Consider the following 72,089-nt stretch of genomic DNA (forward strand, 5'->3'; position numbering starts at 1 on the left):
TAAAAGGTGCAGGGAGTCGGGGAAGAGCAAGAAAAGCAAGTGAAAGAAGTAGAGGAGGAATACAAATCTAACCACGGGACGGATGAGAAGGAAAATGAAGAAAAAACTTGTAGCAGGAAAAATTAAATATCAAGATCGTTATCGTAGTTACTGGGATAAACGTTGTCGTTGTGAGTGTATTCGGAAGTTACACAATTCAGTACGGCATGATTTCGCAGTTTTAACATTTTCCTATGATTAACTCAGTGTTAAGCTTCAGAAAAGTCCATAAAAACTAATTGATGTGTAAAAGAAAGTATAATTGTATGTTTTTAAGCCATTCAGATGAAGTCACAGTGGCTGGTTCTTGGTAATCATTTGTTCATACCCAGGTTACTGTCTCTGTAGTACTTTACGTAATTTCTTCCCTGACCGTAGGCTAGCTAAATTTACTTCTCTATGTCCACCTCTTCTCGCTGGGGAAGCCAGTGGTGCATCCGTTTTCGTATCTAGCTCGCTGCTGGAAGAATTAAGTTTCAAGTTCGGACCAACCTGATAGCTGAGTGCAGTTGGCTTTCTCCTCGTCCCTGCTCACTTAGCATAATGCTGACTGTTATGGGTCTTGTTCTGAGGCAAGATTGAAGTTTACTGAGTTCTGACTGTCTGCCTGCACGACCAACGTTTAGTTTTTAAAACCTAAGCCTGCTTTTTATAATTCTTCATTACGATGATTTCTGCTGTTTCTTTTGTTCCTGATCTCACCCTTACCATTTATGTTCATTGCTCACTTCATACTGCATGCACTGCTTTTTAAATCTGCCTTTCTGCACATTTCTTTTTATATTTCCATCCTCGTTTTGTCTATATTTTCTTCATATAATTTTCATTTAGGATAGTTTCTCAGGCTGTCTTCAAGACCTATGTTCTCACCCTTCTCTATATATTTGTCTCTCCGTCAAAATCATGATCTTATTGTCGTGTCAAAAAATGTACTCTCCCTTGTGAATGTCCATATTATGTCCTTACTACATAAGCCTCCTACCATTCTCCTCTTATACGGTACTGCGCCTCTGGCTATTTCCAATGTCCCTATTCTCATTATTCCCCTTTAAATGTTCTCAGTGCTTGCTACATCCCTTTTCTGTCCAGCTCTCTGATGCAGGCCTTAACTGGGATGTCATTCTCCATGTATGTAGTTGTTCAACTCGGAACAGTCTTACTCAGTCTGCATTTCCCTTTGCCTATGAGTTTTAGATTTTTAAGCTCAATATTTCCAGGAATTTCGAAATGAATGAATGTTGATTTGGGATCCCTTTTGTTGAAATTTTCATGGGAATAGCAGTTTGCTATAGTCATTTCTTTACTTTTTTTTTCATAGAAATCACTTTCATTCAAACTATATGCCCCTTCCTATTCCTTGTCTATACTGTATGTTCGGTCCTCCAAACATGTACAGCACCTTCGACCATTCGCTCTTTAGACATTGTCTCTGGCTTAATTTTTCTCCTCTCACGCTTCATTTTTTTGTTCACCTCTCTGCAATCCCTACATACACCTTCTAACATTAACCTCTTCACTCTTTTGACAACTTTCGCTTATTTTTGTCTCCCAAAGGCAGTATCGGGATTGGGACAGGCTAACTGAACAGAAAGGGTTAGATGTACCTTTCAAAACTCCTTCTCCTCTAGTCATCTTTCTTAAGTGGGAAAAAATGTCTGGAGAGAGCATGAATAAAATCTTTAAAAAGACGTCTTCGTACTAAAGCGGTTAATCTCGAACCTCCCAATTTTCGCCTATTAACTTGTCCTCTTCCATGAGGATATGTCAGCACCTTATCCTGTGAAAATTGTCATCTAAACTTGGAAATATAGAAACTGTGTTATATTGTAAATATTTCATATCCTATATAGTTACGGAACTATACCTCACAACCAGATACACTAATAATTGCTAGAGGAAACAGTTGTGCTATTTTAGAATTTCAACGTGTCTGTTCTGATAAAAATTTTGTCGAGAGTATAACCCCAACTTTTCACGTAGTCCTACTCTTTCCTATGCATTTTCCGTCCTTTTCCAGTATGCAAGCTTTATTATATCGTGGAAGATTTGCCTATTAGGTGGAAGCGACTACATCCCAGGCTTGAAAGATGAATGGCTGGATGTTGCCCATATCACGACTCACTGCAATGATAGTTTTCCTATTTTAATATTTCTCTGCTCCTAGTTAGAATCTTAATGATCATATTAACTAGTGGTGATGCTGGTAATAATGATGGTGATGATCATGATGATGAAGCTGGGTAATGATAATCAAAATGATGATGACAGTGGTAAAAATAGTGATACTGAACTATTGATGATGATGATGATGACGATAATAAAGTTGATGATGACGATTATAATGGCGACAACGACGGCAATGAGGTTCATGATGATGATGACGATAGTGATCAAATGACGATGACGAAGACGACGACGACGACGACGACGGTGACGATGATGAATTCTCTCTCTAGCCTCTCTCCATATCTCAATAATCCTGCGACAAAAACTTCCTCCATTCAGATCAGCATAAAATGAAGTTCTTTGAAGTGGTTTGACCAAATGGATATGAGGATGCCTAGGAGAGTGTATGAGAGTGGCGTGGTAGGAGGGAGAAGGAGAGGAAGACCGTGAAAAAGGTGGGCAGATAAAGTGGGAGAAAATATAAAGGAACGCTGTCGTGTTGTGGGCAGAATGGTCAGTTTCTGAATGGGGAGAAATGTTCGAAGGTCCTTTTGAAGAGTTCATTTCTCAAAGGCTGCAGTGCCTAGTTACATAGTGTCATATTTACTACATGGGCAGGCACACTGAGAGACAGGGAGTTACTTACATATACATAAGTATATAGACAGGTAGGACGATACACGAACAGAAAGACAAAGAACCAGATAGAAGAATAGATAAAACAATAAACAGTTCCTCCCTCTCTTCCATACCCATATCGTCACCTTCAAACTCGATAGAAAACAGGAAGAGAAAACGATGATAGATACCGTGTATGTGGATCTAGAAAAAGCGCACAACAATTTAGTAGAGAAGGATTGTGGAGGGTTCTGCGTGTGTATGGTGAAGATGGCGAGATGTTTGGTGCCATTAACAGCTTTCACGAAAGTAGTGAAGCGTGCGTAGGGGTAGAGGGGCATCTACGTGATTGGTTCAAGATCAGTGTTGACGCGGGACAAAGTTGTGTGATGACCCATATGGTTGTTATATCATCATCATCATCATCATCAGCCGTTGAGGTTCACTGCAGGACCGGCCTATCCCTACTGAAGCAGGGACGATACAGCCAATGTACCTCTACCCAGTGGCTTAGACTGTCTGGTAGAGACTGTATGTCGGGTCAGAAGTGCTTGTGAGTGTGATTGTAGTGGCTTTGGATGTGTATGTAGTCTGTGAACCAAGTGTAATCGGCCCGCCGTAAGCCGATTGGGTGCAAGCATACTAGTATGCGACACTGGTTCAACCACAGCATCCCTTATGTCCGCCAAAGTAGTAAGTGGCTCGATGAATGCTTCCCAAAGTGTTTACAACTCTGGAGGCGAACCCGCGTCCACCAGGGTGTGAGACGCACACTCTACTACTGTACCATAGAGGCTCCATGGTTGTTATATACAGTATATATACAGTATATCTATATATATATTTCTCTCTCTCTCTCTCTCTCTCTCTCTCTCTCTGTATATATATATATATATATATATATATATATATATATATATATATATATATATATATATATATATATATATATATATATATACTCGTATGTTACAGTGAACTTGTGTAACTAATGATTTCATGAAATCCCCAGTGAATTCGTGAAATGAGTTCAGACTGGGATGGGTTAGTTTAAGTTAATTTAGGCTGCGGTTAGGTTAGGCTGTGGTAATCTAGATTAAGTTTAGGTTATGTTAGGCTAGGTTAGTTAGGTTAGGTTGGGTTTGGTTAATTTAGATGTATGCTAAATAATGTTAAGCGTTCATCTCAATCACAGGTTCCTAAACTGGGGTACGGGTACCCCTGCGGGTACGTGAAGGAATTTTTAGGGGAGATGCTTATGACTGAAAAAAAAGAAAAAAAAAAGAAATCTGTTGTCAGTAGTCAATTTCTGCTAGATTTCATAATGGTTATAATGTGTGCTACATATATATTAACGTACCTCAAAATATACTCTTACACTTAAATTTAATGTACTCGTAATAGAGTGATTGGGACAATTACACGCTTGCGCTGTAACAACGTGCAGCGCAGAGAAGGTGAGTTAGCATGACAGCATCACTGCCACTCACGTGTACATGGAGAGAGGCTGCCTTACACTTGGATCTCAGTCCACTTTCTGTTATTGATTTGCAAGTACGCAGAACGCATCAGTTCTAGTAGTAAAATATTATATTGTGTGAAATACTTTCTATGAATATTATTCTGCTGAAGAATCTACAAAACATTCCGATGTATTCTATGATGTAACACAGTTGCATTGTTTAATTCATCGGTATGCCTTGGCATCCAAGACACTACCTCCCGAGCTTCGAGAAGTTCTTAATAATGTAATCAAAATGGTAAACACCATTAAGTCCAATGCACTTAACAGTCGGATGTTTCGGTTGCTGTGCCAAGATTTTGATGCAGAACATGAGGCTCTACTTTTCCACACCGAGGTGAGGTGGCTGTTGCGAGGATATGTACCTGCTAGAGTTCAGTCTCTGAGTAGAAGAAATATCTGAATATATAGATTACATCTTAGAAAATAACGTGCATTTAAGGTTTTCGTTGTTAAGTAACACCGGTCTCTCTGGCCAAGCAGACCTATCAACTGCAGGCAAGCAATAGCTCTTGCAGGGGGGTCCCATGCAGTGGATCGATATTCCCGTGCGGCAGACAGCGCCTCCCCAAAGCGAGGCGCGGGGAAGAGTGTTTAGGTTTGGATTCCTGGATGGACGCCGCAGTTGCATCTCCACCCAGTTAACAGGGGCACCACAGTAGGCTTCACTTCACCAAGTAACCCGGTCGTATGGTTACCACCTAGCGCTGTAAAGGGTTTCTTGGTTAGTGGAAAACATTAGGCTTGTCACTCTGTGTCGAGTTGCCTGAATTGGAAAAAGTAATAAGGGATGCTAGAAACGGTGGGAGAAAATAGAAAGACAGGAGGGCAGAGACAAAAAAGGAATAATAAAGGTGAGGGAAGAAGTAGGAAGCATTACATCAAGTAAATGTATAGTGGGTGCCCCACCTAGCACTGCCTTGAAGGTACTGTAACTGAACTAAGGGTAAAGTGATGACTGTCGAGAGAATGATTCGTAGTGTGATGTTATGGTGACTGTTGAGAGACTGGAACCGGAGGGAGAGTTTAAGTACCTCAGCGTAGTGACACATAAAAGAGGCAAATGTGCAAAGGAACGGGAAAGCTCTGTTGCTCAGAGAAATAGAGTGGTTATTGCTATGAAGGCCTTGATACGTAACTGAGGCCTGAGTGTGGCGGCTGCGAGAGTTTGAATGCGGGTTGTAAGATTATGGTGTAACATAAAAATGAAAAGTCAAGAGTAAGAGCATTGGAGAATGGTTTGTTGAAGGAGGTGTGTGGAGTGCGGAGAGTAGAGAGGATAAGGAATAATGTGGTTCATGAAAGATGTACAGTAACGAAATCTGTGAACGCCAGATTTGAAGAATGTGTACTTAGATGAAATGGGCATCAGCAAAGAATAGGAGTGAATAGAGTAGTGAAAAGCGTATATCCGAGCCAAGTTTGAAGAAGGAAGGAGACGAGGGAGACCTAGAAGAAGGTGGATAGATATGGCAAGTGGGTGTGTGAGAAAGAGAAGTATTAAAGCTAACACCGCTAGGGAGCTGACAAGTGACTAGAATGAGCAGCCCTTTCTTTAACTTTGCAGTCGGTGGATTGACGGTGTGGTTGATGAGTGTAAAGCTGAGTACATTTTTTTTGTTTTTGGTTGTCAGAGGGAGCCAGAATTCCAGGGGCTTGCGTGGTGGGTGAATGGGAGTGTGTCTCATTCAAGTTGCAAACTTTGGCAGCTGCCACATTTCATCAATTTTCTTTCTGACATTCTGGGTTCTTCCTCATCCTACCTTGCGGTCTGGAGGTAGAAAATCTGGTTCTGGATGATGATGATGATGATGATGATGATGGTGATTATGATGAAAATTATCGATAGATAGATGGATAAACAGACAGGTAGATAGATAGACAGATAACATTGTTAGATGAGGATTTCCTCCCCTCTCGTCCAGCCTACTCAACAGACAGACAGACAGACAGATAGATAGACAGATAGAGAGATAGACAGACTGACAGATAGAGATATGATAGATAGATACTGGTAGATTTAAAAACACTTCCTCATTCCTCGTTCCATACCTAACTTCCTCTCTCTCTCTCTCTCTCTCTCTCTCTCTCTCTCTCTCCCCTCGCAGTGCACAGTTAAGTACTCCCCTCTTAAAAATCTATATGATCATCATGAGAGTTTGCCTTTACTTCTATCCTCTCGAATCCCCTCTCTCTTTCCCCTCTCATGGCAGCTCGACCCTCTATCTTGATGGCAACTCCCTCGCTTTCTCCCCTCGTGATTATTCCCCTCGTCTTCTCATGGCAATTCTCCACGCATTCACCTTTCATGACAAATCCAGCCATCTCTCATCATGGCAACTCTCCATATCTTTCCCCTTATGGCAACTCTCCTTATCTCACCTCATGTTACCTTACCTTCCAATCTCCCTCCCCCCCTAATAATTTACCTCCCTTCCTCCCCATCTAATAACTTACCTCCATCCCTCCCCTCCAAAGAACTGTTCTCCTCTCCCTCCCCACCCACCAACTTAACTCCCTTCTTCCCCTCCAGACAACTTACCTCCCTCCCTTCCCACCTTACAATTGAACTCACTTCTTCTCTCCTCTGCAGACAATATACGAAGTATCTCCCTACCTCCACTCCAAACAGCATAATTCCCTTCTTCTCTTTCTAACAACTCACTTCTCCTCTTCTCGTTTTGACAATCTGCCTTCCTTCCTCCCCGTATGACAACTGACTTCCATCTCTTTCCTCATGGATCTTCCTTCCTTCCCTACGCCTTAGCAACGCTCGTCCCTTCTTCCCCTCACGACAACTTACTTTCGTTCTTCCCTCTTAACAGTTTAAATCCCTTCCTCCTTCTTAACAGCTTAAATCCCTTCCACCCCTCATAACAATGTACCTCCTTTCCTTCCTCATAACAACTTCCTAACTTTCCTCCCTTCCTTCCTTCCTTCATGACAACTCTCCTCCCTTCCTTCTCTCATGACAACAGACCTTCCCTCCTCCCCCCATGACAACTTCCCTACATTCCTCTCCTCATGACAACTTACCTTCTTTCCACCCGTCATAACAACTTGCCTCCCTTCCCCCTCCCCATGACAACTTGCCTTCCCTCCCCCTCTTATGACAACTTTCCTTCTTTCCACCATTCGTGATATCTTACCTCCCTTCCTGCATTAATGACAACTTACTCCTTTCCTCCATTCATGCCAGTTTACCTTCCTTTTTTCCCTCATGTCAGGTCTCCTTCTCACCTTATCTTCACACGACAACTTTCTAATCGTCTCATGTACACATCTTCACATTCTTTCCTCATGGCCGTTACCTTCATTCCTTTTGACAACTTTCTCACCTCTCTCATCGATAACTCCACTCGTCCTTTGATGACAAGTTCCTTCACTTTTTAATAATCATTCTCCTCGTGCAAACTTCTCCCACCTCTTTTCATAATAGCTCCCCTCATTATCTCCTTTCATGTCAACTCCCGCATCTTCTCGTGACATCGCCAAGCATTTCTCCCTCATGAGACTCCTAACGCTCATGACAGCTCCCTCTCCTTTTCCCCTCATGACAGTTTTATTCTCTACCGTCACACCATATCCCTTACCTTTTCATGGCAGCTCCATCACTTTCCCATGGGTCCATCCTCATCTCCTCATGACAGCTCCATCACTTCTTCATGAGAGATCCTTCATCCCACGATAACTCCATTTACCTGCTCTCCTCATGACATATTTACCGTCTAACGGGAGGCGAGTTCAATCTCAGACTGGGGCAGGAAACAGTTTGAGTAACTGAATTTCTCTTAAACAAATATTACTGCTGATCTCTCACAATTCCCACCGACTTGTCACAAATAGCACCTCCAGTAATGCTATCACACCAGTCCTGAATCCGACAGCCCCAGCATGTACTAATTATGAACGACTGGTAGTGACATGAGAAGTAGTGACATGTGAAGGTGTATAGCACGTAGCAGGATTGCCCGACTTTAGGGAACGAGTTGCCAAAACTAAGCCTTTAGTCGGGCGCATTAAAAAAAAAAAATGCCCTCTGTAGCAATTACTTCTGTACCCTCACATTAGTTCACATTTACATTCTTCCCTTCTCCTGTTGTGAAGACTGCTCTGATGGTAATCCTCCTGCTCACCTCTACAACTGATGAGTTGGCAGCTACGAGAAAGAATATCACCTCTCATTACAACATCGTAACAACTTCTTGCACATTCTCTTAACCTCCTCAGTACAATATCTTTACCACTGAGAGCATCCTACAGCCTAACGACTGTAAACAGCTTCAGCCATTTATGTTTTCAATGTTATTTCCAGACGATTCGACTTACCTTAGAATAAAATTTTTCAAACTGAAGGGGTTATAAATATCCTTTTCATAAACTCTTCACAGCTTCAAAGTCTCCCAAACTTGAATAAAATCGTTCGGTGTTAGTTTGAATCAAATGAATAATGTGTCCCCGAACTCAAACAATGAATTGAAGTTTAACAGGTAATGCCCAATAATCACATCCGTTCGATGGCACTTGTATTTTAAAAACTACTCGTGCTACCGGCTGGAGATCTTTATTTATTCTTCGATGAAATATCTTCAAATTCTTGCTACCAACAAACGATATTATTAACCAAAAGAGACTCCGCTCACAAAGGAGTGGTCAGTTATGATTCATTGCATATTCTGCTATGATTATGAAGTTCCTTGTTTCTTTATCATAACCATAAAACAGTTTTCCTCAGCACCTTTTGCAACGAAAGGATTAACTTCTTATTCCTTTCGCTTTAATAATATTTCCCTATTTCATTGTTCGCACTGTCAAATGAGTCTAAGAGTATGGTAAGCCTCTCGGCGGCTTGTAATTATCGTAAACAAAAGAGGTCCTCTGGTAAGTTATACGAGCTATTTGTTTTGTATTTTGCCTATCAACATTCTCAGCTATATATATATAGTGTTGTTTATATTACAAATCTATGAATAATTTTGCATAAATAAGTCTATCATCCAAGCCTTTACTTCCCCATCAGGAGCGTAGGCGCCCGGGATTAGGCATTTTAGCCGACATTATTATACAAATGACGCAGAGCTAGACTCTAAGTGCCAATATGTGAGCAATGAGCCCCAGCCACTTCTCGGATGTCAACCCTTCTGGGCTATAATCGTTTGGAACTTTTAACCCACTTGACCACCAGGCCACCAGACGCTATCTGATCACCGCCCATCGGAGTACATGGTTTCTTGCTACAAGAAACCATTTGGTTTAATAACTAATTGAAGAGTCACCCGAGTAATGCATGAAGTGAGTGGATGGTGGGTGCCTCACCGACCACCTAAATGAGCTGTTAACGTGTCCCGTGATAAAATGTAATGAGAATGAGAAAACCCTCTACGTGTATCAAAATATGGCAATCAGTGGAAGTGTTAAATCAAAGCTGCTCTCACTTTACGCCATTAAAATGAGTACGTCCTCCCGTCGCCCTCTTCTTCAGGTCAGTTTTCCTCCATTTCTGCAATGACGACGGCTCCCCTCGTGACAATTTACCCTCACCCCTCATGACAACTCCCCTTATAAACACTCAGCCTCTCCCCTCTCTCCTCCATGAGTGCTTTCCCCTCGCCTAAGCTCTCTCTCTCCCTGTAATCTCTCTCCACATCAAAGTCTCCCCTCACCTCAGAACGTTTTCCACTCCCTGCCTCTCTCTCTCTCTCTCTCTCTCTCTCTCTCTCTCTCATGGGTAGAGGAGAGGGCTTTTTAGTGTATTATCCTCTTCTTATGTTTCAGCGCTTAATGTACGAATCTTTCCGGTAGCACTGAGGTCTGATTACATCATAAGGGTCACAAAGTTCGTGTAATATCTCTATCCTAGTACACACACACACACACACACACACACACACACACACACACACACACACACACACACACACACACACACACACACATTCTCTCTCTCTCTCTCTCTCTCTCTCCTTATTCTTAAATCCTCTTTGCTTCTGGTTTTTCTTCTTTTATCAGATCCCGCTCCTCTTCATCCCGGACACCTTTTTTTCAGAATGCCTCCTACCATATCCTTTCCTTCCCTTATCTCACCCTCTCATTCTGGACTTCTTCCCATATTTCCCTTTTCCCCTCGCCAGCTCTCACTATACTGTCATCATTTAGCACTTTCCCCTCACCAGCCCTCACTATACTGTCTTCATTTAATACACCCCTCTCCTCTTCGCTTTTTCGCCTCTGTTTTATAATCAGTTACTCATTTTTTTTTTCCAATTTCATCAGTGCTTTTCACCCTGAACATCTCTTCATCTACATATTCCCTCTAAGTTGCTTAGGCTTTAAATGTTCCAGACCTCCCATAATTAAATGTCTTTTTCATAATGTGTTCAGTAAGGTTCTTCTTTCTGAATCATATTTTTATGCTATCCATCTCCTGAAAGCATTTCAACATTACATAAAATAATAAAGTCTGGCTACCAGCATACATATATATATATATATATATATATATATATATATATATATATATATATATATATATATATATATGTAATGGATCGTGATATATATATATATATATATATATATATATATATATATATATATATATAATGGATCGTGCAGCGTGGAGAGCCGCCATTAGGTGACCAAGGCCGACACATGCAAGCATGTTGGAGCCTTTAAAAACGAAACGAAACGATATATATATATATATATATATATATATATATATATATATATATATATATATATATATATATATATATATATATATATATCTGTTTCACTTCGAGAAGTCTCTCCTAGCGTTAAATAAAATCTTCTGGTAAAACCAAGAACATAATAGTAGTGATGTTCTCTGGCTGAAGAGGTTCAACCCTCACATAGCCCATACTTCTCTTGATATGCCACTCTGTTACCATTTCCCGTCCCTTTAGTATCATACATTTTCCCCCCTCGTCACAGTGAGCAGGAAATGGCACGTTTTCAGGTAAAGGAAATTGTCACCGATCGACCGGGAGTACTGTAGAAGTGGACATTATATCGTAATTTTTGAGCAGGACTGTAACAACGTTCTCTGGTATTTTTTTTTTTTTTTTTTTTAAATACTTAGCGACATTCTAGCGAATTTCGAAAATTTAGTAGTATTTGTGAATTCCTGTAGGATTTGACAGTTCATACAGTTTCCAAAATAATTGTTCGTTGTGGTCACAGTCAGGATGCATTCTGGCAATAATGGAATTGCGAAGACAGCTGCTATCCTTCCACCCGGCATTCCCCTGTCCCCTCAACTCCAAGACCTATTTATTATTTTTTTGTATTGCTACCACCAGTCTGGTTTATACACTTTGGAAGAACATTTCGAGTTGGAGTTGTTATGTAGCAACATTTACTCTTCCACTACAGTAGTTCACCTGTTCCGTTCATAAAGTCATCACAACGGAGTTAATGAATCAACCATCTCGCATGACGGACCTCTCCATCTCCTTCCATTTTAGAATGATGAGAAATGTAATGTACTCCTTGGCCCACACTCTCCTCAGTTATATATGGAGCGACTTTCATTTCACCCACTGACGGCTAGATTTCCCTCAGGTGAACATAATCATTTAGTATTAGCTACATGACTGTTCTTCAATGAGAGATGTGACGTGAGGGATCGCCTTTAAGCTGCGAGGGGTCATTCCTAAGTTGAATATATTTGTCACTCTACCAGTACCGGTAGTAAATAACAAATATTTTCACATATGAAAGAGTTTATGGAGACATTTTTACGGTTAGGAAATAGGCGACGATAAACCAAACCAAAGTTGAATAGAATCGTCTGGCGGAAGCAAGAGCGTACCTAATACGAAACTCATGTCCTAAGACGGCTAACTGCGGCACCCATAATCTCTCCAATGTAAGAAACGAAGTGAGTAAATATGATTACTCAGTTCACTATAATCATATATATTATTTAATAACTTCCGTCACTAAAAGCAGCCGGAGATTGTGTTTCTCCTCCTGTACTTGTTACAATGTCTGTTTGCTGTAGGAAAATATATAGTCATGGGGAACATATTACCTTTTGGCTCAGTAGGAACATGAATGTTCCTACTGAGCCAAAAATTATGAGGACATTTTTATATTTGAAACAGGAAATCTTCCGACGGTTTTTTTTTTTTTTTTTTTTTTTTTTATAGTTAAGACCAAAGTTTCCATCCAGAGCGGCTAGATTTAGTCTTCATTGGCCTTCTCTGCTACGAGACATCTTCCCTATGATTAAAAATACAATCATCTGGCAGGAGGAAGATTACTATACTTCCTCGGATTGCAAACCCTAAAATAGATGAATTTATATCATGATGTGGCTTCACAGGCCAGGTAAATTATTGTATTGGAAGTCTGGATCATAATAAATAACAATGGCTTTTTCAGCGACATGAGCTCGCACTTCATGAATATACTGTTCAAGTTTGGATCTGCCAGCATAAATGCAGGTTTATATTTAACTACTTGTCAGTGTCAGAGTTGTACAGTGTAGTTCCGCTCTTTAGCTGAACCATTATGAAACTTCCAATGCATTCTAGAAAGTATGTTAATTTCTGAAGATCGTATGGGTTGGTTTAGAAAGCAATTGTTTACTGTCTTGATTTGTCGTTATGAAGGGCATCATAATTCTGTCCGCAGCTGTAAGTTCTCTACCGAGTATATTCAATTTAGCTACCGATTACAACACATGATACTTGGAACTTATTATATGCATGTATTTACGGCACTGCATTCTGGCTACTGCCTGATAATTTTTTAACTCTCTTCATCGCCACATAAAACTCAGCTGATGTTGCGCCAAATGTGTTGAACCTGATTTAAACTGAAAAGCAATACCAGAGGTAGTTAACACTCAGGCGCCAATGACTCACTGTTAGTTTAATCAGAGCGCCTGGAAATAGTTCGAACAAAATTCAAGAATTACCCCAACCAAAGGAGGGTTAATTACTGATTTATCTCAAAGCCTGAGGTTTGACCTCTAAAGAGTTGTCGTGGAACTGGATATTTCTATAAACAGCTTACGCATCGTCCAAGAAAACTGTGCTGGTTACAATTGATTCTACTCAGATTAGGAACGATATCGAATGGTGGAAGGTTCAATGATGGCTAGGTCTAACCCATACAGTTCGATAAATCTCTTATGATCTGAATAGTCTCGTTTGTAGGCAGCAATAATGTAACAAAAAGTACGTCATCGGATTAACGGGTTTAATCCATTCAAAAAGAGTGGTCCATCCCAAGCCAAGAACGATCATACCAGGGTGGCTGGAAAAGAGGACAAAAACTGGCGGCGTAGTGAAAGATTACAAAGAAAATACATGAGAAACTGGATTTGGGAGGGATTGTACAGGCATGGATTAGGAGTGCTTATCTAAACTAACAGACTAGATTTCATTGCATCTATCTTACTCTACAGAAGGATTAGGTATTCATTAATTCTACTTTGCCCCATGGTGTATTGTTTTAGTTTACTCTTGCATCTGCCAGGCGACTTTACTGATCTTACAACAGCCCTCTAGAGTCTCGAGAGAGAATGAGTTGAATGATAGCTATGTCTGACTCTTTGTGATGAAGAGGTTCATATTTGATGGATTCAATGATTGTAAATGGTGAACTGTTCTGTTTGGTTTGTTGATAAGATTTTTAGAATAACCGTTTGTAAAATGTAACTCATTCAATGGTTATTATATAGTTTTACATTTTCTGTAGCTATTCGCATGAGAAAGCCTAACTACAGTATATCACATTTTGTTTAATAAGTTCTAAACTTTTAAGAATGAGGACGGAATTCTCATATTATTCTTGCCAACACCTGATGATGATAATAAGTATATGGAAGGTACTTGAAACTGGAAGGGTTATTATCTAGCCTTTAACACCATCGCTACAGGGGTGATTTTTAAGCTGTATATTTTAACCCGGTAGTAGCAGGATTTTATTTTTTTAAGTTTAAGTATCCTGACTGTAAGGATTAAAGATACCAACTAATATTTACGATTTTATTGTAATTAAGTACCGTTCACATATCCTGTACATTTTTAACCTTCTCTTGGCCGAGGCAGTTCTAATATTCTCTTGCAATTAAATCTAAACATCTGTAATCCATTGAGTGAGCATATGAGCCTGAGAATGCTAAAATACTGTGACTATTAACCTCTCATGGTCACCACACCTCAAGTAATCTGCGTCATATAACCTCATATGGTTTTATTCTGCTGCGAGTGAATCACTGAAACCTGAATCCCAATACTATCACTGTTAAATCTTTCGCGATGGGGATTTCTGTAGCTTTCTACCCACACATAGCGCCAGCAGGTGTATTCAGCTGCGAGTGAGAATACAAGCCTGGGAAGGTTAATTGCTTCCTTGTAAATGGGAGGGGGCGAAGCCCAAGACATTACTAAGGTTTTTATTCACAAAGATGAAGTGCTGCATTTTCATGAGCATTGAAGGTTTCCTAACAATGTTTCCTTAATCATTTATTTTTTTCTATGTCGCCTTAAAGTCATATATGATTTAATAAAATTTTTGATTAGGGCAGAGAGCCGTTTTCCCGAAAATATAAGAGGCTTTCAGACAAAATTTTCTTGTTTGTTTTGCTAATTTTATATTATTAATCCCTATAGTACCAAGACATCCGTTTTAAATTATGCCATTTTTCAGAGCAAATTATTCAGGTCAGTATACATATTTCGAGGTAGGGGAGTTAGCCTCCATTAACCCCACTGCTACACGTGCACTCTGCTAAGTTGAGTAAAGTCATCTAGTAGGAGCAAGAATAAATACCAGAAATACGTCATCGTTGTGAATGAGTTAGCCTCTTGCATGGTGTGTTTGTGTTAAAGATAAACATATATATGACTGTATTCTGTTATTTGAAAAGGCTTTATACTATCTCTTCTTGTTTCTTCCGTTCATTATTAATTAATTGATTAATCAATTAATTAATTAATTTATTTATTTCGGGGGGACTTATTTCGGTTAAATATTTTCGGGTATTTTAATAATGTATTTTGATAGGTGGGAGAGCTCACCATCCACTCACTCGATGTAGTGCTGCTCTCGGGTGTCTGTCCAGTCATCTCTTCCATCCTTCTTTCCTTCCATTCTCTTCGGTCTTTCTTTCCTTCAGTCTTTCCTCGTCCTTCTGCCCAAGGTCCTTGGACCTTGCTTCTGCCTACGGGTGACTTTACGCTCTCCCTTCTGTCTTTCTTTCCTTCATTCTTTTCTCTTCCTTCTGCCTGTGAGTGGCTCTACACTAAGTGACAAGCCAAATGGTTTCCTGTACACCAGGAAACCATTTACTACGCTGGGTGGTAACCCAATAGCCAAATTTTGGCGCCTGGTGTTTTAGTGGGTAATTATTGCGCTCCAATCGGATTGAGCCGGTGAAGGTTTATATCCAAGGGATGGTTGGGGTTTATTGCTCACGTAATGCCACCCGGGGATGAGTGAGGCTGGTCACTCTCATCTTAAATGTCAGGACCAATTGCCTAGCCCCTGGGTCCTACGCTCTTCATGGGGCAACGTAGGATTGGATGATGGATGGATGGATGGAAATATCCGGTGCAAAGGTAACGTGCCAAAATATATATTAAATGTACAAGTAACAGAAATATGCCGGTAAGGAAGATTTGTAAGGCAGCTTCTCTAGGTGACAATAATAGTAGTTTTGTGCCACAGCATCCGAAAATGGTGGGCGAGTGAATACTTACGCTTTAGATGAAGAAACAAACTGAAAGAAAGCTAACAAAATACTTCCCACGGAGATGTTTAACCTCTTCAGTTGGAGAAATCCTTCCGAAGTTGACTGAAATCGTCTGTGGGTAACACGAATAGTAAAATAAAACACTTGTTATCATTCCCAATCACTTCCCTACAATGACGTATAAGTTTATCTGAGTCTTGCTTCCTCCAGATGAATGCACTCAAATTAAGAAAGATCTCTTGCAACTAAGAACGTGATCAAGGCCAACTGGAAGCCCTTGCAATTCGAAAAACCTTAAACAGAATTCAATTACGTGGAGGACTCAAGAATAAGCTACAAAACACCTCCTAAGGCCACAGGGGTTAACGGACACAGTATCTATCCCCCCAACACTGGAAACCTCAACCAAGCTAGGCAAACTCGTCTGGCGGCAGCAACAGTAAGAGATGAAAATATGCGCAGTGGCTTCTTCTCACTCTGCGCTCGCTGGGATCGAAGAAAGCACGGTGCGGATTCACAAACAAACTTAGCAGCATTGCCCGGTTCTAATCAGGATTGTTTTCGCAGGAAGATGAGGCGATACGGGCATATTCTGCACTCTCTTGTCCTTGTCCTTTAGTGCAAAACTAAATATTGCCCAATAACGTTCTTAACTAAAAGTTGTTTTTGCTGGAAGATCAAGACACGTAAAAATTATGTACTCGCTTTTCGTCACCTTCATAGAAGCCACAAAAAGTTATTAATTTTTCATCGGTATCTTAAGAGTTGACCAGAATATTCTATTGTCATTAGGGTTGTTAAGTAGTTTTGATGCTTGCTTTTGAAGAAAGTTTGATGTCCTTTTGCATGATTTCTAGTAATTTTAAATTGAGAGAGTGATTCAGATATTTTTGATTATAAGTAAGAGTTATATGCTAATGACTTTTGGGCTGTTGCTCTGGCACAGTTGCCATCAAACCATTTTGGAGAGTTCGATCTTTTATTGACCTGTTGACTTATGAATAAATCCATACCAGCTAGTAGTAAGTTGCAAATGTGGGACTTTGTAGAACTGGGATACTAGAGAAGAAATGCATCAAAAACTAACTTCCCAAATATATCGACCACTCAAAATCTTCTGCAGAATCCCAATTTTTAACATTATCCAACTTAGTCCTAGATTATCTTTGAACATACTCAAAGTTTCATACTCTAGGGACTTACATCAAAAAGGCCATAGTAACTCTCCTGTAAAATCTGTGTGCAAGAGATTAGGTGTGCTGGGACAACTTTGTGCCTTCTTTATCTCAATCCACTTGTTGACTTTATACAGGGGCTTTGTTCGCCCCTGTGTAGTGTACAACTCTCATGTGTGGTGAGGCTTCTCATTTGCAGCTCTTCTCAGCAAAGTGGAGTCAAAGACTTATAGTCTCATTAACTCTCCTCCTCTCACTGGCTTCCTTCATGCATTGTCTGTTCGCCGCATTGTTGCACCTTTATCTTTTCCATCGCTACCTCAGTAGTCACTGCTCATCTGAACTGTCTGCTTTCATCTGTCCACCATTTCGGCGGGTGCGTGGCACCCGTCTAGGAACAAACTTTCATCCCTTTTCTCCAATTATCTAACGCAAGAGTTGACCGTTGCTCCCACTCCATCTTGTATGCAGCAAGTCAACTCTGGAACTGTCTCCCTTCGTCTGTATTTTCCACTCCCTATGACCGCCAGTCTTTTAAACGCAGTGCGTCCAGGCATCTCTAATTGAACGGATCTTAAATTTGTCTCTCTGTTATTTTGTTTTTATTTTTTCATGGAGGGAACAATCTTGTGAGCTCTGGTCTTTAGTTCCTTCTTCTTTGCATAAAAAAATAAAGAAGTAGATGATGGTGGAATGGATAGATTGCTATCATCTTTATGATCACACTTGCTCTCATCACTGTTTTCTGTTCTAATAAAGTTGATGATGACGAAGATAAAGATGATGGTCGTGGTGGTGATGGTAATGATGATGATGAAGGTGATGATGATGGCGATGACGATGATGGTGATAACGATGGTGACAATAAAGGTGGTTGTCATAATGATGAATACGGCCATTAATTTATTAATTTGCTTTATTTATTATTTTTTTCCCTTGACATTCACTTCGGGGTCGTGGTGGTGCAGTGGCTATATCCACTATCCAGAGGTCCTGGGTTCGAATCTCAGACCTAGGATTTACCTTGTATGCATTGACAGGCACCTACCGATTAGTCTCGTGGGAGGTGAAGGTGGGTGGGGGGGGGAGGTCTCTCTCCAACAAGACGACGCCATAGCTAGAGGGAGGTTGCCGCTGCCGCCATTTTGGATTACGCAGGGTAATTATTTGTGAATGTGCATAGAAATAAACATCTTTCCCTTCCTTTGATGCCTTGTGGCTCACGGCTTTTAATCTTTAAACCTTCAATAAGGATGTGAGTGTTTGTTAGCAAGCGTGTTAGCTATTTCTGATGGCGGGCAAAAAGTGTTTCGAAAATTATAGCCAGGCAAAAAAAAAAAAAAAAAAAGTGAGAAACTATTCCTTCCTGGAAAGTGGTGCAATTCGCAAGCCTTATTATTATTATTATTATTATTATTATTATGATTATTATTATTTGATACCTATGTTCCTCAGCGAGCAGTAAGGTTTATTGAATGAATATATGATGGTCATCTTCATAATTTTTTTCTTCCTCCTCCTCCTCCTCCTCCTCCTACATTTCTTCTTCTTCTTCTTCTTCTTCTTCTTCTTATTATTATTATTATTATTATTATTATTCTCAGCGCTGAAAAGAGACGACTACCCGTGAAAAGGGTCTGACTTATTTTTGCCTGCATGCGTAGGATGACACCAAAATGAGGGCAACGACAAATGAATACGTCAAGCAAGTATTCCTGCTGAGAATGTAGTGCAGCTGTACGCTAGACATGATCAGACCTATGTTTCACGCGCCGCGTTCCAGCTGCCCTAATTCTGGAAAATAAAGTCTAAGGTTTTAATTAACACGAGGGAGCTGGGGTGAGTTCCTGGAATAACTCACACGTCGCTCCAGGGCTGCCATAATTTAGGTGGAAATTATTCATATAAAAAGGATTAGCGTTGCTGTAACCGTCTTAGCCTGGGAATATGCGAGACGTTTGGCTAATCCCTCCAGTCCCAGATGTGTCTCCTGTGCTGAATAAAATCGTCTGTCCACAGTAAATACTTGATACAGCACACATCTTCGTTTTGACAAAGCTACTCCACCATGACTGCGTTTTATTTACTCTATTATTATCGCTCGCCTTTAGAATGCTGCGATAAGGCTTTTGTCTGCCTGTGTGTGTGTGTGTGTGTGTGTGTGTGTGTGTGTGTGTGTGTGTGTGTGTGTGTGTGTGTGTGTGTGTGTGTGTGTGTGTGTGTGTTCTCATTATATCTCATGAACGGCTTGAGCTATCAACATGAAACCTTCAGGGTATCAAGATATGGCCAAAATCTTGGTCGAGCTTGAAAATGGACACTCGGGGTCAAGGTCAAGGTCACCAAAATGGTTGCCAAAGGTCAACTTTATCGCCTGCCTTTAGCACCACTATATTTCATGAACGGTTTGAGCTATCAACATGAAACCTTCAGGGTATCAAGATATGGCCTAAATCTTGGATTTGGCCAACAGGATATTCTGACCGGCGATTAGCATTCGGCTCCCGAATGCTTTTCTTTCATTATTATTATTATTTTTTTACTTGCTGATGACTTTACGTGCTGAGCCTTCTCGAACCGGTAAATTAGATGATGTCTTCATTATAATCCCTAATACTCGTACATTAGATCTTAAACTGAATTAAATCATTTGGCTACAGAGTCGTAAATAATGGGATAATGGTGGCGGTTTCTCAGTCCTTCTCTCTGAGGTGCATCGCCTGACATGAGTGATACTGCAGCAAAAACAAAATCATCGAGAGAGAAAACAAGAAAATAATTTGACTGGAGGTAGCATGATCATAGAAAACAAATAGCAACTTTTAAGGAGACAGCAGAAAAGTAAAGTGATATATAAATATATAAAATTTTTCTAATGAATTATAGCCAGAGAATGTTTTGAAACTTTTTATTATTATGTTTTTGGTTTATGTAAACATTTTGAGTACATTTATTAAGGTATTCCGCCTCCTTCATATTATATTTCTCCTCTCCTTTTTTCAAACGTAAATGCTTCTTACGTTTGATTTGCTATTTGACTTCGTTCATATTCTCATAAATGATGCAACCCTAGTAGACGTTTCTAACGCATTTTTCATCTTTTTTTTTTTTTTTTTTTTTTTATCTGCTTCCAGTTTCGAGAAAATGTCATTTTTCGATAAAATAACGCCATTTTGTGCACGCAAAAACTAATAAAAGAAAAAAAGTTACTGCAACGAGATTCTAGATTTAGGTCGTCTAAACATCATTAATGACTCGTAAATATTTCAATCTGATCGTAAGTGCCGCACAAAAACGCTCACCTGGACCTGAAATATGGAGAGGTAAAAACATATATTTTTCAAACAGGATTTTTTTATACATATCATTGAACGTGTAAACATTTTTTTTTTTTATAACATATCAAACAATACTTGCTCTATTTTATGGTTCTTTTATTTGATATAAAAAAAAAAGAGCAGGCCCATTGTGTTAAGGACCTAAGGTCCCTAAAACGTTTCGTTGAATAACTCGTTAGCCGTTGAGATTCTGTTGATATATATATATATATATATATATATATATATATATATATATATATATATATATATATATATATAGATAGATAAATAAATAGATAGATAGATAAACAGGTAGATAGATATGTGTGTGTGTGTGTATGTGTGTGTGTGTGTGTGTGTGTGTACTCGTAAAATTTTTAATGCTCTAGCTTGGAATCGAACCCGAGCCTCGTAGATAGGAGCCAGTCACTGGTATCACTACACCAAAGCCGGATTAAAGCTATGAGCTACCAATTTTGTGAAAAAAAAAAGGTAAATCCATTATTCGAGGATATGTTTCACCCCAATCCATATGGTGATAGGTTTCAGAGCCATCTGGATTTGTGGTTAGGCCCACGAACCTCGACAAGTGACATAGCCGTTTCAATCTACCATAACCAGTACATCCCACTTCCAATACTGTGGAAAAACGCACACTACAAATGATGACATGTGTGGATGGATTTTTAACGCCGAAGCCGGGAATTGAAGCCGGCATTCCTAGGTGACAGTTTACAAAAAGCAGGATTAAGAATAATTCCTTCATCAGGGGTAAAGATCAGCCAACGAAAAAAGGGTAGAGGTGAAAGAAATGTTAATTAAAAAAGCGTTATAATATACCTTAAAATGGTTGCCCAAAAATATATATATGTGTGGCCGGGAGAGGTCTTGCGAAAAGACTGAGAGACCATAAAGCAGATGTGCGGCGGCATAACACTGCAAATTCCCTAGTCCTACATATAGACCAGTGCCGGCATCTTCCAAAATGGCAGGAACCTACCTTTTTAAAGAACAGGGTAGACAAAAGACGAGAAACGCTTTAGAGAAAGTACATACGAGTATATGTACAAAAAAGTTACTAATCACTGAGATGGCTTTGCGTGTTGACCAATCACTGCGGCAGGCGTGGCTTTGACCTCACCAAATGGGAGGGGAAGGGGTGCAGTTAAGCATAGGGTGGAACGGGGTCAGATCATCACAACAGAGGAGGGCAGCCAATCAGCAATAGACACGACAGAAGCCCTAGGGACGTCCTCTGTATAAATATCTCTGATTTCCTAACTTTTGATCTTGCCTAGTTTGAATATATATGTACTGTTTATGTAAAGGTGCGATTTAAAAAAAGTTGAAGAAAAACAAAAATTCTGAAACTGCTGAAATAATATTCAAAGAACTCCACATTCCAGATGAAAATACTTTTATCACTGTAAACTTAATATTAAGAGACTTTTGGTATGACTCAAAATTTTTTACGGATTTTGACCTGTGACCTTGATATCACGGTCAAGGTAATTCATACTATGTAGATCATGTTCATTTATGGGCAGCTACATTTCCACCGAGTTTGGTAAAAAACGGCGAAATACATTCCGATTTAGCACTTTCAGGCATGAGGTGGCCATTGTAATTTTCCTCAGTATCTCAAAAAATATTTGCTGGATCTCATTATCAATACCAAGGTGCTCTAGTATATGTTGACGACTACGTACTGGAACATTTGCAAAGCAATCGATTCAATACTTTTTGCTGCGCAGGAGAGAAAAAAAAATGAAAAGAAAAATAACGTACAGGGCGCTAGTGCGGTGCCAGTGCTAGGGGAAAAAATGTGCCAAAAGAAGATTGTAGCCAAGATACATTACTTCTGAAAACTTCAATTCTCCAGCTCGAACGTCTTGGAATACCAGCCTTCTAGATCTTCCTCCCTTCCCCCACCTCCAGAAAAATAAAATCTACAAATATCAGTAAGAACACAACAGAATGTGGAGTTCCTAAGAGCAAATGGATGAAAAGAATGTTTGGACGAAGGCAGATGAATGGGAACGGAGAGAGCAGAGCGGTAGTGCCAGTGACAAAAGTGAGGAATGCTGTGATACCTTTGAAGATTGAAATGTAACATGCGATGACGACGGTTATTCAGAGATGGCTAAGTACAGAAGACAGAGTGGAAGAAAATGCTTATTGCTAGTATGCAAGAAAGATCTGGTGAGTGGGACTATTCGTAAAGCGGAATAAGTCTGAGACTGTATCTCTGTAGAAGAATAATGGTGATCAAAGTGAAGGGAAAAATTGTGATGTATGTCTACTGAATGTTTCAGAATAGTTACACAGAATATTAATCATGCAGAGAGAAATATATTAGAATGCGTAGTGAGTGACGGTTTGAGGGGCTGAAGGAGTGGTAGGGGATATGATGATCAAGTAGCTGCACAGAGACAGCTTGTGAAAAAGTCTAGATTATATCTACAATATGCAGACATGGAAGAAGAGCACGACAATGCCAACACACAGGGATTGTGGAAGGCTTTACATAAGTGTTAAGTGGATGGAAAGCTGCAAAATTTCGTTGAGAGTTTCTAGCGCGTTAGTGATGCTTGTGAGAGTGTACATGAGTGTCTGAACGGGAGGTTTAATGTCAGTGTTGGAGTGAAACAAGGCTATATGAATTGACCGTTGCTTTGTCAGTGTGTGTGTGTGTGTGTGTGTGTGTGTATGCGCACTTGTTTGTGTGCGTTTGCGCATCTGTGCTTGCGCTCGCGAGTGTGTCGGTGAGCGTGCCCGTGTGTGTATGTGCAAAGTGCTGTGAAAGACTGTGAGCGTCTTGCTTTGCGAGAATTGGTAGAAAAGAGTAAACTGATCGTGAGAAAGAAGATGATTGTCAGTTTGAAGTGATGGAGAGAGAGAGAGAGAGAGAGAGAGAGAGAGAGAGAGAGAGAGAGAGAGAGAGAGAGAGGAGTGTTGGGGAAGGAGTTTAAGTACCTAGGTGACAGTTGTGTAAAAGAAGTCAAAGAAGGGCAACACAGGTAAGAGAAGTGGCTGTTATTATACCTTGAAACAACAGAGGCCTGAGTGTTCTGGCTGAGAGAGGATACAAGAAGTTTGTTTGTGCCCACTATAATGTACAGTATGGATGTGAGATTTGGTGTGACATGAAAAAGGAATTCAAGAGTTAGAGTTGTGGAAGTGAGGTTACTGAGGGGCGTGTGTAGACAGGGAAATGAATAATATTGCTTGTGAGTGATGTTGGGTACGGAATTCCTAGCACTACAGATGGAGAATTTATGTAGAGAACTTTAGACTGAATAGTCATAATGAGAGTTTGCAGGTGAACTGAAAGGTAAAAACGGTAAATCTGAGGGAGCTTGAAGATAGGCGGAGGTGTGGAAGGAGAGGTTATATATATATATATATATATATATATATATATATATATATATATATATATATATATATATATATATATATATATATATATAAACCTTCCTAGCCTTCCGCTCTTCCTTCATCCTCACTCAAATTTACCGTTTTTTTACCTTCCAATTTACACTCAATCTCTCCTTTTATATAATATATATATATATCATCAGCCGTTTGAGTGTCCACTGCAGGACCGGTCTATCCCAACCGAAGCGGGGACGATACAGCCAATATATCTCTACCAAGTGGTTTAGGCTGTGTAGTAGAGATTGTATGTAGGGTGAGAAGTGCTTGTAAGCGTAACTGTAGTGTTGGAGTGGCTTTGGGTGTGTGTGTTGTCTGTGAACCAAGTGTAATCGGCCTGCGCAAGCCAACTGGGTCCAAGCATTCTTTATAGTATGCGACACTGGTTCAACCACAGCACCCCTGATGTCCGCCAATGCAGTACATGACCAGAAGAACGCTCCCAAAGTTTATTACCCTGGCGGGGCGCGAACCCTCGTTCTTCAGTGTACGAAAACGCACACTTTACCACTATACCACAGAAGCTGCGTATATATATATATATATATATATATATATATATATATATATATATATACAATATATATATATATATATATATATATATATATATATATATATATATATATATATATATATATATATATATATATAGATATATATATCTATATCTACATATATATATATATATATATATCAGCAGCAGCAGCCATTACAAATCCACTGCTGAACAAAGACCTCCCCCAACCTGATCTATGAATTCCTTGACTGAGCCAATCTTTGCCAGGTTTTGCCTGCAATTTTCTCTATCTCATCTCTCCACCCCCTGTCTGGCCTTTTTCTGCTACGCCTACAATCTCTTGGTGTCCAGTCAATTAGCCTCTTGTTCCATCGGTTATCCCTTCTTCTTGCTACATAGCCTTCCAACCTCCATTTCTGTTCTTTTATAACTTCTATATTATCTTGGACATTAGTCTGCTCTCTCACCTAAGTTGATCTTTTCCCGTCTCTTAAAGATATCCCCAACATTGACTTTTCCATTGCACTCTGACCGGATTAGGCCTAATTTATTTTCCATCGATTTTGTCAGTTTCCAGGTCTCACAACCATACGTCATAGCTGGAATTATACATTCGTTATACATCTTTCGTTTTATATAACTGGCAAGCTACTTTTCATAATGTCTCTATCTTTACCGAAAGCTTTCCACCCAATTGTAATGCGTGTTTTTATTTCGCTGTCATTATCTTTCGTTAATTTTAGTATCTGTCCCAAGTAATTGTACTCCTCGACTTCTTCAAGAATTTCTCCGCTTATTCTGATGATGCTCTTTTGTGTTTGTGAAATAAATATTAGTTTTTTACTCTGGTTCATCTTTAGCCCTGCTTTCAGACTTTCTCTGTTCCGGTCATTTAACATTTCTTGCGGTGTCTTTGCTGTTTCTGAGATTAGGACAATGTCATCTGCAAATCTTAAATGGTTTAGCTTTTCTCCATCAATGTTCACTGCTTTGTTTTCCCAGTTTAGCATTCTGAAAATACTTCCTAGGCATGCTGTAAATAACTTTGGTGAAATTGTATCTCCCTGACGCACGCCCTTCTCAATCTTAATTTTCTCTGAGTCCTTATGTAATTTAACTGTAGCAGTTCCTTCGTTACATATGTTTTCGAGCAGTTTTACAATGTTCTCATTCACTCCATGTTCTCGCAATGAATTTATAATCGCTACGGGCTCCACTGAGTCGAAAGCCTTTTCGTAATCAACAGAACCTAAGCACATTGGTTTATTATATTCTGTAGTTTTCTCAATTAGCTGATTCACTGTGTGTAGATGATCAGTAGTCGAATACCCAATTCGGAATCCTGCTTGTTCAAGAGGTTGGTTTTCCTCCTGATTTGTAGTTATTCTGTTCATAAGGACTTTAGTGAAGAGTTTGTGAATGATTGATAATAAGCTAATGGGTCGATAGTTACTAAGATCTTTTGAGTCACCTTTTTTGTAAAGTAAAATAACTATTGCGTTACACCATGTTTTTGGAATTTTCTTCTATTTCTTACATTGTTCAAATAAGTCGCCAAGCCTATTTAGTACTTCTACTCCTGCATCCAACAGTCAATCTGCTACTATTCCATCTTCTCCCGGAGCTTTCCCTCTTTTCATATTTTTAAGAAAAATATTTACTTCGTTTGGTGTTACGTCATTTATTTCACTTGTGTCGACTGAAAAGTTATATATATATATATATATATATATATATATATATATATATATATATATATATATATATATATAAATGCGGTGTCAGCCAGGGACTTGTTGGTTGGAAAGTGCAGTCTTAATAGGGAAAGAATCACCAGGGCTTGTATATACCGGTGTATCTTCATCTTTACTAGCTAACGTTTCATTCTCTAGCACTTCTCCTGACCAGTTTATTTCTGCCTATGGCAAGTCAGTAATATTTTTAATGCTATTAGTGCAAACTGTGTCAGGATGAAAATGACATACGGTATACTTGAGAAATACGGGGGTATTTACAATGAATTTATACCCATACTATTGTGTTTAAAGTTTTCGAGAAAGGAAGCTTGCAGTGCTATTATTTTAGCTAGCAGAAAAAGACTGCCATTCCACTTACCTAATACTAAAGCATACTTTGAAATTATCTGGTTATACGCATTGTGCTTACAGTTACTTCAGGTACTTTGATCCTCACACCAAAGCACGGTGGGTAACACACTTGGCTCAGTATTATTCTTGTTCAGTTTGGTGCTTTGGGTCTCTTCAGCAGTATACTAACACATTTTAATAAGAACCACTTAAATGACACCTTTTACATTTCCATAAAGTTTCCAAATACGTGTGTACGTAGGCAGTACTTTCAATATCCGATACAGCCCAGTGTTGGTGGTCAGTGTGGCGCTTCTGGACTTTTTTTTCCTAACATGATGGCAAGTTTTCAGTAAAACCACTTAAGTCGCATATATATATATATATATATATATATATATATATATATATATATATATATATATATATAATTTTTCCATTAACTTCTTAATGTGTGTAGGTCCGGTGCACCGCTAACATTTCCCTAGATAAGAGTTTTTCGTGCTACTTGGCAGCTTTCTGGAGTTTTCATATGCTTTTCATGGATGTACGTATAGCCACCGATGCTAGTAGTCTACCAAATGTCAGTTTTGCTTTGTGCTTATTATTCATTTATTTATTTAATTCTTCATTTTCCATCAATATGGTGAATTTTGAGAGAAATCCTGCAAGTAACACCCATTGCTTCTTCATAAGCTTGCCAGTGATTAACACAGATCCACTGTAAATTTAATCGCCTCTGAATGAGCAAAATTTTAGTGCCCTTTAGTGCTCAGTTTTGATTTTGTTAAAGAATATGGTGGAGGGTTTCGAGAAAAGTCACTCAGGTAAAACCTATTACTTTTCATAAGCTTTCCAATGATGTGCGTAGATCCACTGTAGCTCTGACACCAATATATATATATATATATATATATATATATATATATATATATATATATATATATATATATATATATATATTTGAGCTGGGTTTTACTTGATCTCTTCAATCGCTCAAAAAAACATATATATGAACAAAATGCACTGTTAAGGATGAGAAACTAGAACGCCATAGCTAATCAGAAAACAGACTTTTGTTGTAAATGGGCAAAAAGAAATAATACAATACTTTAATATTCAGTCATAATATGGACTTCGGTCAGAGTTATTCATGCTACTACTACACCACTACATTCATCCCCCTACCCCTTAACAAATACACAAAAAAGACGATTAAAACACTTACGCAGCATCGCTCCGGGCACAATAAGTGCAATGGCAAGAATAGAAACCAATAAAGATTCCACCAGAATACGCCACAGAAGCATTGATTTACAAATCCAGGTCACAGATTCATTTTCCAAAGGTAGAATATTCATCCATCCATCCATCCATCATCCAATCCTTTTTTGCCCGGTCAGACGCGTAAGGGCCCAGGACAGGGCTTCTCACGACCTACATGTAGGCAAGGATGAGATAAAATATTCAGTACACCATAATTATATCCCCAAATAATGTCGGACGGTTCTGTGAATCAGCAAGAAAGATTGTTTGAAATTACGGGAAACTTTAAGAAAAACATGTTTGCCAAGGCTTCCAGCCCCTTCCTCTTTATTATTTCCGTAATGCAAAGGCAAGAAAATATTCTCAAACCTTCTTTCACATTATTATCCCCTTCCCTCAGCAATTTCCGGTCTATGTTTACCCATTATGACTAAAATTATGCTAATATTGGGTAATGGAAACGTGAGGTTTATTATATGTGTTCTTTTATTTTAATCAAGGTAATGAAAGAAAACCTGGATGATGTAGTAAAGGTTACCACATATCGACGGGAATATATTCAGTATAAAATGTAGGCAGGTCAAGGGTAGATAAGCAAGGAAGAAAGAGTTAAGTAATAGTTGTAGAAGAGAGAGAGAGAGAGAGAGAGAGAGAGAGAGAGAGAGAGAGAGAGAGAGAAGGGGGGGGATATATAAAAAGAAGACAACCAGCTGCTTCTTGGTCTATTCTCTCCCCGTAATGGCTCTTGCAAAGAGTTCAAGGCGAAATTTTGCAAGCGGATTTTCTTTGTGTGAGAGAAGTTCCTGGTTCCCAACTGTTCTTTCGACATTTCCACAACCACACTGTCCTCGCCACACTACCACACTGTCCTCACCACACTACCACACTGTCCTCATCACACTGCCACACTGTCCTCACCACACTACCACACTGTCCTCACCACACTACCACACTGTCCTCACCACACTACCACAGTCCTCACCACACTACCACCTTGTTCTCATCACACGACCACACTGTCCTCACCTCCCCACTCTATTGCCCTCGCCACACCATATTACCACAATCCCCTCACCACATCACAGTACCATACTCCCCTTACTGCACCACAGTACCATACTCCTCTTACCGCACCACACTTTTTTTTTTTTTATGTGTCCGACTCTGGGCAAAGGCTTCAGGGCCTATACACTACCACACTTTCCCTAGCAAAACACGCCACATTTTCACAATGTCTCCACCACACTACACCACCACACTCCCTTTACCACACTACATTACCACACTCCCTTCACCACACCACACTTCCTTTTCCTCACGACACCACCACATTCCCCTCACCACACCACATTACCTCACTCCCCTTACCACACCACACTACCACACTCCCCTTACCACACCACACTACAACACTCCCCTCACCACACCACACTGTCACACTCCCCTCACCACACTACCACACTCTTTTCAACACACCACACTACCACACTCCCCTCACCACACTACCACACTCCCCTCACCACACCATATTACCATACTCCCCTCACCACACCACACTACCACATCTCCTTTACCACACTACTGTACACTACCTGACACCCCTTACCATACCACATTACCAGTCTCCCCTCACCACACCACACTACCACACCCCATTTACCACACCACAGTACCTCACTCCCCTTACAACACGACACTACTACACTCCCCTCACCACATTCACTCTCACACTCCTCAGTATTCTCCCAACAACTTCATTAATTTCTTCTTTTCATTAACTACTGTTTGTTACATTTTTTCCCCATTCAGCACAGGCTGTTCTTTTCTACTGCTGTCTTTTTTACTGCCAAATTTTTATTTTCTACTGTCCTCGTTAGTGTTCTGTACTTCTCCATCCATTCGTTATCACTCCTAGGCTGTCATGATCCTGTTGTTACTCTCAGTTTATACGAAAAAAATCATATTGACATGCTCTGGTCATTTTCACTTAATTACGTTTCGTTATAAGTGTGTTTACCTTGCTGTACCTATTTGTTCATTATATTCTGTTACATATTCACGTCCAACAAATCTTTGTTATAGATAGCATCTCCTTTTTCACCTTTCCCCATTTAAGGTCCTCGTTCAATTGTGTGTGTGTGTGTGTGTGTGTGTGTGTGTGTGTGTGTGTGTGTGCACGTGCGATTGAGAACTCATTCTTGTCATATTCTACGAACTGACTGCAGGTCTGAATAATGTATTATAAGACGTTATCAGTAGTCAAGGAGTTAGCCTCCGCACTATGATGATTGTTTTTTCCTCTTCTGTTGTTCCGACCTCCAGACAACTTTTTTTTTACTTACTGAAGGCCTTTGCAATAAAAAGGTTAGAAAGGTTTTTAATCAACTGGGACTAATTCATTCCTGATGCCTTTACCGTGTTATTCAGGTTTGGAGAGACCTCTCATAGTGAGACATACTCGTATTAACCCTGTCAGTACACTGTTTTTTTTTTCGTAGTTTAATCCAGCTACTGTCAAAGAAATGTATTCAGTATTGTATGCACTTTTAGTGCTGCAGAGTGTAAAGGAAACTATGTGTAATCCCTTGCACAAAAAAAGTTCTGCCTCAGGCTGAATGTAATCGTCTGGTGGTAGAAAAACTAAAATAGTGAATCAAGAAACCTCTCTAAAACGATGATGCATTCTTTATATCTAATATTTGTTACCCCCAGATAATTTTCGTCAAACTTGGAGTTCTGAATTGAGTAGGGGATATTCTATCTAATCATTTCACAACGAGATCTCTCCTCATTCGGATAAAATCATCTGATGGTTGGAATGATAACGAGAAAAAGCACACTAGGTTAGGCCCCGCTACTTTGACCTGCAATAGATTCCTCTCAGAAATGATTTACGTCATTCTTGACTGACATTTCTACCAATTATGATCCAAATAAGATCAAAACTGTTTAAGCTGGCCTTGTCCTGCGGTTTTGTTATCAATTTTTCCTGTGGCAATGCTCTTTGGCTGATCGCTCTTAATTAAAATTGAATCCCTTTTTCCTAGCCTTACCCTGAACCCTTCCACAATGTTTAGCTTGCATCGGATAAAAACTGCTTAAGTTCTTGCCCTGTGATCTTCACCTTTGTCTTGTTAGGGCGCGTTCACACATGTGCTCGGACAAGTGCTGGCAACATGTAAGCAACACACTAATGAACACGCTGCAAACATGTTGGGAACAGCAGCGTCCGGATCATGTTGTCAACAACATGCCAAAGTCTCAGCTGCCTGGTATAGGCAACTTACCTCCTCGCCTCTGCTGCCAGTGTTCGAATCTCCACTGAAATATGTTCGCATATATCTGTCCATATACTGCTGCATACTTGTACCCAAACATGCTGCCAGGTGTGTTGCTAATATATGTTCGAAGGCACGTGTGGATGCGCCCTAAAACATCAGGCCAACATCTTGGGGTGATGCTCAACACTCCAACAGAGTAGTACAAATCATTTTAAATTTTACTTACTTTGTTCACGCACAGACACACAGGTGGAATTTAGACCCTTACTATAATTTTGACCTCTGAATGATTGTTCTCAAAATCAATGCCCGTCTTTCATGCTTTATAATGAACCCTTCAAAATGTTTGGTCTGTATGAGATAAACACTTTAAGTTGGCCTTGTCATGTGACCTTGATCTACAGTTCAAAAAACAGGTCAACAGCTTGGACAATTCTGTACCATTGCACCAGTTTTGACCCAAATCATTAGTTAATATGTCCTCACAAAGACACACAGATCAACCTTTTACATAGTCTGTGGCCTTGATCTATGACTATTCTCAAAATCAACTCTTTTCGTTCTAATATAACCCAGAAACGTACTATCAGGTTTGGGCTACATTGGATAATCATTGTTTAAGTTGATTTTGATAGGTAGCATTTCGAGCTGGCCTTGTTACCTTGACCTTTGACTTATTATTCTCAAAAACTACAAGTCAGTACCTTGGCTGTCCCTCTACCTCTTCCTAGCCTAATTTAATTTAAATTGGATAAAAACTTTTCAGGTTATTTTGTTCGTTCACACACACACACACACACACACACACACACACACACACACACTCACACTCACACACACACACACATTAATCAAAACATAACACCCGCTCTCACTTAACAAGACCGGGTGTAAGAATATGCCTTTACCGTGCATAGAGGGCGAAAAACACACTGCCTTACACATCACCATTATTACAAACATCTTGAGCTGCTACTGCACCTAACGACGGTGTGAAGAAGGGTCCGGAAAACACGGAAAGAAATACCAAATAAGAGGGAGAACAATAAATAGCCTGCCCAGAGAACGAACCAAACACTTTCATCATTATACAATTCCCTAATATTCTGGCTCCACCTCCCAGGTCTATTTATCAGGACACCATTTTTTTTTTTCAGTAATGGGTTTCACAATCTTACACACGCGCTAAATTCATATACGGTTCAACTCATTACATCTTACCAACCCTCACCCAGCTTCACTCTTTTTATTAAATCTTACACTGTATCACCCTCACCCACGTCCATTCTTCATTAACCCTTACACCGGCGCTGCAGAGGGTTGCCTTCCCACTGTATCGCCGATGCACCCAGACGGAGGACCTGCCTGTATACACAAATCCCACTCAACTCACCTCCCTCGCCCACCTCCCGAAACGAGGGTGATGGAGACAAAGGGTTAGTTTCCGGCCATCCACTGGGTACACGTCTAGATGAGCTTGGGGCTGCAGCTACCACCACTACTACAACCACTGTTACTACTATTATAACTACTCCACTATTACTGCTGCTGCTACTGATGCCACTATTACTGATGTTGTTCTTGTTGTTGCGACTGTTGCCTTTTTATTTTTTGAAGGGGGGAGGGTACGTTGTTCAGTCAAAAGTCAGATGATTTTGTTTAGTAGAGAAAAATCCAATCATCCATACAGTATATGGTACATACTCACCTTCACTCACGTCAGCACATTCTGTTCCCGTTGCCTGACTCTTACCTGATCAATAGCGTCACACCGCATTCACTCAGCAGGGATTAATAGTTAATTATTATTTATTCTGCTACAATGTTAATCAAGGGGAAGCTACATTAATCACGTCCCATTGATGTTCTGGCTATTTTTATCATGAAAGTATATGTCACCTGTCAATACGTCAGAATGAAAGTACTGCAGTATATAGGCTATACTTTATATATACATCTATCTATCTATTTATCTGTCTGTCTATCTATCTGTCTATCTATTTATCTATAATTATGTGTGTGTGTATGTATGTATGTATATGTATGTATGTATGGATGGATGGATGGAAATATCTAGCGCGAGAGAGAGAGAGAGAGAGAGAGAGAGAGAGAGAGAGAGAGAGAGAGAGAGAGAGAGAGAGAGAGAGCATTTATTGAGAAAAAGAGCCATTTAGACCAAATTGTATGTTATTGTGTACGACTGTACGGCCTTATGATGCTCAGTATTTAACGGTCTTCATTTGGTAAAGAAACAATCAGAAACGGAAAAAGTCTGAAACAGATCCACAACAAGATGGCACTAGGAAAGCAACAAATTATATCACCTAAGACAAAATTAGTGAAGTCAGTAAGTGTAGAGAGAGGTTTGTGATGATAGTTCAAGAATTTTAAAAAGAACTATGCACATAAGACAATAGTACCAATAGTAACTTTTCCGTTGACACAAGTGAAATACCAGACGTAACACCACGTGAAGTAAAATTTTCTCTTATGAGAATGAAAAGAGGGAAAGGCTCCAAATGAAGATGAAACAATAGCAGATTTAACATCGAACGTAGAAGCAGAAGTTCAAAATCGACTCTCTCACTTATTTACTCAATGAATAAAGAGGAGGAAAATTCCCAATACATGGTGTAATGCAATATTTATTTGGCTTTACAGGAAACGTGACTCACATGATCTTAGAAAGTTTTGACCTATTAGCTCATCAGCGATTATTTACTAGCATTAAAAGTTGTAAGCAATTTGCATTCGCTTTGGACCGATGACAAAATACATAATGAAATTTCTAGTAAGGGTAACGAATCTTTACAGGCCAGTACTAAAGAAAATTAGGGGAGTTTATATTAAGAGAAGTGTGTGTTTTTTTTTTAATCGCAGAAAACGACTTGCTGAACACTTCCTTTTTTTGTGATCAAAATCCTACGCCATAGAGTTTCCAAAGGTTTGTTTTTAAATTCTATATTAAGAAAATAACCCTGTGACAAAAAGTGAGGGTGATATAAGAGTTTAAACGTAAAAAATATCGATTATATCATTTGTAGCACGAAATTTTTTTAATTCAATGAAATCAGCTCGGAAATATTAGGTTCTACACGAGCACTAAATTCGATCATGATTAGCGTTGCATAAAGGTGAGGGAGGAGGGTTCCCTTAAGTGGCGAATGGAGTAATTAATGCTATAACACGTCTTCGCAGTTCAAAGTCTCTCCCCCCCTCCCCCTGCAAAAATAAGTAAGTCTAGAAATATCATGAAAATAGTTAACACGGATTCATGATAGCGGGGGGACTACCTTTAAAACCTGAGTATCCCTTAGATTTATGGAGAATTTTAAAAAAGACGTCACTGCACTGGACGTAATAACTCCTGCAATTACAGTACGTTATTACACTCGTGCGTTCGATGGCACTTCAGATGCAGTGTATTGCTCGGCGTTTTGTGTGTGTGTGTGTGTGTGTGTGTGTGTGTGTGTGTGTGTGTGTGTGTGTGTGTGTGTGTGTGTGTGTGAACAGCCAAGACAGTTTGATTTGACTTGGACCAGAAATGGTGTAAGAATTAAAGATTGGCTGTTGGAACACATACTCGTATTGTTATTGATGACAACAGGGTAAAAGGTCACAGTCATCCTTACCAGCTTCTATCCGATGTAGACAACATTCGATGGAAGGATTTGAGGAGTGGCAAGGATCAAGGGATTCAATATTGAGAGGCCTATCTGCCAGACGTCAAGGTTACACCGCATGGTCAAAGGTTAATGTCACATGGCAAGGACAGCTTACTCCTTGTCCGATTTAGACCAAAGTTGGTGGAAGGGTTGTGGGTAAGAACACATCAAAGAGACTTGATTTTGAGAGAAAAATAAAAAGTCTAAGGTCATAAGGGAATATCAGAGTCGGATCCGTGTGTGTCTGTGCTTGAGACAAAAAAAAAAAAAAAGTTTTGATCTGGACTGGACCAGGCTTGGTGGAGGGGTTGAGTAGCAGGAGCGGAATTAACCCTTGTCTTTCCCTTTTAGCTAAAAGTCACAGTTAAAGTCACGTGGGAGTGTCAACTGAATAAATCTTTATCAAATGTAGACCAAACATGGTGAAAGGGTTCAGGACAAGCCTGTGCTGAGTGGATTCTGTTTTGAAAATGATCAACCGAATGTCCTGAGCAAAGCGTAAGGTCAAAAATTTACGTCAAGCAGTTTTAGTTCAGTCTGACCCTAATTTGTAGGAGGAACTAACGGTCACGCAAGGATGAAGAGATTCATTAATGAGAGAAATAGGTCAAATGCCAAAGCCACAGGGCAACATCAACTCAGTTTTAATCCAATATGGATCAAACTTGGTGGGTTAATCAAAAATCAGACATGAATGAAGTAATCTGAGATTATGAGAATAATTGGTCGAAGGTGTAGGTCACACGGCAGAGTTAAATGTTCAGCCGTTAGACTAGTTGTCTGGCACGGGTGTTGCAACCTCTGAGTGCTGCTTCTTATTAATCTCTTATTTTTGCTATCTGCAGATGGTTTTATTGGCTTTTGAAAGATCCTAGGACTGGGGAGGTTAGATATTACCATTCACCACGAACGGTCTCTTCAATTCTGGTTATAAAATCCAGCGATGGAAAGAACATTGTACAAAAGTAGGTCACCACAGGGAAAGGATTAAAGGCGATAAATTCACCCCATTCAAAGCAAATTTTTTTTTTTTTTAAGTGGTTATATCCTTAACCCGACGACTTGGTTTTCAATTTTCTCTTGCTCTAGTACTACGATTTATTCAGCTTACGCTAAAGTTTTCGACCTGGCCGTGTTAAATATATCCTTTAGTAATCCCGTCATTACCACAGATCCCTTCTGTTCATCTATCATCCAGTGTTTTTCTCCTCGGGATTATGCTACGTTGTCCCGACATACGAGGCATGGGTGACCAGCCTCACATGCCCCTGAGTGCCATTACGCCAGCAGTGCCCCAACCACTCCTGAGATGTAAACCCTTGCAGGTCCCAACTGGTTGGAACGTCTTAATCTACTAGAGACCACCAGTCGTCATTTGCTCATATGGTTACCACCCAATGTAGTAAGTGTTTTCTGTGTCACGGTAAACTTTTTGGCTTCTCATTCAGTGTACAGTAAGTGATGGAAGCACTACACTAAGTGAATGGGTGGTGGGCACCTCACCAAACACACTGTTTCTTCTAAACAACATAAAACCGTGTGGTATTAGCAATTATTAAAATGAAAACAAACATGAAGTCTACCAAAGTACTATATAAACAGAGAACCATCACGGCCATAGTATAAGGCTTTGCTAAAGTTTAAAGGAGTGAAACACATCGCGTCAAACTAAATAAATTGTTAAATAAAATGAATGACTTGCGTATAGAGCAGCTGTATGAGATGCTCATCAGTATACAGTAATTCATTTGTTTAAGTATCACGAGGATCGTACTGACTTCAGTGTAGGAGGCACCTTAGTATCTCATCCCTAGCGATTTATTTTGCATATTTTGCCATCAAATTCTCTTCTGAATAATTCATTTGTCTTAACACTTACACAGACACATACATGATATAAGAGAGAGTATTGATAAAATAATTTACAAAGGAATATCAACGTCCTATAAATAGAAATAAAATGAATAATACGCAAAGGCAGAAACTCCCCCAGATTCTCGAAAATAGACTCCAGATGATCGTACCTGACAGCTAACCTGGCTGGCCAGTATTACCTGCCTGTCTCTTACTCCAGTTGGGGCCAATCAGCAGGTGAAGGGCTTTATTGAGCACAAGTGGGCGTGGATTCAGGGACGTGGTCGAGTTCCACAGATTTAATTACAATAAATTTCCTCTCGTATTTCTTTTACATAAGGGCTTATGGAAACAAAGATACTAATTCTCTTTTCCATGTATTCTTGCGGCCTTACCTAGGTCAGGGACTTAATGGTGGGCTTGACAACCAACACTTGATAACATTCCTATTGTAATTAATTTTTTGCATGAGCAGGAAGAGGTGAAGATTTATATGAACTCTTTTCCTTATCATTTGGACAAAATGAATCACGCTTATAACATGAAACAAAAATTATGAATTTTCTTCGGGGAAATAAAAAAAAAAAACTTTTGTAGGGAAAGAAAAGATGAGGGTACGATATGCCCTTTAATTTTTCTTTTTCCCATCCGCAGTTAAACTCATTTATGCAAGATATAACATGAAGCCTTATTTTTGTATGTGTACTTCATACAAATAAATTCAAGTTGACAGGAAAAGTATTACAAATCGTAAAATAAATTGGGTTCACTTTCATCTGCTGCTTAATTCTAACTTGCAGGAAGATCAAGAGACACAGGAATGTTATTCACTTGTCTTCGTCCTCCCTACAAAGCAGACCTTACTTTCAGCAGGTGAATAATCGTAAAGCTGAAATAAATCTCTAAATTGTGATCACTATGCAAAAGCAGCAAGAGATACAGGACTAGCCTTCACACTGTTGTCCTTGTTCAGGTTGCAAAAACAAACCTTAGTTACGTCAGGGAATTGATCGTAATTCTGTTTGTGAATCAAGGTCTAGAGGTGCATCCGAGTGGAAGTCCAGCGATAAGAGCCAAGGGCGGGTCGTGTATGCATTCGGTGTGAGGTTGGCTTGTTGTGTGTGTGTGTGTGTGTGTGTGTGTGTGTGTGTGTTAGATTTGCTTTACACAAGCGATTTGCTTGTACCTCAATGAATAGAACCCACTACATAGTATGACTGAAGTTATGGAGCTCACTAAGGACTTTGTTAACGTTTCACATAATATTTTATTGGATCGTTTGTCAGCATCACTGTTCGTCGTGGTTGTGCGAATGGAAATGGATGAGGGGTAAATTTCATTGGATTTCTTCTTTTAAGAAGCAACAACTGTGAACGAGCTTAGTGTTATTGAGAGGATGTATTGCCGATTATATTAATCTTTTTTTATTTTTTTGGACATTTCAGAACATCAACCTAGATAAATTATTTTGGTCATTAGGGAAGAAAGTGTTGAAATACCTAAATGCTAATTTTTCAGCCCAGTTAAAGTTGCCTAGGGGAGGGGGGAAATTTGTCGTTGCAGAGTGTGTGTTAATGTATTACTACTTGTTGTGTACACAGTCAATATCATCATGATCATCATCGTGAGCGGGATCCGTTTTCTTATTGTATACAATTGGCAATAGGACCCAGAGACAGGGGAGAGGAAAAACACAAAGCCAGAGAACCATCAACAGAAGGCTTAGCAATAATGGACCGCACATTTATCCACACACCGTACGTACCTGCCTTCGATGTGGTCTCCTCCATCCTACATGTATATATTTTCTATGTGGAAGAATGATATCCACATGTGTAGCACTGTTTGTGGGTATAATTCTTCCAACTGAGCAATTCGTGGCACATTAATATCGAGACAGTTACTCAATGAAAATTATGTTTGGCTATCACTAAATGTTACCAGTTATATCTTTGAGGAAATTACAGCCAGTATCATTTGCTTCAGAGAGCTAACGAGGAGGCCAGACCATCCTGATTCATGGGGTAAGTCGCCACGAAACTGGAGATAAAGAAATGCCAGCTCGAGAGTCAAATTGCCGGTAAAACAAAGAGACCAATCAGTCCATCGCTCAAGGATAAAAGGCTTTGGGACAATTATCTAAAAGTCTTCCGGCCAATAAGTCCATCCAATTCCAGGTAATCGGCAATCAGTCAATCCACTTGAAGCCCAGCCGCGAATCACGTCAAGAAGCGCGTCTCCTCAGCCCTTGATCCCACAATCATCAAATTGCATGTGGCAGAGAATTCAGTTTTCAATTCCAGACTCCTTTTATAGTTGGAAGAGAGTCGTATTTCAGCCTAATGGACGTCCAAAGTCACGAGGGAGGACGGGTGAGCTGCAGCGAAAGAGGAAGAGTAGGAGGCTCGTGGCCGGGTCTGTGTTTCTGAGACATGGAATAAAGAGGCTTATCTAGGGTACGATGGAGGTTTAGAGAGGGTGAAATAGGTTGCGACAGTTTTGTTGTATAGGAATCAGAAAGTGTTTAGAGGGGTTAAAAGAGTGTGCTGAGTGGAATCAGAAAAGATTTTAGAGGTGATAACATTATTGCCATGGGGTAAGTCCAGGTAAAAAAGCTGGGTGACTATCATCAAAGGGAAGAGGATTAGAAGGTTGATGGGTAGATGGGGATTTCAGAGAGGTGTGAAGGACATATTTATCTCGGGTTCGACGGATATTTAGAAAAGGTGATATATACTGTACATCAGTAGGCTTGGGAGATAGTTAGTGATGGTATATAGGAGTTGCAAATGATTTTAGATAGGATACAAATACTTTGGGTGCAAATAAAATAGACGGGTGACTATTATTGAAGAAGGAAGAGCAATAGTAAGTCCGTGGGTCGTCTGACATTTCATGGAGGTGGAAGGAAAAGGACTGATTTAGGCCAGGAAGTGGGTTTAGAAAAGGTAAAATAGGTTTGGGACGTAGGAGACGGTGTTCTGTAGACATCAAAGACGTACACTGGAGAACATAGGATGTGCAGGTAACAAGCGTCCTAAAGACCCATGAAGAGGTTATCTGTTACACCCAAGGTGTAAGAGAAAAGGATAGAAAAGAGGAAGGTACTCCTCCATCCACCACACCGTCCAGTAAAACCGGCAGGACAAAGGTAGGAAAACACCATGACTGTTACAAAGAACAAGCATGGAAATGTATATAGCAGAGGCAGAAGAGGGACAGCTATGCGTTGTGTAATCTCTAACATACAGCTCTGCAAAGAAACAGCATTTACTGTCGCCAAATTGCCCATTATTAAGCAAAACGTTTCATTGCCGTCGTCAAACACTTCAGCCTGAAAATAAACAATAAAGTTAGTTATAGCCTATAGTCCCGAAATATTTGTCTAGCCGAATTTTAAACATACCAATGGTTTTTGCAGTAAGTACTTTTGTTGACAACACAGACCATATTTCCACTTCATGATTGTAAAAGTATTTTTGTCAGTTATAGTGATGCATCTCTTGGTTTTGAGTTTTATTCCATTTTCTAGTAACAGTATAATTTTGTATTATGAGCAAACTATTATATCTAACATCGTCAAACTGATCAATAATTTAAATACTTGTACTTGATCATTTCTAAGTCATTTCTTATTTAGAGAAAACATTTGTAGTTATTTTTTCTCGCTCTTCGTAAGATAAATTTCACACTGATAGTGTTGTGGTATTAAGGTTGGGGTCACAATTGCGTTGGTTTTTTGGTTATGGGGATATATATATTTTACTAGGGGCTACACCAAGGCAAATTGTTAGGATAAATAAATGCCAGTGTGTTGGGAAGAAATAGACAGGGCAGTGATTATTGACTTGAAACAATACAGAGTTATTGCATGATTTCAAAATAGTACAAGACCATTTCGTTACAGCATTTGAAGATCCATTACATGAATGAATAGTTACAGATTAAGAATATGAGTAATGAATTTAGTGAGAAGCGGGAGTGCTGGGCTGTTGTGTTTCTGTGTATCTTATATGTAAAGTAGTACCACGTGGCCAGATTTTACCAGGAGAGACGGAGAGCAAGGCAGTTAGTAGCCGGGTGAAGCTCTGAGTGGAAAGAAAAGCGAGTGAGGTCGCCCGCTCGGTTTAAGCCCCTTAATGAGGTAGGTGGAGCACCGGTAGGCCTAGGTCACCTGAAAAGGCAAATTTGATTGGTTTAGGCACCACTACAGGTGAGGAGGGAATTGAATATTATTGGAAGCGGCACTGGTACAGATGAGGAAGGATGAGAAATCGAGTATTATTGGTGGCAGCATTAGTACAGATAAGGAGGAATGAGAAATTGAATACTATTGGTCTCAGCACGAGTAGCCATGCTAATTCCGAGAACAAGATGGGGAAAAGCCACAAGGGAAGAATACCACTTGTGTAGGTGAAATGCGGAAAAGCCATGAGGGAAGGAAACCACGTGTGTAAGTGAAATGCGAGGTACAATACTTTGTGGTGTAATATACGCCACAATAGTCTCACTCTGGGGACTGTGCGTTGCACTCTCCCGAGTTTTTATTTCCATCCTTAATAAGATTAGAGAACCAGTGCTGCATACAGTATGCTACGTGTGATCTAACTAATGATGTATAAAAGTTAGAGATAACACTGAGCGTTTTATTACCGAAATTTCGTGCGATGAAGCCGACCATAGTTTTGCCCTGTTACTGGCTGCTATACACTGTTTAGAGTTTTGAGGTCCTGGCTGATAATTATTTTTAACTAATTCTCGTCCTTTACTTTCATCAGCGGGGTACTGAACATGCGATATTTCATGTTTTTGTCGCAGACGTGCATTATCTTAAATTTAACTACATTAAATTTCACCTGCCATTTCTCTGTTCAATTTATTAACGAATCCATGTAGTTCTGTATCGATGCAGAGTCCACTTCCGTATTACTCTGCCATCAGTCTTCGTGTCATTTGCAAATTCGTTACCCTAGAAACTAGTCCATTTTCTAGATCATTGATGTAAATAGTGAAAACAACTGGTCACATAAATAACTCTTGAGGAACTCCGCTAGTTACTTCTAACCACTCTAAGGATTCGTCATTAATCACCACACGCTGCTTGTGGTTTGTTATGCGATCAGTAAATAATGATCATAATTTGTTGGAGAGACCGTTGGTGTTTAGTTTTTCTACTGTAGTAGTCTTTGATGCAAGACCATATCAAGTGCTTTCTGGAAATCTAGTTAGACTTCTGACAGTATTTTTGCGTCTCAAAGGTCGTAAAAGTAAAAATAAAATCAAACCAACTTGTAAGTCACGATCTATTACGAAACCGGTATGGATGATCTGTTTCAAAGTTATTGCTGCTAAAATATATGGTGATTATATTTTTAACATTTTTTTCCTTCAAAATTTTGCTTAGTGTAGACGTTAGGCAGATTGGACGGTAATTTGTGGCGTGTTTTTATCCCTGTTTACAGATAGGAATTATTAGCGAGCTTCCATTGACGCGATACTCTAAATTCAGTTAAGGATTTATCTCATAACGGCTGAAGAGTCACACTATCGTGACCATGAAATAGGATACAAAAACCCACACTGGCAGACGAAAAAAGATGTATTCCAAGCAGTTTCGGCGACAGCTGTCGCCCTCTTCAGTGGATCTACAGACCAAGAGTGGTACATACAAATGCTGACAAGCTGCTTATATGCAGGGTGAGGACACGTTTTTCCCAACCACACCTGATGTGACCTCACCAGACTCTCCCTCTACTCTGTCCACGACATAAGTGAGGGATTACAAGGGGCGGCAAGGACCTTGCCACTAATCCTCTCATTCTTATAGTTACTACATTTGTACAATATTTGGCTAGAATTCCAGTCGATTCTATGGTCGTTTTCCGAAGCGTGAGCATACACTGCGTTATTCATGTTGCCTATCTTACAAGCAAACTTGTGTTCCTTAATGCGAGTGTCCAGGTCCCTTCCAGTTTCACCAATATAAACCAAATGAGAGTCTCTACATGGAATTTTGTATACCCCTGCAGTTTTGTTACTAATGGGTTTATTCTTTATCAGCATTGATCTTAAGGTGGAAGTATATCTAAATGCAATGTTTACATCCAAATCATGACTCACAGACTTCACTAAGCTAAGATTTGACACATATGGAACCGTGATGTATGGCTTATTTTGCTGACTTTGTGATGCTGGTCTAGGTACAAAAAAGGCTTTTCTGGCTTTAAAATACGCTTGCCTTATAAACCAACTGGGATATTTTAGATCTAAAAATATTTTCCATATCTTGGCGTTTTCCGTATCCAGATGTTGGGGACTACTAATTCTGAGTGCTCTAAGGAACATAGAAGAAATAACTGACATTTTAGTGGAACTGTGGTGATATGAATAATAATGTATATACAGATTGCACTGGGTAGGTTTCCCGTATACAGAAAAGCTAAGTGTCCCAAGTTCATCCCTGTGCACAAATACATCTAAAAATGGAAGAGAACCATTATCTTCCGATTCAACTTTAACTTTAATTGAGGGAACCAGTGCATTGAATTTTGTAAGAAAATCGTCAAAGTTAGCGTATATATCTGACCAAAATGAAAACACTTCATCAACATACCTATACCAAATTAAATTTTGAGGAGATATGGTGGTAAGAAGGTTGGATTCAAAATATTCCATGTACATGTTACTAAGAATTGAAGAGAGGGGCGAGCCCATACCCATACCAAACTTTTGCATGAAAAACTGATCACCAAAAGAATATGCATTACACTGCACACACAGGCTAATAAATTGGAGAAAGACATCATGTGGCATGCCGAGATCAATGTTACAATTAGGTAATTTTTCTTCCAAGCAACTAATTACATCTTCAATAGGGACATTAGTAAAAAACGAATCTACATCAAAACAGACCAACCTGCCACTGGAGAAACTGAGAGACTTAATCTTATCAATAAAATCAGTAGAGTTTTGGACATGGGATTTAGAGAATGTGCCAACCAGTGGTGCTAATTTGTTCGCAAGAAATTTTGAAAGTTTGTAAGTGAATGAGCCACACTGTGAGATGATAGGACGAAGGGGAATCTGTGGTTTATGGGTCTTTGGTAATCCATAAATGTAAAGTAGTTTTGGATTAATTTGAATGAACTTACTTGCATCAATGTTTGGCACATCCTTTAAAAGGCTTTTGACTTTCTTATTAAAGTCTGTGGATAACCTCTTGAGAGGGGATGACACAATTTTTTCGTAAGTAGTGGCGTCACTCAACAGGTGGTTCATCTTTTCCACATAATCAGGTTTGTCTAAAATGACCACACAATTAGTTTTGTCCGCTTTTGTAATAAGAATAGAATCATTTTTCTTGAGACTTTCAAGGGCCAAACGAAAACGTCGTGGTATGGAGTCATTGGATTAAAAATTTCCTATGAAACTGCTAATTATTAAACCAGTAAGGCACGGGATATCCAGCTTGCTGTTAAAGGTAGAAGAAACAAAATCAAGTGCTACATCATTTCCTGGTTTCAAGGCAAAGGACAAATCTAAATTTAACACTTGCTCCTCGACACGACTCAGTACATACATAGAAAGATTTAAGTTGGAATTCAGTAACATACACATACTCCACGGACTTTGGTTACACAAATCACAAAGTTTTTCTTGCAGTCGGATAGGTATGTTGATGATGTGTTTTCATTTTGGCCAGACGTATACGCTAACTTTGACGATTTTCTTAACAAAATTCAATGCACTGGTTCCCTCAATTAAATTTAAAGCTGAATGGGAAAATAATGGTTCCCTTCCATTTTTAGATGTATTTGTGCACAGGGATGAACTTGGGACACTTAGCTTTTCTGTATACAGGAAACCTACCCAGTGCAATCTGTATATACATTATTATTCATATCACCACAGTTCCACTAAAATGTCAGTTATTTCTTCTATGTTCCTTAGAGCACTCAGAATTAGTAGTCCCCAACACCTGGATACGGAAAACGCCAAGATATGGAAAATATTTTTAGATCTAAAATATCCCAGTTGGTTTATAAGGCAAGCGTATTTTAAAGCCAGAAAAGCCTTTTTTGTACCTAGACCAGCATCACAAAGTCAGCAAAATAAGCCATACATCACGGTTCCGTATTGTTCAAATCTTAGCTTGGTGAAGTCTGTGAGTCATGATTTGGATGTAAACATTGCATTTAGATATACTTCCACCTTAAGATCAATGCTGGTAAAGAATAAACCCATTAGTAACAAAACTGCAGGGGTATACAAAATTCCATGTAGAGACTGTCATTTGGTTTATATTGGTGAAACTGGAAGGGATTTGGACACTCGCATTAAGGAACACAAGTATGCTTGTAAGATAGGCAACATGAACAACGCAGTGTATGCTCACGCTTCGGAAAACGACCATAGAATCGACTGGAATTCTAGCCAAATATTGTACAAATGTAGTAACTATAAGAAACGTAGGATTGTGGAAGCTGTATGGATAGAAAGATACAATAATTTTAACCATAGTGAAGGAATGTATAAATTAGATCCAGTGATGAAAGGATTAGTGGCAAGGTCCTTGCCGCCCCTTGTAATCCCTCACTCAGGTCGTGGACAGAGTAGAGGGAGAGTCTGGTGAGGTCACATCAGGTGTGGCTGGGAAAACGTGTCCTCACCCTGCATATAAGCAGCTTCTCAGCATTTGTATGTACCACTCTTGGTCTGTAGATCCACTGAAGAGGGCGACAGCTGTCGCCGAAACTGTTTGGAATACATCTTTTTTCGTCTGCCAGTGTGGGTTTTTGTATCCTATTTATCTTATATTTTAGTTAGAGGAAAGGCTCAATGTCTACAGCATTGAGCATGTCTGCAGCGAAGAGATGTTTGGTCCAATCGACCTGATTTATTGTGGTTGATTTTCTGGAGGTAATTTAATATCTTACACCCTGCCACTTCGTTCACTGAGAAAACCGGATTTGGGATGGGAATATGCATGATAATTTCTATTGAGAATACATTATGAAAGGAGTCGTTCAGTATTGTTGCTATTGTTTGGTTGCCATAACGAAAAATCACCCTCCGAGTTTAACTGAGGGTCAGTGCGGGCTTTTACATTATTCTTACTCTTTACGTAATGAGAATATGATTTGCGTCACGAATGTTTTTTGCCTCATATTTTTTGAAGTTTTCTGAATAATTTTTGTACATTTCCGCTGTTATTGAAAGTATCGGGTACTTCATCATGATCTTCTGTGCGTTCACATTTTTTATATGCTTTTCTGTTACATCTAACTTTTTTTTTTTTTTCAGTATTCTTCGACATTAAGTCTGGTTTATTGATGTGATTATTTCTTTGGGTATTACTCGATATATATTTTTCTTTCAATAGACATCAGTTTGTTAGCGAATATTTCCCTTGTTTCTTCGACGTTATGGAGTTGGTATTGGTAATATCGTTTCTCGTATTATCGAAGTTAGGTTTCTTAAAGTTATGGACAAAGAGGCTATTTATAATATTTATAATGGTATTGCAGTTTATACTAATTTAAGATCTGATGTCATGGTCGCTGTCACAAAAATTTTCACCATCATAAAGAACAGAGACAATGTGATGATTAAGATAAGGGTGAAGGTGACGGGTGGTTGAGGAAGGAGGATGATCCGGGAATTAAAAATAAAATGGAATGGACAGACTGATATGGGGCTATAAGACAAAGTTATAGAAAGGGATGTGTGAGAGAGAGAGAGAGAGAGAGAGAGAGAGAGAGAGAGAGAGAGAGAGAGAGAGAGAGAGAGAGAGAGAGAGAGAGAGAGAGAGAGAGAGAGAGAGAGAGAAGACCAACAGTGAGCAGAAAAGGAGCAAGAGGAATAGGGTTGTTAGTGATTCACTGTTTCAAATTACTTGTGGTGAAGAGACTGGGGTTTTAGAAAAGGAAATAAAGGTTTGACACAGAAATATTATATGTATTATATATGAGTAGTGTCTGAGTCACAGTGGCGTTTCAGATGGATGGAATAAATGGTAAATTAGGTTCAGTAGATGTTTTGGACATATTTCAACCTAATGAACGTGCCACAAAGCAGGATGGGTGGGTTGGAACGAAAGAGAACGAAAAGGAAACTGCTGGGTGGTGGGGTGGTTGCGGACATATTTCATCATCATCATCATCATCATCATCATCATCATCATCATCATCAGCAGCAGCAGCAGTAGCCTAAGTCAGTCCATTGGAGAACAAAGGCCTCTTCCACCTTTTTCTACTATGGCCTATAGTGATTCTTAACATGTTCCAACTAATCTCAGCGCATCTCCAAATCTTACCACGCCATCTTGCTCCCAGCTGCTTCTTGTTGTCACACTACCTCTGGGTTGCCACACTGTTATCCTGATTGACCGTCTGTTGTCCTTCTGCGAAGGACGTGACCTGCCCTCATTCATATTTACCTTTTCACTGTATTGATGATGTCGGCTATTTTCGTCAGTTTTCTTTTCCAGGGACGTCTGTTTTATCTCGCTATACGTCACCTAACATAATCGTTTCCATTCTTATTTGTAGTCTCCTAGATTTACGTCCCAAGGGGAGGAAAGCGGTCATGTTTAGGAGTTAGTTAAACCTTTCTGTATGACTCTTTTTTAAAAGTTTATTAAGTAAAGTAAACAGTAGTAGTATACTTCTGATTTGCAGTGAATCACCAGGATGCGTCTCACAAAAACTGCAATAGTACTCGTCTTCTTATTTCTTTATAGGCCTATATTAGTCAAGTATGCCCTACTTCAGGCATCTGAAAATGTTCAGTGTCTTTTCAGAGAAACAGACTGTTTGTTCTGGATCAAAAAAAATGTCTTTTTGCCCTGGAATGTGCTTCAGACAAAATAGTTACCTTAAAAAACGTTGATGATTATCAGTGACATCTACTTTTTAGCTTTCATTTAATTCCATACTGTCTCATCACTCTAGTCAGGGCACATAGTTAACCTAAATATTTAAAACTAGAGTAACCAGTTGCTACCCCTGATCGAGTAATGAACACCATTTACCCATGGATTTCAAACTCTCACGTCCACATCCAGTTACAACGCCTTCAATCACTAGACCATCAGACATCCATTTGGTCACATAGATATCAGCTAACAATAAATTGTTTCCAGCGGTACAAGGACCGATTTGCATGTCGACCAGTACAGAAGCACCTAAAGGTAGCCTTACCTCAAGTGAGTGAATGTTGCGTGCCTCCACCTACTGTACTGCCTTCGAAAAAATAAAGTTGTATGATCAGCCTTCATTATAATTTTCAAATGATCTGGTGGAGAGGCGTTATACTGTAATCCATTTAGTCCTATTTGCTAACTCAGTAATTATATTAACAACATAAAATAAATATATTTTAGCCCAATAACACTTCTATCGTCATGTATATATCTAAGATCAATTCTGTTTGTCTGCAGCCTTTTTTTAATGGAGTAATTGTGACCAGTTCTCTATAGCCTACTTGTATATGTCAACTTTTGTTTTTCAGCTTTGCAGTTTATTCTTGTACCGGGTGGACTAAAGTCTAACAAAAATAGCGGAAACATGGCATAGAGAAAAATCAAACTCTGCTTTGAGATGGTCAGACGAAAAATAAAACTTTAGGAGACATAATTATAGTGATTAAAATAACAACTAAATCTGATGCAAATCTGCTGAGATATAATATGAAACAAAATCATTTATGGACAAAAAATCAGTATACAGTACTGGTAAACATTTTATTACAAGTCATGAAACTGTGAGGGCAATGAAGAGGATGAATGCAGAAGTCACTGATCATTCAAGGGTCTTGATTTGATGTATAAGAAGAGTATTTACCAATGGCTTTGACATCGGACCCTTGGTGTGGCAGGCTGCGATATTCAAGGTTGGTGATGACGTGCGACAAGACATGCTGGCGCTGCAGGTCATATCCATCTTCAAGAACATCTTCCAGACAGTTGGCCTTGATCTCTTCCTCTTCCCATACTGCGTTATTGCTACGTCACCAGGGTGTGGTGTGATAGTGTGTGTCCCCAACGTCAAGTCCCGGGACCAGCTGGGACGCAGTACAGACACGGGCATGTACCAATACTTCCTGGATCTGTACGGCGACGAAAATTCACACAAATTCCAGCAGGCGCGGAGCAACTTTGTGAAGTCTATGGCGGCGTACTCCCTGGTTGGCATCCTGCTGCAGATTAAGGACAGACACAACGAAAATATTATGCTGGACAACGATGGACACATAATACACGTAGACTTTGGGTTTATGTTTGAGAGTTCCCCCGCCGGCAACGTAGGGTTTGAACCAGACATAAAACCGACGGAGGAGATGGTGATGATGATGGGGGGCAAGATGGAAGTAGCGCCCTTCTGGTGGTTTGTCGAACTCTACATTAAGGGATATCTGGCCGTCAGACCATACCGTGAGGCCATAGTGTCGTTGGTCTCACTGATGTTGGACACTGGTCTTCCCTGCTTCCGAGGCCAGACCATCCGGCAGCTGAGGTCCCGCTTCACACCCCAGTCCACCGAGCGAGAGGCGGCCGAGTACATGACGAATATCATCCAACACTCGCATCTCAGCTGGAGGACCAAGGCGTGTGACCGGCTGCAGTACCACCAGAATCAGATCCCATACTAAGGACTATGATCCCATCCAGTCGTTTTTCCGTTTATTCTTGTCATCTGTGGACCGTTTTATTTTGTTTTTCTTGCTATATGTCGACCGTTTTATTTAATTTTGCGGACATGTGTTTTCTGAACAGGTAAACGATGGCCGTATGTAACTCCTCCAGCTTATATACTCTCCCCCAAGCTTTAAAAAAAAAAAAAAAAAAAAAAAAAAAAAAAAAAAAATTATGTGACCGACTCTGGGCATAGGCTTCACAGCCTGCTTTCAAGGCCCAGTAGTCCTCCTACGTACCGTACACCTCTACATGTCACCACTTCGGCGCTAACACCCACCGTCCATACTGAATACATGCTAGGGCTGTCTCATACAGGACTGGTGTATTGGTATTAGCGGGGGTATTTTTACGATATGTCGGCGGGTCTTCTGGTAAATGAATAAAGTCTGATTTTCCTGAATTCAAATCCTTAAACTGTTCCCTGCCCCCAGCGGGATTTGAACCCGGGTCCGTTAGGACTGTAGGCCAACTCTCTACCATCTGAGCTACTGCCATCATCCACTCATTTGATGTAGTGCTGCCTTCTTCTTCCTTCACCTTTATCATTCATTTTCTGTGTCTGTCCTCCTCTCTTACTATTTCTCACTATTATCCACTCACTTGATGTAGTGCTGCCTGCTTCTTCCTTCACCTTTATCATTCTTTTTCTGTGCCTGCCCGCCTCTCTTCCTATTTCTCCCATCTTTCCTGTCACTTTTTATTACTCTTGTTTCCTTTTCAGGTGGCTTTACATTGAGTGACAAGCCTAGTGGTTTCCTGTAAGCCAGGAAACCATTTACAACTCTGGGTGGTAACCATATAACCAAACCCGTATGTGTTCCCTGTACGTGTCAATAAGTGGATTGGCGGAGGGTTAGTGCCCCTCCCCGTAAAACAACAAACTCAGACAAATGGCCACCTATCACTGGATTATGGCGTCTGGCAATAGATAGATAGATAGACTTTGAATTCAGCACTGTAGGCAAATCATAGGAATATACATCTCTTAAATTCTATTATTTATCATTTTAAAGAATGGTGACATTAGAACTTAAAAATCACCTCATTTTTTTTCTTGGTTTAGCACTAACTGTATACAGATAACTGAATACACAACTTATACTAGCTCGATGTCTATCTATCTATCTATATACCTAGGCTGCTTCCCCCAAGGAAAAGGAGGTAGCCGAGACAGGACGACACACTCCCCATTTACTCATCCATTCAAACACATTCATTCGCATCTTAGCCCCAAAGGGGAGAACGAACAGATCCTCACTGCACCACACCGCACAAGGGTCAACTGCGCAATGCAATCAGTGACATCCGCAGCAGGGCCCGACAGCAGAACTGGTTTACCCCTGCCACATCATAACAGACCCAGCCCCTTACCCGCACCTGACCTGACTAGCTGATCAGACCAAATGCGGGAGAATATCCCCTCAGGGCTGCGTCATCATTTATTCATTCACAATTTCTCTCCATTTATTTCTGTCACGCACAGCCACTCTTCCTTGATCAACAGACATCCCTCTCGCATCCAGTGCTCTCTTCACACTGTCCAGCCATCCTATTCGTGGTCTTCCTCTCAGCCTTACACCTCTCACATCAGATCTAGTTATCTTTTTCACCAATCGCTCATTATCCATTCTCTCCATATGCCCAAACCATCGCAACACCCTCTGCTCAACTCTACCAGCCATCTGCCGAACAACTCCAGTTCTCCTTCGCACTTCATCATTTCGCACTCGATCCATACGCGTCACTCCACACATACTCCTCAGACACCTCATCTCCATTACATTCAAACTTTTCCTCTCTGCTACACCCATATTCCATGTTTCAGCCCCATATAATGCAGACGGTACCACAACACCCTCATACAACCTTCTCTTTACATCCATTCTAAGCGAATGACATCTAAACACTTTTTTCATTCCTCCCAGCACCTTTCCTACTTCATTTATTCTAAACTTCACTTCTGCATCTATTCTTCCATCCACAGCAACATGTGACCCTAGATATTTAAAACACTCTACCACCTCAAGCAACTCGCCATTCAAAGCTATATTCATCCCCCTACCATCTACCAACCTCGTACACTTCATCACTTCACTCTTATTCTCATTTACTTTCAATTTCCTCCTTTCACACACACTTCCAAACTCCTCTACCAACTGTCTCAATCTCTCCTCTGAATCAGCCACCAGTGCAGTATCATCTGCAAACAGCAGCGCTTCAGATTCCACTCTCCACCATCAACATTCACCAGACTCAGACCACCTAAAACTCTTGCATTCACCTCCCTTACAACACCATCCATGTAAATATTAAACAACCAAGGCGACATCACACATCCCTGTCGCAGCCCCACTCTCACAGGAAACCGGTCACTCACAGCATTTCCCACTCTTACACACGCTCTACTATTTACATAAAAACTTTTCACCCTTTTAGTAACCTACCATCAAGTCCATACAATCTTAAAACAGTCCACAAAGCCTCCCTATCAATTCTATCATACGCTTTCTCTAAATCCATGAATGCCCAAAACACATCCTTGCCTTTCGCTAAATACTTTTCACACACTTGTCTCACAGCAAACACCTGATCCACGCATCCCCTCCCTCTCCTAAAGCCACACTGCTCTTCACCAATCACTCCCTCTGTACCCTCTCTAACTCTCATAATTAACACTCTACCAAAAACCTTACCTACAACACTCAACAGACTTATACCCCTAAAGCTAGTACATTCATACTTATCACCCTTGCCTTTATACAACGGGACCACACAAGCACTTGCACAGTCAATTGGCACCATACCTTTCACAAAGCATACATTCAACAATCTTACTAACCAGTCAACAATAGTCACTCCACCACCTTTCAGGCATTCCACAGCACACCCATCCATACCTGCAGCTTTCCCTGTTTTCATCTCCTTTACTGCCTTCTCCACTTCCTCCTTCGTGATCAAAGAATCATTCAACTCTCCCAACACATTTATTCCTTGCACCCTTCCATCTGCCACAATCTCAGCCACCCTTTCCTCCTCTACATTTAACAATCTTTCAAAATACTCTGCCCATCTCTTCCTTACTGCATCCATCTCAATTAACATCCTTCCATCCTCTGCTTTTACTCGTTCTTCCTTCCCAGACTCTCCCTTTCGCACCCTTTTCACCTCCTTCCAAAACATTTTCTTATTCTGTTGAAAATTCTCTGTAAGCCGCCTACCCCACCTCTCATCTGCTGCCACTTTAGCATCACGCACAGCCCTTCTCGCCCTATTCCTCTTTTCCTTATACCTTTCATATGACATCTCATCCTTCCTCTGCAGCCACACTTCATATGCACGTCTCTTCTCAGCCACAGCCATACATACTTCCTCGCACCACCATTCACTTCCTTTTCTTACACCACCACCCACACGTCTCACACCACACACCTCTTCTGCATGCCCCACCACAGCACTCTTAAACAACTGCCATTCCTCCTCCACACTGCCATTTTCCTGATCTTTCAGTGCGTTCCACTCATCTTTCAATTTCTCCTGATACTCTATCTTTTTCTCTCTCTTATCCAACTCACTCACTTTCAAAACCTCCCTGCCACATCTAACCCTCTTAGCTCTCACCCATCTCTTACGTACTCTTAACTTTCCCTCCACCAGGTAGTGGTCATACATACCTCCACCCTCTCCTCTCAGAACTCTCACATCCAACAATCTTCCTATTACATTCCTAGACACAACCACATAGTCCATCAAAGCTCTATCAACAACCCTTCCACCCTTCTGTCTCACCCATGTATACTTATAAATATCTTTCTTCTCTCGATGTCTAACAGTATGCTAAATTCAGGAAAGTAACGAGCTAAACGAGGATGTCTGAAATATGAAGAAATATAAAGGATGAATTTGTAAATATAGTGAAACTGTTGCAGGGAAGAAATCAATTGAAGGAAATTGCTTAGATGGTCATCTTAACCCTCTTTTTCACTTACATGGTGTGAGAAGGGTCTACAAGCGTAAATAAAAATACGCAGAGAGGAGGACTTTCAACACAGTGCTAAGTATATAATGGCGACGCATCCATCTACTCATCGATCGTGTCTTCTACATTATTACCTCCACCTCACAGGCCGAACAGCCCAGACAATAAGGCACATCATAATACCTGTGGGATATAGCTATTCCATCGACAGTTAAGTAGAAAGGGAATAACTCTTGTCACAGACTGTACTTCTCCATACAATATTCATCCATCCTCTTCTATCCTTTAGTAATTCGCTTGGTTCCTCAGCTTCCACGCCTCGCTTACTCACACATACACTTGTTTTATCTTTTTACTTTCTTGATCTCTCAAGTTTCTCTTTACCCTCAAACTAGCCCATATATACCCTTTCTACATCTCAAGTTACATACATTCCCTCTATGTGACTGTACCATCTAGGCACACCCAGATCTCCATTTCATCACCTGACGTACTTATTTCCCATGCTTAAAGAATCTACAATTTATTCTACCCAGCCTAATCAACTAACTTGAATTCCTTGATAGTCCCTTTTCCACAATACTCAGTTTTATTTTATCTCGAGTTCTCATATACCCAAATGTTAATGTAGGCACAAAGTCGCATCCGTTTGTCCCTCCTGCGTATCAAGGCCATGGCACTTTCCACCTTTCTATAGCACGGCACTCCACCTTCCGCATACTTCTCAAATTTACCAGTCTTTTCCGTCGTTGCACCTAAGTATTGACACGCTTCTGCCTCTAGCATATATATATATATATATATATATATATATATATATATATATATATATATATATATATATATATATATATATATATATATATATATATATATATATATATATTATATATATATATATATATATATATATATATATATATATATATATATATATATATATATATATATATATATATATGGATGGGGTGATAAGAGAAGTAAAAACACGAGTGATGGAGAGAAGGATGGCAGCTGAAATGAATTGTGATGGATGGAGGATCTCAAAAATGTTGAGTGCTGATGATCCAGTGCTACTTGCAAATACCGGATAAGAACTTGGTAGATTAGTGCAGAGTTTTGTAGATGTCTGTGAGCGTCGTGCCTTAAATGTAGAAAAGAGTAAAGTGATGGTTACTTAGAGAGAAGGCGATTCCCACTATGATTTTACAGTGAATGAATTGAGACTGGACTTGATGAGAGAGGTAAAATACCTGGGTACAGTGATAGAAATGAGATGAAAAAGTGCAAAAGAAGTGGAGAGTAGAGTGACACAGGGCTGGTGCTATGAAGGCCTTGATAAAGGAACAGAGGCTTGAGTGTTGCAGCTGCACGAGGCTTACATGAAGGAGTGTTAGTGCCAACTTTAACATTCGGATGTGAGACTATGCTATGGCACGAAAATGAAAAGTCAAGAGGAAGAGCAGTGGAGATGGGACTGCTGGGGAATGTGTGGCGTACAGAGAGTGGACAGGATACGGAATAATGTAATTCGTGAAAGATACGGAGTGAAGAAGTCTGTGGACACCAGAATCGAAGAGAGTGTACTGAGATGGTTTGGTCATGTGGAGAGAATGGATGTAATAGAGTGGTGAAAAAGGTATATCTGATCAAATCTGAAGGAGGGAGGAGGCGAGGTAGGCCAAGAAGGTGGAGGGATATGGTGGACTAGTCTGTGGGGAATAGAGGTATGGAAGTTGGTGAGATTAAGGGACTGACAAGAGACCGAGCTGGCTGGATGAATTTTTGTGCGGAGAAGCGCATAACCAGGGATTTAGCACCCCTTTTTAACGTGACAGCGTTCGGATTGGCTCTAGCGGATAGGTATATGTGAAGCTATAGAGCGTGGTAAAATTTCTTGGCCTATCTGATGAAGCCAAGATTTCGAGGGCTTCAGTGGTAAGTGAATGCAACTGTGGCCCACTGAAGTTGGCAAACTTTGGCTGTTTGGACGGTGCTACTCCTCACCCTGCCCTAAGTTGGGAAAAGAGGTCCGGATATATATATATATATATATATATATATATATATATATATATATATATATATATATATGCCTCTGTGGTACAGTGGTAGAGTGTGCGTTTCGTACATGGGTGGACCAGGGTTCGCGCCCCGCCAGGGTAATAAACTTTGGGAGTGTTCACCCGGCCACGTACTTCATTGGCGGACACAAGGGGTGCTGTGGTTGAACAAGTGCCGCTTACTGTAAAGTATGCTTGCACCCAGTCGGCTTGCGCGGGCCGATTACACTTGGTTCACAGACTTCACACACATCCAAAGCCACTCCAACACTACAATTACACTTATAGCACTTCTCACTCTACATACAATCTCTACCAGACAGCTTAAGCCACTTGGTAGAGATACAATGGTTGTATCGTCCCGACTTCGGTCGGGATAGGCCGGTCCTGCAGTGGATACTCAAACGGCTGATTATGATATATATATATATATATATATATATATATATATATATATATATATGTGTGTGTCTCGAAAAATAAACTTAAGTCAACGACAATGAAGAGAGTGAAGGCATAAAGAAAATGAAACGTCAAAAGACATAATCGCACTGGAAAAGTTGCATAGTTTGGATTAGAAACTATCGACAAACAAGGAGACAGGGAGACTGCAATAAATATGAGGTAGAAAATCGTGTCGTACTGAAGATGTTAATTACATAAGAGATCAGAACTTGATATAGAAGTAGTGAAAGAGAGTGCTCGAATAAATAATATCCAACGTCATGGTAGAATTCGATTTTATTGAATAAAGAAGAACATATACAGTATGTGCAAGGAAGAATTGCTCCTCAAGTAAGTAGTGAAGGTAGTGTAATATATATATATCTATATATCTATATATCTATATATATATATATATATATATATATATATATATCTATATATCTATATATATATATATATATATATATATATAGATATATATATATATATATATATATTGCGTAACAATGATTAACATCAAACAGGGAGTGAGGAAGGAGTGAGTGAGTGAAGGCGTAAGGATAATTAAATAACACAAATTATATATGAAATAATACCTTAATAAGTAAGCTGTGAGGGAGAGTAAACATTTTTTTGTAAAGGTATTAAATGAAAGAGCTCGGCAAGTAAGGAGTGCAGGTTGATACAGGAAAAAGTAAACTTAATATGTAGTGTAAGGAACCATGGATTAAAACGTAGTGTGGGTAGGAAATATGGGATGAAATTAAGTAAAGAGAAAGTTAATGGAGGTAGAAGGAGGAACTGTTGGCGATGATCCTGAGTGGGCAAAACTGATCTGTATAATTCCTTGGCGATAATTTTCGTACCCAGGGGGAGTTATGCGTCTCACAAGGGCGTCTTTAGCACTGCCTACCCACACTAAAATCCTTTCAAACGACTTCATCTTACTGAGACATAAACTTCGCGGAATTGGTTCTGAATGGCTCTATTTACATTATGATTTACGGCATCGGTTTAGTTGAGTTTAACCCGCGCGGTAATGGTTAATTTCGGAGGGCAACATCAAAAGGCTGCTTGCTTACTTTCCGCCTCGGGCAGGATCGTTAATTATCGAATGCCGCTGGAGCTGCCAGGTGAGTGTGCTTCATCAGGTTTAATGAGGGATCAAATACCTACGGCGACGCAAAGGAACATAAAGGCATGATGATCACTCGTATTTTCTATAGCAATGAAACATTTCAAGGGTGACCCCTCATTTCCCAGTGTGCTAGATATTTGTTCCAAGTACAGAAACAGTATTTTAAGCACATATATTATGCATGAGGTGCAAGTAATCAGCCCAACTCAAAGTGATCAAAGTCTGATGGTGCAGTTGTGGTTTTTTATACAAAAAATTAAAAATCAGCAGCAGGTTGGGCTAACACTGCCAAAGCACGAAATGCAAGATGGAGGTTGGTGCCATCTGGTGTAACGTAAGTTTTTTTATTATTATTATTCTTTATAAATAACAGAACGGAGGAAAGAAAAACAAATGAATAAAAAGAATAATCCGTACAACAGATTACTGGTGTTCTCCACCCATAAAAAAAAAATCTGTAACAGCTGGACTTGAACAGCTGTAGGTTGAAGTTTGGGGGGAAACGATTCTGGCGAAGCGAGTTCCAAAAAGATGCAGTTCGGGGAACAAAGGAATTCTGATAGGTAGAAGTTCTGAAATATGGCTGTAAACTATTTGGGCAATAGATATGAGCGAGGCGTCTTTGGCATTATTATCAGGGTGAGAAATTATAGGGTGACGATGTTTAGAGAGTCAAATTCATTTTCATGTTCAAATCCAAGATGGCATATGTCAGACCGTTATCGGACGTGAAAGATGAAAATAACAAATATGAAGGTAAAGGAAAGGTAAATATGCAGAAAGTTGTACCATTAAAGCACTCTTATACCAAGGTGACCTAAATTAACTGTAGTTAGAAGCACATGCACACTGCTAAAGTGTTTTAAATACCAGTGGAAATTTAAAAACTATATATAGCAGATCGATTTTGCCGCATCCCCAGGGGCGGCCCAATACAGTGCTTGTTCGTCATTCCCCACCACCCCTCCCTCCCTCCATCACTCACTCACAGAGTTACACTACTTTCTAGAAGAATGAGTTCCAGCCTTTATGAGAGAGCATTTAATAGAACAAATTGCACAGTTTTAGACCTCCCCTCTTTGGGTCAAGTTTTAGGAAAGGAGGTACCCCCGAAGGCTGCTTCGCCTTGGTGGGCGGCAGCCCCCACCCAAATCCCAGTATGGCCATTTTTTTTTTTATTAGCTAGGCACACAAATTTCTGCACAATAGTAGAACTTCACTTGATCCAGGTTATAAGCATGGTGGAACCCACCAATGGCCACCTCCCACACAGGGTGCAGCCTCCAGTGCATAGTCATAGATTTTAACCTGAGGGCACGAAATTTTGTATGTTGGCAGATGTTTACCCCTGGCACATTTAAACATGGTGGTAGCCTACCATCAGTATCAGGAAACTTTGTACAATAGTACGGGGGCTACATTATACGCAGGGTGAGACCCTAAAGGCCACTCCCCATGGTGGGAGGAGGATCCCTGTGGTCAAGGCGAAGGCCTTTGTGCATTGTCAAGGTTTTAATCTATGAATACAAAGTTTTGCATACTAGAAGACGTCCACCCTGGTCCTGTCTTAGGCAGGGTGGGACCCCAGATGGCAACCCCTCTCGGGGGAGGGGGGTTGCCATAGGGGGACCCACAAAATATTGAAATGTAGGCTAGTGCACGATCACTTGGGCCAGAGTGGGAACCTCCTGGTCAGCCCATCCACCTACACTGGAAGTAAATATTTTCCCATCCAATATTGTAGGGGTAAATGCAGCTATCAAATGTGAAAAGGACCCAGAAGATAACCAAGACAAATTTTTCGATGTTCTGAAGGATGAGATTGCCAGCCCGAATACTGACTAACTTCTGGCAAAGGTGTGGTGATATGGTCGATATTTTGATGAATGTGTACTCCATCTACTCTCTAACCTGAGTGGAGTTTTCATCCATGCACAAATCACTGCCAGGTTTGGAGATACTCGTATATTAAGATAATATTTACAGAAGAGTTCTGCCGGACTACAGGGTCACGCTTCTTCTGCCTGTACGTACACAGCAAGCCGAATTTATGGCTAAACACTGCAGAATCAGTGTCAAGAAATTATTTCATGGCAATCTGATTTGCAGATAAAATGCACAATAAACAAAGGGTTCAAAATGAAGGCTGAGAGGCATTTCATTCTGAGAAAAACGTGAAGCAGTTTCTGACAAATACACTCACCTACAGTAGTACTGAGTGCACCAGGATAGTCATACAGAAACGCTCCAATAACAAAACACGCTCTAGACGACACGCAGAGTGTGCCTCAGCTTACCTAAAAACTAATGGAGAAGCTTTGGAAGGCCTCACTGTGTGTTTCACTATGTTTGGAAATTATCCCTTTGACAACGCAGGCTACGTACCATACAGTTTGGAAGTCCCAGCGTCTGAAGAACTGGCATAAAATTCAAGACGCCATTCCAAGATGACAGAGCGTAACTACACTCATTTTTTTTCTTATATCGAGGCAAAGATACACTTGACAGGTTGGTGATGATTGGCCGAATGCAACATTACTTAATATTTTCTTTACTTGTTAGCATTATTAATTGTCAACATATATCTGAGGGGGAAATTTGGGTTAGTATGTTATTCGGACATGTTCCATTCAGCCAATCATCACCAACCCGCCAAGTGCATCTTCGAATTAAAAAAAAAAAAAAAAAAAAATGAGTACAGTACTCTTACTGAAAAGTACGGATTTTGCAAGACCATGCTCTTCTCTGACATGATGAAGACGATTTCTAAAGCAAACCATAAAAATCAGGTCTTGAAATATTCTTCCCCTCCGCCCTCCTCCTCCCTCTCCGAAAAAATATAAATAAACACAAAATCAAGTGAAATGCAGATTTAGACTGTGACATGAATGATCAGTCTTGTTGGCAACCGTCACAACTGCAGCTGATCATTGTTTGAGCGCTCTGTCACACACCAAGTTTTTGCTTGACGCAGTGCTACCCTCCAATGACTCTAGCCAGTGAAAAGCCATTTGATTTCCTGTAACCTAGGAAATCAAGTAACCTAGGAAATCAAGTACTACGTTTCGTACTAACCCTAATAGGAATTATCCCATTAGGGATTACAACAGAGTGCGGTAGCACTCCGTAAATAGGAATGGCGCAGGTTCAAACTGGCGTCCCGTACTATAGGGTAAAGAGGCATTTGCTCGAAAACGGTCGCAAAGCTTAGTTCTAAGCTTATGAACTAAAACACTTTCGCTGTTCAAATGCAAAGCTACTCGCAAAGTCTTGCTAATCTTCGTAAGAGTCGCAAAATCGAACCTCAAAAATAGTGATTTTGTTCTTTCTTTCCTTCTTTCTTCTTCCTCAGTCATAACTCCAAAACAAATAGGAGTACGCAAGCGTACTACACACCAAAACGCTGCTTGTCATGTGTAAATGATTCCTTTCATGTTTAGAAAAGCATTCAGGCTACGGTTCGCGAGTTTAGGCCTGAAAGCCGCATCGTGGTATCCCGTAAGTACGCCATTTTGTGCTATATTTGTTAGAATTAGCTCGCTTGCAGTTAAAGAACGTACCAAAACACTTCTTTTCACAGGAAGGCACCCTCGTTTTAGTCTTTCAGCGTGCTATGCGTGTAACAATCCAAATCTAACACTTGCTTTATTCATAATTATACTTCCATAAAAAGATCATAAACTAGAAAACAAAAATTTTCATATAAAATGATTAAGAAGTAGGCTTGGCAAAAGTGCACAGACAGAGATGAAAAAAGCACAGAAGCAAGAGAGCATTCAGGATGGGAGAAGAGAAGGAGACCTATGCCCATAACTCCATACCACACTTTAGCCACAGACTTGTAGCTGGTGGAATGTAGTAACAGGTATAGGTCTCCATATATCCTCCCATCCTGAATGCTCTCTTATTTATGTGCTTTTTTCATCTCTTATCTGTGCACTTTTGCCATTCGTACTTCTTAACAATCATTTTAGGAGAAAAGTTTTGTTCTCTATTATTGGAAGGGTGGTTGAGGTGTACTGTTCACATATTACTACTTAGGAGCTAGCACATGTTCATTCCTATTTTAAATATTTGGAGTATGTAATCCTAAGCAAGGACCTGTAAGTTCCTAGAGGAGCAGGAAAAGATTCGATGGTTGATACAAACAAGTTTGTGTATTGCCTCAGGTCTAATAATGGCGAGCGTAGAAAAACTCGCACTTACAAATGTCAGCTGCTCCGATGTCTGCACCACACTCATCAACATGGTTGTAATTTTTCGTCTCGGAACACCTACTATAGGAAACACGGCGAAGTGGATATCAGTGTCAATACAGGGGATGACTGTACTGTCAGACGATACTGTCTGAAAACTGTCTTGCAGATGTAACCTGGCCCAGCGATCTGTACCAACGCCCTGGAAGCAATGAACATATTAATGAGGAGAACAGATACTTTTCTAAGTGCAAAAAATAACATGGCCATTACTTACGATTCCGACAGCAGATCATAGATACAAATGTCGAAGTCCCTGATCATGCAGGAGGACAGATCAAAACCATCAAATACAGGCAGCTAAAATCTTCATCACCTTCTGTTACCTGATTCGAATGATAAAAAAAAAAAAAAAAAAAAAAAACGCAGTCGTCCTTCATACAAGATTCTGATGTCTGCATCTAAGCTGCCCATACCTCACATCATATGCAGGGAATATTGCTAAATTGCATCCACGGATGTTTGCAGCTTTGCACAACACTTCACCAGTGATCTTACTGCATGTCATGACGGGGGTTGATAGCAATTCTGTTATACTGGTAAATGACAGGAAGAAGACTTGTAAGCAATTGTTTTTCAGAGCTGAGGTCCGGGTGCAACTTCAGAATGTGTGGAGACACCAAGAGCAGTTGACTGGCACATGGTAGGACACTCAAGTGCCATAACCTCAGGCAGAAATCGACCGTGTGGAAACCACTAGACAGTGTCTCTCAAAAATTGCACTGCTTGCATGCTAAGTCTTGCCTTCACTGAGATGTATCATCCCCTTACTACCCACCTCTCACCTATTTGTCACGACTGGTTACTTGGTCAGTGACAAATACCGTGCAGCCTGATATACTGTAGGTTTCCAGCATTTGTTGCAACGCTAACTTTAAAAACACTGGGCGAGACAAGCTGACCTAGAATAAAATGCAGAGTGACAATGAGTTATTCGATTTTGTTTCGAGAAATGAGTGACAATCTTCCAACGACATGCTATTGTTCCGATTCAGAATCTAAATAAAGAAGAGCATAATGAAAAACAATAAAATTATTTATGCACCACAATATACTGTATGGATCATTAATTTGTTACCAGTATGTTGTATTACATTACATGTAATTCAGACAATAATAAGCAGGTTTTATAATTAATATTTCCTTCCTGACTAAGATTTTAAAAATTATTTGCATGAATGTCGGAATATCATACAACATTGGCTTGCTTCTGAAGAGCCAGACCTAATCTGGTTTCCATGTGCACATGCTTTATGAACCAAGATATGTGGGTGCTTTCTAATATTTTTGAATAATAATTGCCCAACAGCATTAATATAAGTTGTAAGGCTAAAGCGAATCTGAATCGCCAAGACATCTACAGCATCAAATTTTCTACTCACAAAATAGCACGAAAATCCCTCCTATTCACGATTATACCTCAGATAGTTAAAAAGGATAAGTCAGACATTTTAACTTTTACGGCCATCTTGCGGTTCGTGTTCTGGCGGAGTTAGACTACAATATCATGAGGCAGTGTACACTTCCGAATTTACCTGTATTTTATGCATAAAACCCCAGGAAAAATACCCACGACGATTTGTCCCTAAGAAATGGTCATGCGAGTGCCAACTGTGACTTCACTCTAAAGCAAATGTAGATTGAATTTTCGCCATGATCAAGCTTCAAATTTTGTCTCAGATCACGTAACGATGTTTGTATTTTTTGTTATGATGACAAATCTGTCTTCGGTAATCTTTGTATTGTTCATTTCTTTTCAGAACCAGTCTGTTCTTTTTTGTGCATTGACATTGGTTGTAAACGTAAGTGCAAAATATACACTGCTGGGTTCATAACGTCAGTGCGGTTTATTGTTGAGTGATCATTTGAATATCCGGCTTGTTCTTGTGGCAGCTTTGCACATAATGTAAAGCTAAGACGATTTGTTAGGACTACTATATACACACTTCTTTTTCTTCTTACCGTTTAATGCTGCCTTTCATAACATAATAGACGCACTTTTCCACAATAAAGGTAGACACACTGTGCTGACTTCGAATAATTTCGTAAACAGTGATCAGACCTGAATAGGAATAAAGCTAAATAATATCAGCATTTTAATTCGTAATTTTCTTTACTGTTTTTTTTTTTTTTTAACCCACAGTTCAGTACCAGTGACCCTCTATTCTTTTAATTATTCTTTGAAGCTTAGTTTCAGTTGATATTGAATCAATTTATTTTCTCAACATTTCACATATTTACTGAGTTCCTCTGACTGGCCACAAGCAGATGGCTATATTCATCAGAGGGAAATCCCTGGCCGGTAAAGAGTAAATACAGTGGACCTGTCATGTGTGACTATAGCATTATCTGTCTGCATACTGAAAGATGCAGATATTTGCGAAGTCTAGCTTTGAGCTCTGGGGAGGTAGTCTGCGATAAATTTTGTGGCGTAATAATGAAACAGATGTATTTTCTAACAGCAGTAGCACCAAGGAGGAAGGATGTCACTGCTACGCTTAGCATCATCTCGCGTGTGGAATTATTCTCACACGTGTCCTGGAGGTAAGATGTGTAGTTTGCGTCTGGAGGCAGTGCAGCTGACATTCTCATCCAGACGTGAGGAGGAAGGAAAGCCTGTGAGGTTTCTGAGGCCAGGCGGTCTAAGTCATACAGAGTGGAGGGCCCTGAATATTTCCCGGGATCATACCTAAGTGACGACGGCAGGAGGGGAAACCGAGGCGTGAGGAGCATTCAAGATTGGGGTGTTGGGCGCATGTGGTGATGAGAAAGTGGTTAACTGGAGCAAAATTGGGACAATAAAGGCAATGGGTAAGTTCACACTTATTTTATGTTAAATGCTGGATGATCACATTAAGCAGATCGAAGGGTCCTCATTTAGATTCTCCATAATGCTGGGAGTAGTTATGTCATTATTCTATGTTTCACACACACACACACACACACACACACACACACACACACACACATATATTGTGTGTGTGTGTGTGTGTGTGTGTGTGTGTGTATGTGTGTGTGTGTGTGTGATGTTTTTAAGAGAACGGCAAGGCTCGATAGATACTTTTTCTTTTTTGGGGGGTGAGGGAGCTGACAGAAACAGTGTGTTATAAGCGATTCAGATGCAAGGGGTAGAAGTGAAGCTTCTAAGTGTGCTGAAGAGTTTTTATTAAATGAGTGAGGTTTGAGGAAGAATGTGATTAATGTGAGGTAAACATGCGGTTGCATTACAAATACAGTACTTGCTATCGACATAGGAGCGCCTGCATATGGTCGGGCTGGAGATATAACAGCAGTGAGTGTAGGGAAGCCATTACAGGATGAAAGGAGAAGGGATGACTTTTCAGTACAAAACATCAGGTGTAGTTTGCGGAAGATACAGCTTTGGTCCCACGCTCAAAACATTAAATCAGCTGGCGGAATCTGAATCTGAAAGATAGTGTGTGAGGAGAAATATGAGTAAATGTAAGGAAAAGCATGGTGATGAGATACAGTATGAGACAGAGCACAGCGGAATGAGTGTAAACTAACATGGGTAAGAATCTCAGGAAGCGGAAAAAGCCTGAGTATTTCTGGAGAGTGGACATAGCAACATATTGACTTTACGTTCCTTGAGGAAAACTTAAAAAGAGCGATCCAGCATAACTTGCCAGTAAGGAATGTGTGGAAGAAGAAATCAACATCAAATCAAGTTTATGTATGAAATTGTAATCATGCCGAATGCACTACACAGATGTGAGATGTAGGTTCTTCATACTAGGAACCAAACAAGGGTGGAAGGGTTGGGTATGAAAGCCATTTTCTTTTTTTATGCGAGGAAGAAGAAACCAAAGGCCATCAGCCCGCAATAACAGTTCCCTCCATAAAAAAAACAAAATACAATAGAGAGCCAAATTCGAGATCCGATCATTTCGAGATGCCTGGACACACTGCGTTTGAAAGACTGGAGATCATAGTCAGCAAGAAATACAGACAGAGGGAGACAGTTCAAGAGTTGACCTGTTGCATAAATGAAGGACTGGGAGTAACGGTTAACTCTTGCATTAGAGAGTTGGACCGAAAAGGGATGAGAGTTTGCTGCTAGACGTGTGCTACGCGCCCGTCGTAGAGGTGGAGGAATGCATGCAGGCAGTTCAGATGAGCAGTGACCATTAAAGTAGCGATAGAAGAGAGACAAAGATGCAACAGTGCGGCGAAGAGACAGAGGTTGAAGGGAATCAGTAAGAGGAGGAGAGTTAATGAGACGAAGAGCCTTTGACTCCACCCTATTGAGAAGAGCTGTATGTGGGGAGCCTCCCCACACATGGGAGTTGTACTCCACACAGGGGCGGATAAAACCCCTGAATAGAGTCAACAATTGTGCAGGGGTAAAGACAGAACGGAGTCGGCTTAGCACACCTAATCTCTTGGAAGAAGAATTTACAAGAGATGTAATATGATCTTTCCAAGAAAAGTCCCGAGTAAATGAAACCCCAAGCATGTTCAAGGATGATGCAGGATTAAGCTCAATATTATTAAACATTAGTGGGTATACCTATGGAAGGTTTTGTTGGGTTGATAGGTGTAAGAACTGAGTCTTAGATGCATTGAAAACAACCATATTATTTTTACCCCAGTCAGAGATACGAGCCAAGTCAGACATAAGGTGTGCATAACCTCATCGCTTGTTTGTTGAAGTAGCTGCTGAGATGGGCGTTGCAGGAACCGAATGGAAAGGTGATGGGTGGAGTCATCAGCGTATGAGTGGATAGGGTTAGATGTATAGCTTAGAAGATCATTGATGAACAAAAGGAAGGGAGTTGGTGACAAGACAGAGCCCTGAGGAACACCACTGTTGATAGATCTAGGAGAAGAACGATGGCCGTCTACAACAGCGGCTATAGAACAACCAGAAAGGAAGCTAGCAATGAAGGCACAGATAGAAGGATAGAAACCGTAAGGGGGCAGTTTGGAAATTAAAGATCTATGCCAGAATCGATCGAAGGCCTTTGAGATGTCAAGTGCAATGGCAAAACTTTCGCCAAAGTCCAGAAAGGAGGATGACCAGGAGTCTGAAAGGTAGGTTAGAAGATCGTCAGTGGAGCGTCCCTGACGGAACCCGTTCTGACGATCAGAAAGAAGGTTGTGATAGAAAAGATGCCTTAAAATTATTCTATTGAGAATTGACTTGAAAACTTTTGAAATACAGGACGTTAAAGCAATTGGACGATAGTTGGAGGGTTGGGAGTGGTCACCCTTCTTTGGGACTGGCTGAATGAGAGCAAACTTCCAGCAAGAAGGAAAGGTACAAGTTGACAGACAAAGGCGAAAGAGTTTGCCTAGGCAGGGTGTAAGCACAGAAGCACAGTTCTTGAGAACAACAGGAGGGACTCCATCAGGCCCATATGCCTTGTTAGTATTGAGGCCAGTGATGGCAGAAAATACATAAGCTGAAGAAGTTTTAATGTCAGACATGAGGAAGTCAGAGGGGGGAAGTGATGGAGGAACAGCACTGGAATCGTCTAAGGTGGAATTGGAGGAGAAAGTCTGTGCGAAGAGATCTACTTTATCAGTAGAAGAAATAGCTACAGAACCATCAGAGTAGAAAAGAGGAGGGAAGGATGATGAGGTAAAGTTGTTAGAAAGGTTTTTGGCAAGGTGCCAGAAGGAGCGGGAAGAATTCGAGTTGGAGAGTTGAGAGCATTTAGTACGGATGAAATTATTTTTAGCAGAGCGAAGAACAGACTTAACACGATTCCAGGCAGAAACGTAAAGATGATGTGATGCAGGCGTGGGTTGGCTCCAGTACCTTTTGTAGAACTTCTCCTTGTTGCGGACAGCATTAAAACAAGCGTGATTAAACCAAGGCTTTCTTGTGTTAGACAAAGGATACAAGAAAGGAATGTATGCTATCATGCCCGAGAGAATAACCTCTGTAATGTGCAAGGCACACCCAGATGGCTCCCGGCCATGGAAGCAATAATCATTCCAGGGAATATCAAAGAAGTACTGCCTGAGGGCCTCCCAATCCGCAGCTCCAAAATGCCACAGACGACGTTTCCCTGGAGGGTCCACAGGCCGTACCAGAGTGAAAGGACAAGTTAAGGTGATAAGGTTGTGATCAGAGGAGCCCAACGGAGAGAGAAAAGATTAACAGTGTAAGCAGAAGGATTAGTTGTAAGGAAGAAGTCAAGTATGTTGGAGCTCTCTCCAAGGCGGTCTGTGATACGGGTAGGGTGCTGTACAAGCTGCTCTAGGTCATTAAGGATAGAAAAGATGTAAGCTTGTTCACCAGGTGGATCAGTGAAAGGGAGAGCCAAAGGTGGTGGTGAACATTGAAATCTCCTAAAATGGAGATTTCAGAGAAAGGAGAAATGGATAGAATGTGTTCCATCGTAGAAGTAAGATAGTCGAAGAATTTTTGATATTCAGTAGAATTAGGGGATAAGTAAACAGCACAGATATATTTAGTCAGAGAATGACAGGAAAACCGAAGCCAGAGAGTAGAGAATTCAGAAGAATCGAGTTCAGGAACACGAGAGCAAGATAAGTCATTGCCTATATATACACAACAGCCACCTTTGGCTTTGAAATGAGTATAGAGAAAGTAGGAGGATACAGAAAAGGGTTTGCTGTCAGTTGCCTTAGACAGCTGAGTCTCAGTTAGAAAGAGAAGGTGAGGTTTAGAGGAGGAGACGTGGTGCTCAACACAGCGAAAGTTAGAGGAGAGGCCGCGAATGTTCCAGAAATGAAGAAGAAGTGAGTCAGACAGTGGTTCCAGCCAGCTCAAGTTGTCACTGGGAGACGGGCGGAAGGTGGGGGCATTTATGGTTCCTCCCCCCTGGGGACTCCGAGGTTGAGTGTTGAGACGCCATGATTTTTTTTGAATTTTGGAAAAGAAAGTGTAGTGTGTACTGTGCATGTAGTTTAGTGTAGATAGAGAAGTTTGTATTGGAGAGCATGCTGGCCTACTCTCTGTGTATCTGAGACACTGAAAAAGTTCAACAAAGGGGGATGGTCAGGAACTAGTCCTGAGGGCTGATGAAACGGGAGCTCCAGCACTCCCTGTTGAGGAGGGAAAACAGGGATATCACAAGTGAGCATTGTGCGAAGAATGATGAAGGAAAGGTAGTAGTGGACAGTGAGGATATTAAAGGCGCTTGGAGAGAGCTACAGTCTACTCCTACAGTCTATCAAAGTACAGTATGTTAATATATATATATATATATATATATATATATATATATATATATATATATATAGTTATACAGAAGTGTAGAACTGGGCCAGCATATATATTAGGCCAGGGACCTGTTCCCTGGAGCGAAAGTAATAGGCAGATTTAGCTGGGGAAGAACACATGGGGAAGGGAAAAAATAATGCATGAGTAGGTTGAAGTGTGTCAGAATCTGTATATGTCATCGGCAGAATTGCCAAAGTGCTAACATATGCAAGCATATGAGAGGATATTCTACCAGCACCCACTATAAATGTCCGACACGGCGTGGACTCAAACCCTAGACTTCAGGATCCTTTCTTACGAGAGGAATGCTCCTCCACGAGCCACTGCAGCTCTCAGAAATGTGAACATACATGCATTATGAGGGAAAGGTTTGGCCCGGTGTCACGAGTCGGCTCGTGACATCATTTGGTGGGAAACCGCGAACTCTAGTGGAATCCCAGTGTTTATCGTTCAGTTTAGCCGCTATGTATTCACCCAGTCGGGAGTGTTTTCAGAACAATTTTTCACTGTGTCATAAATGATCGTCTTTGTGCGAGACATTAGCACTTCCACTGAGCGATTTATTATGGGCGTGTTTCGCTCATTCTTGCCGTTAGCAATGCGGCCACAACACTTGCCTCTTTCCCACGATTTGAAGTCAGTCAAGGTTTGTACGCCGTGAAAGCAGGTTGGGTCCAGTGCAATGCAGTGCCGCTGTTGTCCAGTTCCTGAATTTTCACCTAGTGTGATTGGCGAGAGACTCAGTGAGTGCAGTGTCCTTCCAGTAATGACGGTCAGTCATCCGCTTTGTCCACTTTTCTGACCAGTATTTTCTTTTCGTATTTTCCTAGGCTTAAGAGTTAGCTTTTGAGTGAGCGAGTGAGTGCGATCTCCTTAGTTTGAATTCGTTTTGAAATGTAACGTAAATTTATTTTATTGTAATCAATAAATTTAACAGTTCTTTTCTCGAGCTTAATGTAATGTAAACTCGTGTTTTATTTTCCATATTAAGCTTATTTCACTTATAGCTCCTAGTTTGCATAAACACTTTGCTATTCATAACTGGTACTTAAGCCAGTCCTTTTTATTAACTAAAATCCGTTGTGCAACCAGGAGTTAATTCATCAGCAAGAATCTGTTATCATTAATTGCATCAGTTATTGATTGTCAGGGGTGAAGTCACTTTCTCCAGAGGCTAACAGTACTAACAAACAGCAATTGTGAGGAATTAGTCTCTGTTGTGTGCTGTTGAGAAAGTTTATAAATTCTCGTCCTTAGAGAATCGGCGAAGCAAGCCACATAAAGTAATCAATGCTTGATTTTCACAAGACAATTCATTGTCCTGCTCTCAGTATTATTGAAAATAATCCTTTGATATTACATATACTTTAAAAACCCCGTGACACCCGGATGTGTTAAATGGTATAGCCATATGAAGACAATGAATGATTAGAGATAGATAAAATGATTATTTAAAGAAGTGGTAGAAGCACTGAGGGGAAGGAGGAGGCCTAGGAGATGGGAGAAGTGTCTGACTGAGTGTTAAAATCACAAGAGATCAGGTCATCCAGGAAGATTTTCCTGGACAGAACATACTGGAAAACACCATTATATAAGGGATGGATTGCCGACAAAGATCTGTAACAGACAAGAAGTGAAGCAATGCTGGTAAACCACTAGGAATCATCAGGGTCTGCGTGTAGGTGCTTCATACATGCTTATGTTTGATTCAGACTGGCATGTGTATAACAAGTATACAGGACAGCTAAGAGTGAATGCGAGCTAATGATGTTTTTTTTCTCATGCTCTGGGAATCATATGTAAAAACATAACAGGCAAGCATTGCCAGAAGTGTTAATGAGCAGTAAAGAGTTCTCATGAACAGTCTCTTGAGAGATGCTAATTCAGTGAGTGGATGGACAAGGGTCCCTCCAAGACATGTGTGTATGTTATCGTGGTGGTGGGATGAGGGTGGAGAAGTTGCGGTTAAAGAGAAAAGAAGACTTTTCCGGGAATGGAAAAGGGGTGATAACAGAATAGAATATACAGTATGGCTGTCAAGTGTAAGGCTAGAAAGAAGGGCAAAATATGAGTCTCTGAGACTTTTCCTGGATAACGTAAACAGTGCTGAGAAGAAGAATGTGGTATTTAAGATGGCAAATCAGTTGAGGAGGGAAAACAGGGATATCACAAGTGAGCAGTGTGTGAAGAATGATGAAGGAAAGGTAGTGGTGGACAGCGAGGATATGAAAGGCGCTTGGAGAGAGCACTATAACCGGCTGCCGAATGAGGAGTTTGACTCGAACAGGGAAGGTTTGGAGTCAGGAGATTCAGTGTTTAGCCTTTGGCCTTTAATTACTGTTGCTACTCTGAGGAAGGCAGTAGGCGGGAACATACAGTAGGAGTGGGTTTACTTTCTGGTTTAGTAAACTCGATTATATATGAGTGCCATGCCCCAGATGACTCGCTGAAGAGTGTGATTGTAAATGTGTATAAGGCAAAGGATGATGCCATGAAAAGAGGAAAGTACAGGGGCATAAAACTTTTGGACCAGATAATGAACGTACTGGAGACAGTATGCTAAGAGAAAGAGTGAATATTTTTGAGGTGAAGTTTGGGTTTACGTCAGGCAAAGAGACCACTGATGCCGTATGCAAAGTCTGGCAGCTTCAGGAAAATTGAGAAAGCTTAGGTTTGCAGATTGGCTGGTTAGAGCGGTTATTGCTATGTATGTAGGTGCCTGCCCCCTGGTGAGTGTGCATGGAGATTTGAGTGATGAATTTTCCATGAATGTTGGCGTGCATCAGGGAAGAGTCTTGAGTCCCTTATCGTTTGTCACGGTATTCAAAGCTCTCTCACGTGACTTCAGAAATGGACTCACGTGGGAGATGTTGTATGCCGATGACTTGGTGTTGATTACAGAGAATGAAAAGGAGGCAATGGAAAGATGAGGAAATGGAGAGACGGATGGGATACAAGGGTCTGAGTGTAAATGTGGATAAAACAAAAGTTTTGGTAGCGATACTGTCAAAGCACAGGAAGTGTGGCCATGAACAGTTTGCTACAAGGGTGTTGTGCAATATTTGTGATAAGTGTGTGAATAAGAGATGTAATGGTATTAGAGGTAGACTACGAAATACTGCTGATTTTGTGTGTGCGTTGTGTCTGGGAGGGCATGTAGAGGTTGTCAGGTGTGAAAGGATTGATGTTGCTGGAGGACGTCTTGAGTATCTGGGGGAGTTCTCTTATCTAGGGAACATGCTGTGTGCTGAAGGTGGGGCTGCAGCTATCTCTGTGGCTAGGGTAAGGAGTGGTTGGAGGAAATTCAGGGAGCTGTTTCCTCTCTCGACATGGAGAGGGCTATCCCTCCGTGCTAAAGGATCTTTGTATGCGTCATGTGTTAGGATCGTAGTGCTGTATGGTAGTGAAACCTGGGCAGTAAAGGAAAAGGATATTCATCGGCCCAAACGTTCGGAAAAGACAACGATTAGATATATGTGTGGAGCATCCTTGAATGCGAGGCCTGGGGTGGCTAGGATTGCGATTGAAGAGTTGAGAGGAAGGATGGGACTGGAATGTATTTGTGTTGTGATGAGGGGAGGAGGGGTAGATTAAGATTGTTTGGGCAT

At 40.3% G+C, this 72,089-nt stretch overlaps 1 pseudogene; it reads left to right on the plus strand.

Moving 5' to 3' along the window:
* The first annotated feature begins 4,580 nt into the window (after window positions 1–4,580).
* Window positions 4,581–49,336, plus strand: LOC145405487 (putative phosphatidylinositol 4-kinase alpha-like protein P2 pseudogene; annotated as a pseudogene).
* Window positions 49,337–72,089: the final 22,753 nt, after the last annotated feature.

The sequence above is a fragment of the Coenobita brevimanus genome, chromosome 67 (genome assembly GCF_032717465.1).
Source record: "Coenobita brevimanus isolate Jiangsu-jjx chromosome 67, ASM3271746v2, whole genome shotgun sequence".
In the NCBI taxonomy this organism is placed as follows: Eukaryota; Metazoa; Arthropoda; class Malacostraca; order Decapoda; family Coenobitidae; genus Coenobita; species Coenobita brevimanus.